Source organism: Ischnura elegans, assembly GCF_921293095.1.
Source record: "Ischnura elegans chromosome 13 unlocalized genomic scaffold, ioIscEleg1.1 SUPER_13_unloc_1, whole genome shotgun sequence".
Classification (NCBI taxonomy): domain Eukaryota; kingdom Metazoa; phylum Arthropoda; class Insecta; order Odonata; family Coenagrionidae; genus Ischnura; species Ischnura elegans.
Genome location: NW_025791657.1, coordinates 18,646,820 through 18,718,908, shown reverse-complemented (window position 1 = coordinate 18,718,908; position 72,089 = coordinate 18,646,820).

Sequence of the window (72,089 nt, the reverse complement as noted above, 5' to 3'; positions counted from 1 at the left end):
AGGTTGTTCTATTGACCTCCACCATGCATCACAGTAAAAGTATTGACAATGCCACAGGAGAACAAAAGAAACCAGAGATAATAACATTTTACAACCCCACAAAAGGAGTTGATGTGGTTGATGAAATGTGTGGCAATTACTCTGTCGCCAGAAAGACAAATTGTTGGCCCCTTACAGCATTTTACCATATTTTAGACATCATATGACTAAACTCTCTCATCATTTGCTCCTGAAATAACAAAGAAAGATAACTTGTACGAAGGAAATGGCTCAAAGAGTTGGCTACGGAACTAGTTACACCTCACCTTAGAACTCGTCTTCAAGGATCTCTGTCAAAGTCAACCCGTATCAATATTTTGGACATACTAAAAGAAGACATTGTTCGCCCTCCAGTAGAAGTCTTGAACAAGAGAAAGTGGTGTGGACTTTGCGACCGTCAAGGCAACAAGTCGGCTCACAACTGTGCGTCATGCAACATCCCTGTCTGTGGCTAACACTCCAAGCCCACTTGTCTCAACTGTATTGACATGGAATAAATGGTGAGTTTTTTTATATTATACACATAGGAACTACACAATATTTTTACACCTGAAAGTTTTGATGTGCTTTTATAAAAAATAAATTTGTGTATCTAATCAAGTTGTGGGTTTTGTAGGTTCACGCGTGGCCAAGATACCTCAACTATACTGACTATGGGATGCAACTAAACCAATAACTGGACATTTGTAGTGACATAAAGTTGTGGAAGTATATATTAGTTCTTATTGGAAAAATATTATGAAGTAATAGTTGAAGTTTTCTTTTAATCTATGTGATAAACCATGGCTCATTGATATTTCGTTTTTTTTTGAAGAAAATATGTACAACATTTTCATGCTTCAATAACTTGAAAACTTTTCCTTATAACAATAAGCCATATATTAATCTTTTATTTCTTTATAACCTATGTTCAATATTAAAGAGTGAAAAATTATTGTAAGTAAGCTAGTTAGCCGTAAAATTACTAAAAAACTTATACTATGACAAAAATCTCATTTTTTGTGATACTTTTTCTTTAATTCCGAAAAAAATATAAAAGCAATAAAATGTCTTTTTTAAACACATGGTTTGAGTTTATATACCTTGGAACAGAAATGTATAAAGCTATAAAATAAACAAAAATGTAAATTAAGCTTTAAAACAATTTCTTTTAGTGCGGGTCAGAGTGACCCGCAGCGACCACGTAAGGCTACATGTTAGGCGCGACTACTCCCGGGTTAACTACCAGTCAATAGGGTAGTTTCCTTCATCTAGGAAAACGAAAGGCATTAATTGCGATTTGTTACCCACCATTAGTGTATTCATAATGTACAAATGATTTGGTTTTAGAAATACCGGTTTAGACGAATGGCAATAGTCAATTTTCATCCTCATTTGAAAAAGGCCAGATTGGCGCCCATGCGATGCCACTCCACGTGACGTCACAGGGACCTAGTTTCCTAATGAATTTTTCCTCTCACAGCAAGTACCTGCTAACTCAATTCCCTTGGACAATTATTATCAAATTCCTCACTCATGCCACTCATTATATTTGTATCCCTGCACTGACATAGAGCTGGCCAACATCACCAATAAACCTCTTATTAAAATTAGCTCAGGGTTAGACGGCATTCCTGGTATTGTCATAAAAAAATCCTTACATGTAATTAAAGATCATTTATTATTCTTAATTAATAATTCTTTAAGACTTGGAGTTTTCCCAGACCCCCTCAAGACTGCTAAAATTGTACCCCTCTACAAAGGGAAAGGTAACAAATACGATATGAATTCGTATCGACCTATCTCTCTGCTGAATCAGCTAGGGAAAATCTTTGAAAAGGATTTTTACAACCGGCTGTCCATGTACCTTGAATCCAACAATTTACTATCCAGATTTCAACATGGGTTTAGGAAATCCAGATCTACCAAAACGGCCACCTACCATATGGTAAATAAAATTCTCTCAAATTTGGATAATAGAATTGAAACCATGGGTTTATATTTTGATTTTTCTAAAGCCTTTGACTTGGTAAATCACCAGCTTCTCCTGTGGAAACTTAGACGATATGGTGTTAGAGGCAATTCCTACAACTGGATAGAATCCTATCTGAGTGCAAGGCATCAACATGTTGTACTATGTAAAAATGGTAAAACATATATATCTCCTGGTAAAGAAGTAACGTTAGGTGTACCACAGGGCTCTGTTCTGGGCCCTCTTTTATTCTTAATTTATATCAATGATTTACCTGAAACATTAAATTCTGTACTTGGAGCTGATCCAATACTCTATGCTGATGATACAAATGTTATAATATCAGCGTCATCAGTGAATAATTTGACTCACAGAGCTGTAAGTGTTGCCCAGTCTCTAAGTGACTGGTGCCAACAAAACTTTCTTAAACTGAATATTGATAAGTCTAGTTTCATTTACTCCTGTAACAAAAACAAATTGCCTGCTGATATATCAGTTGCCATAGATGGTAAATCTATCCCTCAAAAGTCTAGCACTAATTTTCTTGGAGTTGTGCTCAATAAATCTATATCTTGGGATGAGCACATTTGCAAAACACGTGGTAGGCTAAGCTCCATATGCTTTCTCATTAGAAATATAAGATATTCTGTAAATGTCAAGGTACTATTATCTATTTATAGTGAATTTTATTCTATTGTTATATTTAGTATCTTGTTTTGGGGTTCCTCTGCCCATGCTGATTTTATTTTTAAAATACAAAAAAGGGCTGTTCGGCTTATGAGCAATGCTCCTTGTGATGCACCTTGTAAGCCTCATTTCAAAAAACTGTCAATATTACCAATCCCATGCATATATATTTATATTGCAATTATGCATGTTCGTAATAACATATCTGAATACGTGACAAATGACAATTGCCATTCTCACTACACGAGAGCTTGTAAAGATCTACATCAACCATTTGTTAGAACACAAAATGTTGCTCTTGGGCCCAAGTCAATGGGATTAAGGCTTTATAATAGCTTACCAAAGGAAATTAAATATGAAGCAAAGAAACCTATGTTCAAAAAAAAGTTATTAACTTTTCTTAAAACTGAAATGTTTTATTCTGTAAAGGAGTTTTTGAAAGTGTGATTTTTTGTCTTGACGTGTCCTATATTTGTATATGTACTACCACAAATCTCTGGACAAATAAATGTATTATTATTATTACTATTATTATTATTATTATTAAAAAAATAATAGGATACCACCCTATTTGGGTACAATAAACCACCCCTATCTAAACCTTTAATGTAACCATAATAAGCCAATGTATCAAACTCTTTGTCAGCATCAAGGAGTGTGTGCTTATATTAATCACATTTCATCCTTTTGTTCACAGCATAGCAACAATATCAAGCCAAGTTTGTGGTTACTGGAAGATATGCAATGCATTGGCATATATCTTCCTCTGTAACTTCAATATCAAGGCGGAGGGACAGAGTGTCACTCTCATCATTCAGAGCATCCCAATGGAGGTATCAAGGCCTACGCCTTACGAGGTATCACCTGAAATTGACGAAGAACTTGACCAATTTCGAGTTTGATGCCTGGCAGGAGTTCGAGAGGAAGCCCTACCTGGTTGTGGCCATGAAAATATCCAGCAAGACCAGGACAACGAACAGCAAATTCCAGTGACTAATGAGTAAGTCTAAAGCTTCCCACCCCCATCGTGATAATTATAATAACGTCCTCAATCTTTTTCAAGAAACATTTTCCAATGAAGAACTTAAACTGTTGAACTATGGCCTAAATTTCAGCTTTAAACCAAAATCGCCTCCTTTAACTGATCATATTAGAATAGATGAGAATATTTATTTCATCCAGGAGAGACAGTACACAGTGCTTAGACTGGCAAGTACATAGGGCATCTCATAGTTTACTTGCAAAATATTATTACAAAATTTAAAAAATAAAAGGACATTAAGAATTAGGTGACAAATATTCATTCACACTATAAAAACACTTTTCTATCAGGTAATCTTTTACCCTTTTCTTAAAAACTAGTATTCTATTAGTTTTTAATTTCATCAGGCAAGTTATTATACAGTTTCACATACATGTATCTTGGTCCTTTTAATGACATCCTTTCGAATGCTAATGTATCTGTGGAATTATGATTGCTGTTACTAAAAAGTGGTTGAAGGTTCAGCTGTGGAATAAAGAGTCAGTGCATCGACCAAGAGGAAACTTAAAAAGTGAAGAAGATATTCGATCGGTAAATTGTTGAATTATTTTGGTTTACATGCAAGTTGTTACATTGTTGTTATTAATGCACATTTATAAGCTTCCACAAAATTCTTTGACAAGGCAACTAAAGACTATATCCGGAAAAGTTCTTGTCAAATTCTCAGTCAAGTTTTTCAGTGTTACCATCTTGTTCATCTAATTGGAGAGCAATTTCCAACATTTTCATTAGCCGGGGTTTTTGCTCACTTTCAAACACCTGGCTCATGGAAATGTTATAATTGTAAGCCGGAGAGCTGCCTGTACTTTCCATACCTTGATTCAAGGCAGTCAGTTTGAAACTTGCCTGGCAAGATGAATGACATGTTCAACTCGTCTACACAATATCTCATTAACTCAATGAAACCATGAGTTGTGTGCCTAATAGCACAGTGCATCTCTTAGCTAAGTTTGCCACCAGGGGTTCCCATTTCTTCCCATGAATCCATCCATTCCAAAAATTTGTTCAAAAAAATTAGCTCATCACAGTCAAGTCTTTAGTCAATGGTTTCATGAATATATCTTTTAATCTTTGCCCTTTAAAAGGCATTTTCACATTTATTAATGACCACCATTAAGGATTTCTATGTAGTCGGAAGACCCCTCCCAAAATGGCAAGTTTTTATCTTTACCAAAAGACAACAACCCTGGAACAACATACACATTGAAAATTTACGAAACAAGTTTCACATTTTTTTCGAAATTTGTTGGATAGTGGGCTTTCATGGTCAAATTTTAAGAAAAATTAAGCAGCGGCCCTGGCTCCTAATCATGAAGTTTCCTTAGTGTGCTAAAGGAAGCTAATGATTTCTGATCTGCTGAAGATTTTTCTTTGTCATCAAATGGTAAAATGGATATGGAATGTTTTTTTCTGAATCCCTTTGCGCCAACCAATTATTTCTCACGCATTTCATTAGATGAACAGAATCGAACAAGAAAAATAAAGGCCTCTTTGCATCTCGAGGGTGAGGATAGACGATAGGCAATTTGGGTGGAGCAGATAAAAGATAAATAGCCTTCTTATTAATAGCATTATTGTCTGTAATTATACATGTCACATTAAGTCCAATGTGCTCAAGGCCCGAAACTGTTTTGATGATAAACTCACAGAGTTTCTCTGCCTTTTTTGCCTTGGTTGGTAATTGAAATATAGCTACATAATCATTTTTTTAATGAGTTCTGAGTTTCCGACACACAACACCAAAGGGGAAGCTAAGAAAGACTATATTCGCTGCTAATTCCCAGTAACTCTTTTAACCACATGTTTACTGAACTAATGAACACAAAAAAAGAAAACTAAAAAACAAAATGTCAAATGAATTGTACTTCATTATTTAAATCGCCACTTTCAGTGACTGAGTTGTTCATCAACATTCCCAAGCCACATCTAGCTAGAAATTACATCCAAATAATTACAGCGAGAAAGGGTACATACCTTAATGTTTTTTGTGGGGGTGAACTTTTATCTTCTGATCGCCCGAATCCACTTGTTTGCCGACTCAGGATCTTTAGGGAAGTTGAAAACTTTAACTTTGGGTCCACTCCTGTGGTTTCCTTGGCATCCCAGCACAACATGTGTGAAAGGCATTTTTTTTAATAAAAATACCTCTCAAACACATCCCTGAAGTCCAGTGAATTGATTTCAATAATGAAAAAAAATTTGCTATCTTCAGAAACTCCACTTTTCCCTAACTTCACCACAAAAATCCCTATAATGTGGTGAAACGTACAGCAAATTAACTCGTACAGAACGTGGTATCCAACAGAAGCCAGCCCTGCTCGTGCTGACGTCAGAGCCAATCCCGTCACTTGCCATCGGGCCTTCTTTCTAGGTTGATAAGGATGTGATCACTTCTTTGTCTCTGGAAGAAGGTGTGGACTTTCTTTACTCTGTCCTTGAGTGTGCCGTCTAAGGTTTTGTCCGCACTGTGAAACCTATGTCAAAAAAATTCCCCTCTTGGTTCAAAGCAGATACCTTTTGCTCACTTGGAAACAAGAATCATGCTTGCTATCAACACAAATCTTTCCCAAACGAGGAAATTCAAACTACTTATGCTTATCTTCGTCACTGTTTGCTACTTAGTGAAATGCTTGGTGTTCAGTTTCTGCTCTTTCTCAGCCTTGGCTAAATTTCTTGTTGAAAATAGTTCCACAGGTACGTTATTCGTCATTATGATTGATGTCAATTTAAAATAATTAACCTTATTATTACTTTTTCTTGGATTATTTACTGCCATATAATGACTTATTTACTAAAAAACAGAGATCAATCGAAATAAATATTATTTAGTACATATTCAATTTAACCACCAAAATGGAATTTTTGAAACGATGCTCTACGCAGGCAAAAATGAGTTGTGTTGAGCGGATGGTCTGTACTATAATTTTGTTGTTTATTCATACACATTGTTTGAGCCATAGATTTTGTCAAACAAACTTCAAATTTCATTTTTATAAACTATAAACCTGTACCCACTCTTTAAATATTATTCATTATCCCATATTTGCATAAAATTAGTCTTCCGATTAAAATTATCATCCGATTTTAAACAAATTTTGTGTGAGAGATCCTGATATCATTTCGCAACTTTCCTGCGTAGGGCAAATTTGATCAGGAAAAAAAACCTTTTTGGGCTCACCACTTTGACAGGGTATTTGTTCATCCATTTCTTCCAACCCATGAAAATTCTGGTCCCTTGTAAATAGTCACCGAAATTATACATGCATCCTCCTTAAGGTAACTAGCAATCTCGAGGCTTGGGGTCCAGATAGGCCAAACTTATTCAATAAATTTGTTACAAATTGCTTAGCCCCTTCATCTAATCTGTCTAATAGCATTGATAACTTCCCCATGGCAATTCATGACCGTCATCCGTCTAACATTATCACAGATCCAGCAGAAGTATTTGAGTATCTCTGCAAAATCCCTCTCCATCGTGCCCCTGGTCCCGATGGTTTGAGCCCCAATCTAATTAGACACAGCACCTTCTCCCCCTCTCTTCCATTGAGCCACCTACTGAACCAACCGTTGCTCTTCTCAGCATCTTCCCTTCCCAATGGAAAATTGCCAATATCATTCCCGTGCATAAAAATGGTCCTAAATGTGAAGTCTCAAACTATTGCCCAATGTCATTACTTCCAATATGGTCTTCAGTCAGTGAAAGGATTATTCTCAACAGGCTCTAATACATCACTTCTCCTTTTTTTATGAAAATACCAGCATGGCTTCCTTCCTGGATGCTCCTGCCTGATCAACTTAGCTCTTTTTCAGCATCATGCAGATGATTCCATCTCTAGTAAAACTCAACTTGACACAGGTTTCTTAGATTTCTCGAAAGCTTTACACAACTCTCTTCTCCTTCACAAACTCTCTCATCGCTTTAATCTGGATGGCAATTTTCTGAACCTAGTCGACTCTTTCCTCAGCAATAGATTCCAGTGGCAATACTTCCTGGATGCTCATCCCATTGGTCACCCGCGACATCCGTGGTACCACAGGGAAGTGATCTCGGGCCATATCTATTTAATCTTATCATTGACGATGTGGCCTCCCTTGTCCATCCCTCTCAAGGCCATCCCCTATTTTACGCTGATAACTGCAAAATTTTTAAGCAAGTATACAACTTCGCAGTTGCTATGACCTATGGAATACATTAAACAAGGTATCAAAGTGGTTCAGTACCTGGAAACTGCCTAAGCACTAATAAATGCTTTATAATTTCTATTTTGCTAATGAAGTCCCTTCATAATGTAAGATACAATTTAAACTCCCTTTTTCTCAGTCGTGTCATCTCCATCAAAGGTCACGAATGATATAACTGATGTGTCATTTTTGTGTTTTGATGGATCACAAAATATATAGACATCATATGCATTAAAAACAAAACTATATCTCTCCATGGCCTCCTCTACCGCTTATGAGAAACTGCTGACCTGCTAGTATTACGCTCATATTTTTCAACTATTGTCGTTCCAGTTATCATGTATTGCACCACCATTTCGACCATCTCAGCTTGCATCCAATATTTTGGCTCTAAAAAGTGTGAACATTTTTTTCACTTAAATAGTTGAGTACAGAGTCTCTCGTCTTCGTAATATACCAGCTAACATTGTCTTTTGCCTATACTCTCTATATCTAGTATTCCAAATTTAATTCTCAAATCTGATTTAACCTTTTAGCTGTGATAGCATCAAAAATTTTCTGCCCATGTGTGCGGGACATTCAATTTTCAATCAATTGATTATGGTGGGCCATTTGGCCCATGAGATAATTTACAAGTGCACAACAATTAAGTAGAAATCATTTGACGAAGGTTCAAAGAAAAAGAACACTACAGCAAGACTTAGAAAATGCAAAAAATAGAGAAAAAAAACAAAAAACAAAAGCAAAATATAAATCTATGCAAGCATACCTATACGTACAATCGCATCCTGAATGCAGATACCCGGGTATCTAGCCACACAACATTTTCAGACATATTAAATACATTTGGAACAGTATCAATATTTATTCAAAGAAAAATATTCTGGCGTAACATAAAAACGAAAGCCTAATAGAAAATTATTTCATGAATACAGAATATATTCTCCCCTCATCCACATCAGTACTCAATCACGTCTGCAAGGTTAGTCACACTGGGAATTGCCATGAACTGTCTTTAAACTACTTATGTAATTTATTCTTAAATACATGCATAGCTGGCAAATTTCTTATTTCTATCGGTAGAGAGTTCCATATTCTGGCAGCTGTAACCATGAATGATTTATTGAGGTGAGATGTTTTATGGTGGGGGACATGAGTGGTGAGGATATTTTTCTGTCGACCCCAGGCGTGTGTCTAGCAGGTAGTAGACCCTCATAATCCGGGACTGCCCACCCTACCCCCTCACGACGGACCATGAATACAATTGAGCCCTTTCTAAGAATCATAATTGGAATTTAAATATTTGAACTTGACTTTTTGTGTATGGAATGTAAATGGATTTTTTCCTCAAATTTGGCCAGCATGACAATATAGGCCAGAGGGGTAATATAAGACGAGGGGTCTGGGTACCTGCTCCCGGATTTTGAGGGTAAAGCCTAAGCCCCGCTGTGTAGGGTCCCAGAACAAAGACATTGGACATCCGCGACCATCATAAAAGGGGGAGAGCTGTGAAACGTATATACCGTATATCTCCGAATATAGTCCCCCCTTTTTTTCCAAGAATGGCCGAGGAAAAGTAACGGGGGGGGACTATAATCGAGTGTAATCCAGTTTAGCATACTAAAGGTGACCATCAATTTATATATAACGGCATAATGGCTAATGTTCTCGTAGTCTTTCTATTTGAGTATATTTATGAGGATTATAATCGGTGATATGAGTAAATACTGCCACGTTTTACCGGAAATTAAGACAATTTTTACCACAAATGTTGTAAAGATACGATTCTCCCGATTCAAATAGCATATCGAATATGCATTTTCACGGAATCCATCGGGTAGCCGTAATTTTTCTTGAAAAAGTATTGCTAAAATAATTCAATCGACACTGATCACTTTATGACGCAAAACAATAAATAATTAAAATCAAAAATAAACACACACTATCATTAAATTAATCGAACACTAGAATTGAATCACTAGTATATGTACCCGTCGCTCATTTAATAGTTACACGATTTAAATCATTGCGAAAAATAAACAGATTAAGTGAACCTTTTGTGACGATTTTGCATTTCATTGCGTCCGTAGCTACACGTCCATGTGCCCGTGCGGTTCGTGTTTACAACCACTGCCTTTACTGCCTCCACAGAACAAGAATGTGCAATAGTTGATGCATTTGTTTCTGAAAAGGCGCACTAATCAACGGCTTTAAACCAGAAGCGCCAGCATTACTGCATTTGATCGAAACCCAGTGACTCAGCATCGAAAGTGCGATCAATTTATGGAGGAGTATATTCAATTCGCCAGGGTAAGTAGGATCGATAAATTACGTCACGTAATGTTTCGCAATTATTTCCGCGATATTTTCTTTAATAAAAAATAATTTTTCGTTCAACAGTGAGGTGATGGATCAAGTAGAAAGATGAGAATCAATCCTGCGGCAGATTAGAAGCCATCAAAGACGGAGTTTCGATGCCAATTTAAAAATAGCCGTTGCAGAATATGCCGTAAATCATAGTATTCATATGGCGGCTGAAAAATTTGGCATGGAAAGAAAGACGGTGGAAAGAGAAGTTACCTCGCTTGCAAAGCGCTAATATATCGCGGAAGTCATTTCTGGGGTCTCGATGCAGCGGATTCAAAGAATTACAGGAAAATATCGTCGAATTTGTGCGCAAATGCAGAGCAGAAGCTCTTTGTGTAACTTATGCAATGATTCGCCACGAGGCATTGATAATTGATATCATATTTTTTCAGTTTTAATGTTTGTTGGAAAAAGTTTATTTCTTAATTTTTTTACTTTGATATTTGTAAGTCCTGTAGTTTAATTATTTTGCTTAGCAGGCATTTGATGGCAATATTTTTATAATATTTATAATTAGTGATGGGTCGATTCCAAAATTTTATCGATTCCGATCCCGATTCCGATTCCGGCATTTCGATTCCGATTCTACCGATACCGATTCCATCGATTCTGATGCCATAGGCTCCAAGAAAAATATCACTTAATTCCAGGCAACAAGAAAACCACTTTTAAAAATATTACTCTGTGAAAGAGTCAGTTGACAAAAGCATCTTTCATATCATTACTATGTAATTAAAATATAATATCTAAATTTCAAAACAGAACATACCTAAAAAGTGGTGTTACATGATAGGTATTACTTTAGAATATTCGCACTCATAATATGTCGACACTATATATATATCCAAACTACAAGGGAGAGCCCTGAGTACCGAGATTTTCATAGCTGTAATAAAGATTACATACTACGCATATGAATCATGTAATATTTGGCCCTTTCAAATTCTCAAGCAGAAAAACCAATTATTCTACATGCTCAGCCAGCAGGTTTTGACGTCTCCATGTTACAGTATTACTGCCTGGAGAAAATTGCCTCTTGCTAAACATGTGTGCTATTGGGAAAGTACTTTCCCACCAAAATTGCAAGATTTCGGAGAATTTGTAAATTTTATTAAAAATTATATCAACGATTTTTTTGGATCTTTAATCTTCTTGGAATTCAAGTGGACAAAGCGAACAACTATAGAACTAAACTTTAGTTTTGTAGAGTCAAAAAAATGCTATACTTCTCACGTCATTCAATCAACCTTAAAATCACTTGCTTTTTTAAGTTCAAGAAAGAAACTAAATGCTACAAATGAATATTACATCGGACGGACGCAGTTATAAAAAAGGCTAAAAGAGCCTTGAGTTGTGAAAACTCCCCCTACCGCGCGACTCACCTCGGCGAGGGTGGAAAGGGAAAAAGGGTATCGCTTGTTGCCTTTCACGGAAACAGTTCATTTTTCTCTCTCTTAAGCATGCTGACTTAATCTCTTCACTTATCTTCAATACCCGAGGCATATTTCTTACGCGTGGGATGGTTCCGAAAAATATCCAATCCGTAGTATTTTCACTCGAGTGATGCGCTAAATGGTCTAGTCGATCTGTACATAATCCTTTTTAACACCCTCAGTTTAGTGTTTTAAGTAAATGAAGACGATTATCCATGCTTTAAAAGACGATTTTCAAGACTAGTGTTTTAAAAAACTTGAATAATCGGCCTCAGTTACCGAGCCTCAGAGGTCCACGGCGTGTAGGTCAGCCTTGACGCGCGATTGAAAAATCGCTCTTATTTCCTTCGTCGCAAACTTTTTTGTCAAGATTTCTACTTAGTACTCTTTAGAAATCTCTACTTTATATTTTGGTTCAAATTTTCCGAGTTATATTTTTCGTAAACGAAAGATAATGTCTACTTTATATCAAATTTCACGTGAAAAACGGGTCGGCCATTTTGCGTTGTAAAACCAGACAGATGAGAGCCAAAATCTTCAAAAGTCATTGAAAGTATAGGCAAAGCACCAGATCCAAGGAATATTGTGTTTTTTATTCCATAAAACTCATACTAACGCAAAACCACTCGGATAAATTCAAAGATTTTTTGAGGAAAAACGATATCTCGCGTGGCATTGAAAAATTGGTAATGTGGCCTGTGTATCTCACTAAAGGTTCGAATTTATGTAAAATGGCATATAAATCAATATTTGGTAATGATTTATGAGTTTTTACGCTGAGTTTCAAGTCTCTATCCCCAAAAAGGTCATTTTAGACTTTATACCAGCTTTTTCCGATTTCGGACTAGTGTGCGCGGGGTAGGAAGACGATCGGCCGCCGCGGCTGGCGTAAAGGTATTCAGCGCCCACGTCGACAACTATAGTGTATTCGGCAAGCTGAAACTACCAGGCCAAGGCATTAGAATGACTTATCGGCTTTAAAAACTGCATTATTACATGAGTTTCATGATAGCGCTTCCTGTCGGCAGATTGCTGGACCTACTAGCCTCGAAAGCTCTGTAACCTTAACTACTCGACTCGACATCCGTAATACTACTCGAAACGCTCGAGTCGAGTACAAACTACTCGATCGACTTGAATTTTCGAGTACTCGCACATCCCAAGAAGATATGTGTTTTGTTATTACGATTACGTGGCGCGAAAATTCAAATGACTATTGCAAACGCGGTCGTATATTTTGTTGTTTGTAGTACTGCTGGAATCGGAATCGATTTTTCGCCTTGGCAAGTACTCGTTTTCGATTCCGGTTCTTGGCCGAGAATCGAGGAATCAAAGAATCGAGGAATCGAACCGACCCATCACTATTTATAATTTATTTAACACAATTTTATTTAGATTTCCTAAATTCTTCTATTCACTTGGATTTGTGATGACTTGATGGGTGTGTTACGCTGGATCTAAGGAAGTTTCAGGGCCAAATGCAATACTGTTTATGGGCTTTATGTTAAAGCTTATATATTGACATTGTCTGTAGTCATTTGGATATCAAAAATATTAATAATTTGTGAATGTTTAAAAAAATACAATAGCCTTGGATACTTGAAAAATTTTCTCATTACTTCATTACATCTGGTTAAGGAACTATAAATTACTGATACATGCAATGGATCACAACATGTTTTAGGTATAGTTATTTTGTTGTGATGGAAAATATGTGAACAGATTTGTTCTTAATATTCACAGAAAAAATAGTTATTATCGACTCTAGAATCTTAACTTGCTAACCACAGAAAAATTGCCTTCCTTTGCATTTTAAAATTTTTCCCAAAACTGGGGTCTCAAAATTAGGGGGGGGACTATATTCAGAGGGGGACAATATTCGGAGATATATGCTATGTATTTGGCATTCCTTCACCTGCGCAAGAATATCTCCGACGAATTTTTGCGGCTCTTGTCTCCAGGGTCAAGAAATGTCCAGATGCATATTTTCGGATTTAGTCGGGAAATGGTCAATCCTTTCCGCCGTACATTTGCTGCGAGGATTTTCTTTGTGAAAGAACCAAAGACCAGTTCTGCACCAATTGTATTCATGACAACTTGACAAAACTATGCTTTTGTATCGCCTTCAATGAATAAATGATTATTATTTTATTATCTGACCCCTTTCTGAAGCTTTTGCACTGCCCCAGGTATACCTCATCTTCTATGTCCCCAAGGTGAAAGGCTGTTTTTACAGGAAGGTGATCGATGACCAAGGCTTACTCTGAAGTCATATTGATGACCCTTTTTAGGAGCAAGTGTTTCCTCATAATCAACTGCATATCTCTGGGTAAATCCCATTGCTACTAGTCTGGCCCTATATCTGCGTCTTTCACCGTCAGTGTCAGACTTCACCTCAAATACCCATTTATATTTTTACAGTGCCTTTTTCCAAAAGTCCATGTATCATTATCTATTAGTAATGTGTATTCCTCAGTCATTACATCTTCCCACTGATCCCTCTCAGTTCCATCCAATACCTCTTGCGCTGAAGTAGGATCACACAAATTTCTGCACACAGCTTGATAAAGCACAATATCATCATGGCTTTTTTCAGTCACCCTTTCTCTCAATGGGTTCCTTTACAAGTCCTGGCACTCCACGACAACTGGATCTCTTTCATCTGATGCTAAAATAGCCACATTGTCATCCTCAGCCACAGGAGCTATTTCTTGCTCAATGGGGTACTTTCCTTCATCAAAGAAAAGGAATGCATTCATAGTGATTTGTTACCCACCATTAGTGTATTCATAATATATGAATTATTTGGTTTTGTAAATCCCAGTTTAGGCGAATGTTAACGGTCAATTTTAACTTCATTTGAAAAAGGCCAGATTGGCACCCATGCGATGCCACTCGAAGTGATGTCACAGGGACCTAGTTTCTATATGAGTTGATAGGAGTTTTACATCGTTTGAGATTACCAATGCATGCATGAGGCACAGAGCTCAGGGAAACATCTTTTAATAATCACCTATTAGAATTGCCTATGGTCGGAAAGTTTCCTCCTTTTGATAAGGTATTAATAATCCTTATTTTAGCCAAGCACTACCTGCTAGCAGGGTACTCTGCTACCTGCTAGCAACTTGTATTGTAGTGGTGCTCATAGCCTGGCATCAAGGTGGACTCACAGTGGTAGCGGTAACCAGAATGGCGTCACACGGGCTTTTCCCAGCATTCATACTTAGTCGTCGCATTATCGAGCGCTTGAAAATTTTTACTCCTCAGTTAATTGGGAAAAATAGATATCATCATTTAAAAATCTTAAAGTGTAAAATAAGTACTCCAGGAGTCTTATAATGATAATCTTTTGATTAAGGCAATAAAAAAAAAGTAAACCACCTTATTTCATCAAAGAAAAGCATCTAACAGCATATGAATGGGAATATCTGCATTACTGTCTTCTACGCAGTTATTTTTATCTATCGTCCTCTCAAGGAACTCAAAATCTCAGGCAATTACTGGATCCAAGATATTTTTAAGTTTTATTTGTCGATAGTTCTTTGATGTATCACAACACCCTGTTAAGATGCATTCTCTGCTCTTGAAGCCTTTTCATATAACTATGTACATACATCTAATGACCCTCAGATGGAATGCAAAGCACACAATGTAGCAGTGCCAACTTTATACCATGGCCTCCAAACTAAAGGGTATCACCAGAATCCCAAATAGTTCTTTTCTTGTAAGGCACGCAAATAAAAATTTTATAACCAAAAACTCAAAGATGGGTCATAATAATAAAAACGTCTATTGGCCCCATTGGTTTGCGTTACAAACGTAAGGCAGGTCAAACTGTAAATAGTGATACAAACTTCACTTGTAAAATATGAAACATTCATTTGTGAAACTACAGTTGGACAAAAGAGATAAATAGGTCATGCACAATGGCTGAAAGAGATGGTTCACTTCAACATCATCATCAATGGTCAACAATTTGACATTAAGATTAACAAGATTGGTTTGACACAGCTCTCCACTCAATTCTTCTATCAGCTAATCATCTTTTCACCCCTACGTATTTCTTCTATCTCACATCCTTCTTTACTTGTTCATTATATTTTCCTCGAGGTCTTCATTTTCCGTTCTTGCCTTCCACTTGTCCCTCAACGATTGTCATCGTCAGGCCATCATGTCTCAAGATGTGGCCTATAAGGTTGTTCCGTCTTCTTGTTAGGGTTTTCATGAGGCTTCTCTTCTCTCTTACTCTTCTTAGGACTTCCTTGTTACTAACTCTGTCGATCCATTTGATTTTCATCATTCTTCTGTAGCACCACATTTCAAAGGCCTCTATCCTTGCTTTCTCCGCTGCGGTCATTGTCCATGCCTCACTTCCGTATAGGAGCATACTCCAGATGTAGGTTCTTATAAATTGTTTCTTTACTTCCAAATTTAAGTTTCCCGCTGTAAGCAGGTCTCTCTTTTGGTGGAATGCTATCTTCCCCTGGGCTATTCTGCTGATAATTTCTTTCCTGCTTCTCCCGTCACTAATTATCCTGCTTCCATAATAACAGAATTCATCCACCTCTATCATTTTATGCTTCCCTATTTTAATGTTAGTCTTGACTTCTTCTCTTCTGCTGCATACTAAGATCTTGGTTTTCTTCGTGCTTATTTTCAGTTGATATCTACCCATTACCCTACCCATATTAATCAGAATATTTTTCAAATCCGTCTCTGTTTCTGCTATAACGGCTAAGTCATCGGCAAATCTTAGCATGCTAATTTTTTCTTATAAATTGTTTCTTTACTTCCATATTTAAGTTTCACCCTGTAAGCAGGTCTTTCTTTTGGTTCGATGCTCTCTTCGCTGGGCTCTTCCGCTGATATTTTATTTGGTATTTGGCAATCGTGTCATATTCTAAGATAAGTGTACAGGAAAGAGTCAACTGGTCAAATCCCCCTCTTTGCCACTCCAGGCTTCTTCAGGGGGTATGCCCTTCAATGCGTTTGTCGCTGCATGGTTTTTCAAGTATAGTGCTGTGTTATCTATCTCCTTCTGCCCAGTACCTCTAGCTTTATACAGCTTCCTATAAGATGAATCTTGTCTTTTCCACTATGGACCTCATAAGACTCTTTCTGCAAGACCATTATATTCCGGTGTGTAAGGCACTGTCCTCTGATGTATTATTCCATTGAATTTCAGGAAATTTCTCATCTCTTGGTTAAGGTATTTGCCCTCATTGTCAGTGCAAAGTGCTTTGATCTGCTCGCTTGTCTGCTTTCCTACAAGCACCTTAGATGCACAGAATATTTCTGTCACTTTTTCTACGTACATATAAAGTTGACTAAGGGTCATTCCATTTCAAATCAATCAGGCCATGACACCCACGGACTCGGATTTTCATGAAACTTGCCATGGTCATACATTCTGGTATATTTAGAAATTTTGTAAAATTTTAGCCTCCAATTGTCAATTGTTAATGAAATATTAGTACCGTATTTGACGGCATATAAGACGCACCCTTATTTAGAAGGCCACACACAAGGAAAAAAAGTTTCAATAGTCCGCGCGACAGCGCGGTACCACAATAACTTAAAATGTGGTTTCTTTTAGTTCTCACGTTTCGTAAAAGCCAAATAAACAATCATTGAATGCAATTACCAAACATATTTTTATTAAGGAAAATTAACAAACGGCAAGCTATTTTGAACATGATATGTAAATTTCAATAATGAATAAATGAGTGAACGGCAAGCAATCAAACATAATACAAAATAAAGCAGAAACAATAAAAAACACAGATTCAAGGAAAACGTTGCCTATCATGAAATTAGAATTTAACCACTTTCAAAACCATAAAAATCCTTTTCATTATCACCATCATCGAAAATGAGAATATCGTCATCACTACTGTTTCCGTCATCGCTAGTATCACCTTCTTCGAATAATGCGTCGTCTTCTGTTCCATCAAGAGCATTACTGACTCCGCACTTCTTAAAGGACTTAACAATTATTTCAGCCTATAGGTCCTCCCAAGATCTTTTTACCCACTCGCACACTTGTGAAATAGACGGCCACTTCATTCTACCCGCGGGTGTGAGGGCGTGATGTGCCTCTCCTATCCACTTGTTCCATCGTTCTCGCACTTTTTCCATAAATGGCTTATTCACCAATACATCTAAAGGCTGCAATTGGCTAGTCAGTCCACCAGGAATGACAGCTACCTGTGTTTTTAATTCTCTCGTTTTATTCTTTATGGTTTCAGTTCTATGGGCGCTAAATTGATCCAAAACAAAAGAGAGGGTTTTCTTAAGAGTCCACCAGGTCGCCTCGCCCATACCTTCTGTAACCACAGTTTCATTCCAGCTTCGTCCGTCCAGCCTTTCGGATGAACATGAACAATTACACCCGTTGGAAGTTTTTCTTTCGGATGAGTTTTTCTTTTGAATATGAAAAATGGCTGTAGTTTTGTGCCATCAGCACAACATGTTAGAACTACTGTATATCGGGCTTTTTCATGACCTGTAGTTTTTATGGTTATTGAGTTAGACCCTTTAATACTCACAGCCTTGTTGGATGGTACATCAAATGTGAGTGGAATTGCATCCATATTTCCTATTTGACCGAGCTCAAAAGAAGTTTTCTTGCGTGCAATTATAACAAACCTATGAAATGCTAGTATTTTTTCTTCATAATCTGCTGGCATTTTCTGTGCAATACAGTGAAACCTCGATATAACGACACCCCACGGTGCACTAATAAACACTCGCTATAGCGAATTGTCGCTTTACCGGAGGTGGAGCAAATAATAGCCAATATACCTGTTGCGAACAGATATACAGGAACAGGAGTGGTGCGGCGACAGATAAACATCTATCCGATAAACGTAAGCATAAATCCAGACGAAAGGCGATGTTTTTTTGCATCACTAAATTTCCTTACTCAAATAACGACTAACTATTCAAACAATTTATAAGCGCCGCACTGAATAAAAATCATGCAAAGCATTGTTTCGTCATCATTATATTTATCGAACGACAGTTTACCACATAAATTTGATGCTGAGCACTCCATTAACTTCATTTCTAACAGATCGCTAGCAATTACAGAGGTTAAGGAGTCTTGATGAAAGTCTTCCGGCGGTGAAACCTTCGCTATGGCGAGAGCCAACACCGAAAGGGTCTCGTAAAAACGAATTTTTTAACACGCTTATTATAGGATCAATTGACGGTGCATCGGCTATCTCTCGTAATAGCGGGGGTGTCGCTATAGCCCGTACTCGCTTTAACGAGGTTCCACTGTAGTTGTTTTTGTGCGCATTGATAAGCCTTGCCTTTTCATGAACCTGTAGCACCAGCCCTCAGACCCTGAAAAGTTCTGATTCCCATGTTTTTCTGCAAATCCTTTGGTCTCATTGATTATCATTTTGGTTGAAACACTTATCCCAGAATTCCACATATCTATCACCCACATTTTTACGGCATTTTCAAGTTCAGGCCAAGATGGAGCTGGGCATCGAAGGTTATGTTTTTGTTTTTTAGCAGTCTTCAGTTGATCTTCCTGCAGTTGCCAAGTACGTATCATTTTTTCGGTAGGTGGTGGACTGAAATGCCTTGCTGCTGCTCTGTTTCCATGCACTTTGGCGTAGTTTAACACTCCTAGTTTATACTGAATTGTATAGCTTAATCTCTTGTTTCCTGTAGTCATATTTTCCAGGGTATTTTTTTTAAACAAACAGTTTTAAGCACTGATACCGACACGTTTATACAGAGTTTATACAGAGTATGCGTCATACGTTGAACGAGTTGTACAATGTTGTACTATGTGCTACTCCCCGCTTCTCCGCACTGAGGGCAGAGCGAGCGCTACTAGTTTTGTTTACTTTTTGAAGAGAACGGTGCGGTGTCGGACAGAAACCACCCCAGTTCTCTCTTTTGAGCTACATATATTTTTGTTGGCAAAAATTTAGTTAAACCTGATAAAATAATTATGGTAGATATAGAAAAAGTTGTGTGTGTCTAGACCTTTATCCAGGCTAAAAAAAGCATTCAGTATTGAAAGTTAACCTGTGTCCTTCACGTGTAAGATGCAGGTAACTTTTTTGAGACCAAATTTAGGAAAAAAAAGTGCGTCTTATATGCCGTCAAATACGGTAATTGAGATTTGGGCGTGATCCCTAAAGTGCCGCAACGTGCAACACATGGTGATTTTTATTTTCATCCATAACTCCATTCCTATGAGATGAAAAGGTAAGATATTTTTTCGAAAGCTAAGTGGTCCATAATGATCCTACGAATATCATTAAATATTCACTGCATGAAGTAATTCAGCTGCAAAAAAATAAAGTTTACAAAAATATCTTGCTTGTGCTATTTTTCATTGTCAGCATCCTCAGGGAAAGGCCATGTGAATACAGACTCATGGTTCAGTTTAAAGTAATCATTAATGTATGAGCAAAGATCCTGATGAAAAATATTGTGAGTCCGTCGTTCCTTTTAGTAAAAAAAAAAAATACTCATTCATGGTCACGGAAAAAAAGGCTCTTTTTCAAGGCATGTAGAAATTACACAATTTAGAGGAAATATAAGCTTATACTCATTATTACATAATATTGGAGCATGCGTTATCTCACTATAGAATATGCTACTGGTTCTTAGACTAGGAAGCATATATGTTATCGATCATGTGAATGTACTCCCCTACTTGCTGCTAATTTCGTGTGTGCTATCTGAACTATTCGAGCAGAGGGAGTTTTAATTAAAAAACTGCATGATCCATGGTACACCATTACATACTACATTCATTTTAATCCGTGTCCAAAGACCAGATACATTTCATATCCATATGTAATGACATCACAGGAATGTACATTATCAAATGTCAAAGGGAACCGTCATCAAATCATTTAAATTGAGAAATTTCTCAGCTACTTCACCCTTTCAATGTTTCATTTAGTCATTCTATATGATTGCAAATTTAGGGACAAGCAGTAAAATTAAATTAACAACCTTACTTATTGATTTGAAAGTGAGCCTCCTTTTTTTAACTGGCTGACCACATTCTAAGATGCCTTAGTATTTTTCACAAAGTGTAAATATTTTTTTTAATGTTGGCCATTTCCTCCCTGAAGAAGTAGTGAAGCACCAGCCATCATACAACATTTTGGCTGAAGCGAACAAAATTTGGAGAAACCAATTTTTTCTTGTGGATATTGCTCTTTGAAGAGCTCGTTAAAGTTCCTTGAGGTTATATAAAATCAACCTCTTCTGCATATACTAATTCTTACCCACACTGACTTTATCTTTGGCTCCAGGAATCTGTGTAGAATTCTTGTCAAGCTCGTAAAAATTTTTCACCGGCTCTACGGTGGAGTTTGGAAGTGGTTCCCCAGCACATGGTGATGGCGTAGCAGGTATTCCCTTCTCATGAAGTAACTTTTTTGCCTCTTTCAAAGTGTAGTCTTTCCTGTTCCTGATTCTCTGTGATCTTCGCAAGTTTGGAATCATTGGCTCCTCATGTACTCCTACATTGATTTTCAAACCTCATTTGGAACATCAACTATTCTTGGGTATTGAGTCAGACTCATCATCAGGGTCAAATGAACTTAAGTCTACCACTAACGGTTTATTATTTGAATGTACTGGCAAATCACCAGTACTAACTTCCTTATTTTTAATCGGAACACTTGCTCTTCGAAAACTACATTTCTCGATGGAATGACACACTTGTCCTCTAAACTCCATTATCTATTCCCTCTTCCATTTTCAGAATAGCCTAGAAAAACACATTCTTTGGCTGTATTTTCTCAGCTTTTCTGTGCTCCTCATACACCCAAGCACGACACCCAATCACCATCATTCTACAAAGTTCCTCATCAGATAATTTTTTATCGAACTACAACTCGTTTTGCACATTATTGTTATTAGCAGTTGACCTACACCTATTCTTGATATAGTATGCACTTTAGAGAGTCTCACCACAAAAATTCAAGGGCATACCTGCATTCAAAACATACATTGAATGAATGTTAAAAGCTGTTAAAACAGTCACTCTGGCAATCCCATTTGTTGATGCTCTCCTGGCAAGGATAATCTATGAACGATGTCATTGTCTAAAAAACATTGCTTCAGTTCATTATTACAATATATTCTTCCACTATCTGTTTGATTGATTTCCTTTCATGCAGAGTCTAAGCTCTTTCCATAAAATCAATTATTGCCAAACAAGCCTCACTCTTATGCTTCAACACACTCACTTCACAGTATCTCCAGTTTACAAGATGGCCGACATGTCGACAACTTCCTGTGGCTCTTGCTCCAATAATTTCGACGCAAACAGTATGATTATCACTTGCGATTACGGTTGCATGTCTCAATATCACTTACAGTGTACGTCTCTAAGTTCAGCCATTGCAAATACGCTGAAAAAGAACCGTGAAGTCGTATACCGGTGCGTAAATTGCACAGCATTAACTTCCCGCCACTATCGCGAGCTTATGAGTACAGTTGAAAACATTGTGTCGACACATACTAAATTTCATGCCGCCCTTGAAAGTTTGCAATCTACGATCGTGACAAATAACGAAGTGATATCACGACAATCAGCAGAAATTGCTTCGCTGCGGCAACAGTTTGGAAATCTCCAGGCCAATGGCATCACCGAAACATCCACTTCGACATCTCCAGTCGTCATTTCCACGGAGCCGGGAATCATCACGCATGAAGTAAACAGTCCCGGCGTCCATCCACCGCAGTCGCATCCACCGCAGAAACTGCAGTCCTCCAACTTTAAAATGATTAGAAGGGACTACAGTGGAAAACTCCAAAACAAATCAGTGCAATTTTTGGATACTTGCACGTCGTCAGCCAAAACAAACCCACGGCCCAGCGATTCCAATCCTGCACATCTTCAAAAACCAAAGAGTAGTAACGATACGCCTGCAACCCCTGGCGATGATTCCGACGAGGGTTTCAGGGAAGTCAGAAGCCGCAAACGAAAAAACACACGGATCATCGGCACTTGTCCCGCCTCAGAAATTTCGTTACGCCCTGCGAACTTAACTTCGTATCTTTATGTTGGACGTCTTCACCACAACACCACTGCCGAGGAGATAGTCACTCACCTTCGTAATCGCCTCAAAATCGATCCTGCAGCTGACCGCCTTACATGCGAGAGAATCGTTGGGAAAAGCGTCCATGCCGCCTTTAAAATCTGCATCGCTCCTTCAAGACGGAAGGATGTCCTAAATCGCGCCCACTGGCCTGAAGGTGCTGTGGCAACCATCTTTCACTTTCCCAAAAACACCACTGACCCCCCGACCTCTATGTGACTAGAAGATCTGGCAACAAACGACCATCCCCAACAAGTGAAGTGCTCTTCCCAGTCCCCAAAACGCTCTACCTTTGACCTTAACATCATCTATCTCAACATTCAGTGTTTGCGACAGAAAGGCTTCCTGATAGATCTGCTCATGCAGGAGCACGACAGTGATATTCTTCTTCTAGCTGAACACTGGCTTACAAACGATGAAATATCTACCTTTAATATTAGTGGTTACAATCTTACCTCATCCTTCTGCCGTCAAAGAATGAAGTGTGGTGGTGTGTCTGTTTATAGTAAACCTTACATAGGCCTAAAAAGCTTAAAATTCAATAAATCTGTTGAATCTGTGTTAGAGTGCGCAGTGTCCATCCTAGAAGTGAATTCACAAAAATACATTATTTGTGTGATATATCGTTCACCAAATGGTGAAGTTCGTGACTTCTTAGACCTTTTCTCAGAAACTGTTAATTTCCTCATCTCTAAAAACACAGATGGCATCATAATTTTTGGTGATTTTAATATTGATCTATCAAGCAACTCCCCTCATAAGTCATCCTTTCTCAATGTGTTATCATCCTTTGGTTTAAATGTCATGAATAGTGAACCAACCCGGTTAACCTCCCACTCCGAAACCCTCATTGACCTGATAATTAGCAATCTCCCTAAGTTGTGTTTCTCCTATACTACTTTTGATTCCCTTATGTCTGACCATCTTGCAATTAATGTCAACATAAAAATCAAAACCCACACCCCACCTCGTCTTGTACCTATGTCTCAGCGAGCTTTCTCAGACTCTGCTATGGAAAAATTCCTTCATGATCTATCTCTAGAAAATTGGGAAGAGATATACTCAAGTCTGGATTTGAACTCAAAACTTAGTGCCTTTCTTAACATTTTTCATATCTATTTCAATGCAGCTTTTCCACTAAATGTGAAAAAAGCAGAATCTTCCCTCTAAAGGAAAAGATATATTCTGAGAATGTTCTTAAAAGAGCTGCTAATGTACGCAACCTTTACTCCCTGATAAAAAGCGGTAAAAATGAATTGATTCCCAGTTACAAAGTAGCCAGGAAAGACCTTAAATCTATGGAATACAATGAACGTAGGATTAAAATTGATACATACATAAAAAACTCAAACAACATTATAAAGGCTTCAAGGAAAGTGATCAAAGATAATACAAAATCCTCCTGTGGAACCCTGACCCCCTCCCCGATCTTCTTTAATGGCACTCCTTGCTCTGATCCATCAATCACTGCAGATAGCTTCAATAAACAATTCTGTTACTCACCCTCAACCCTGAATTCCACAATTGATTTCAAAGTAGTCAACCCCGAACAGAGTATTTTTCTCTTCCCAAGTACGCAAACTGAAATTATTCACATTATTCACTCCTTCAAAAATAGTTGGTCAGCAGGTACTGATGGTATACCCATGCCTATAATTAAGCATGTTGCCAAAGTCATTGCTGGTCCCCTTTCTGACATATTTAATACCTCCATATGCTCTGGAGTCTTCCCAGAGCTTTTTAAATATGCTTCAATTACCCCAATTCATAAGAAGGGCCCTCTAAATGACTCGGCAAACTACAGACCTATATCTGTACTGTCTGCCTTCTCAAAGATATTCGAAAAACTCTTTTACCATCGTGTAATGAGTTATCTCAAAACCTTTAAAATACTGAAACATGCCCAACACGGTTTCTGTAAATCCAAATCCACAAGTACAGCCATCTTTCAGTTATTAAACCAACTATGCACAGCTTTTCAGGAACGCAAATTAGCAGCTGGTGTTTTCTTTGATCTAAGCAAAGCCTTTGATCGAATTAATCATGAAATTCTCCTCTCTAAACTGCAGTCAGTGGGCATCTTGGGGAAAGCTCTCTCCTGGTTGTCATCATACCTAACTGACCGTCAGCAATTTGTCAAATATACCTCCAGAACAGCAAAAAGCATTACAGTAGTTAAGTCAAATCCCCTTACTGTGAAAGCAGGAGTACCACAGGGTTCTATACTAGGGCCATTGCTATTCCTAATTTTCATTAATGACTTGCCAGACAAACCCCTCCTCCAAAATGCCATTCTATATGCAGATGACACCTCAATCATTTCAAGTGAGGTAAATAGGAGCGACCTAGTTAATACCACACAAAGCAATATCAACAGCATGTCAGAATGGTGTCATGATAACGCCCTTCAAGTCAACATTGACAAAACAGTTTTTCTTCAGTTCCATGGCAACCGGTCTCCATGTACCTCAAGTATGATCTTAAATGTTGGTCCTCATGTGATTTCCCGGGCACATTCAACAAAATTATTAGGTGTTATCCTCACTGGCAACCTTGACTGGTCATCACATATTGATTATATAATGAATAAACTATCCATTGGCATATTTATTATAAGAAAGCTGGCTGAAGTAACTACCATTGATACTCTGAAGATGATATATTATGCCAAAATATATCCTCACCTAACTTATGGCATCATCTTTTGGGGTAATGCTAGCTGCTGCCACAAAGTTTTCTCTATGCAGAAACGTGCAGTGAAAGCCATGGCCAGAGTTTCTATGCGAGCACCTGGCTTACCTCTTTACAATGATCTGAAAATACTAACATTCCCATCACTGTACATACTCAACTGTGCCTCTTTTGTTAAGAATAACCCTGAATACTTTCCAAAAAATAGTTCTCTCCATAATCACGCTACCAGAACCACCAATGACATTCACCTCAAAGACTACCCTAGCACTTTCTGCCAAAAAGGACCCCTTTTCTCCCTATCAAAAATATACAACAGGCTACCGTATGATATTAAATGTCTTCCACCTACACCATTCAAGAATGCTTTGAAGAAATATTTAATGGAAAATAACTATTATAGCCTGAAGGATTTTATGTTGGGCTCGGAGTAATCTTTGCCCATCAACCACTAAAATTTTAACTTTTTTTCTTTTATCTGTAAAAATTGTAAATGTTATATCACTTCATTTATTTGTAACTATTACTTTAATTATTTACTTTATTTTGACGACTTCCAATGTCACCGGAACATGTGATCTCAAGGAACAATAAAAATTATTATTATTATTATCTAGAATAGTCATCAGTTGAGGTTAGGAAATAATTTCCTTCTCCTAAGGAGTCTGGTTTCACGTAACAAATGTCAGAGTAAACAATATCTAAGGGAGCTAGTGATTTCACTAACCTGTCTGGAAAATAACTTTTTCTTGCTTTGCCTTGTATGCACACCTCACATTTTTCACCTGCCTTCTCCTTGCCGATCAAATGGCTGCAAGGCAAATTTTCAGCATGCCGAAAACGACTATGCCATACCTCTCTTGTCACCATATTAACTGCATCCACAGATTCTTGTTCACTGCCCTTAAGAGTCTGATTTTTCCAGTTCATACCAATCAATCTTGATGATATACATGATATCTTATTTTCTTGCATGGGCACTGAACAGCTCTTCATTTTCATCTCCTTTGTCATAAGCAGTCAGTATACCATTGTCTATCTCAAAACGCACATTGGTTTTTTCAAGTTGCCCAACTGGCAAAATGTTATTGGATGCATCAGGGACCCACAGCACTTTCTTCAGTTTCAGAGTTTATCCACCATACTGATAACTTATTTTGAGTGTTACAGATATACTGCCTCCTTCCAGATATACTGCCCCACATTTCCTTTCCCACTTGCACTGAACCAGGTACATTACTTGCAAAGTCATTTAGTAACTCACAGTGGGGTGTAATATGATGATTGGAGCTGTTCTACACAGTCCAGATAGTACCTTTGCTTGATTTGTTGTTCTCTTCAAAATCATTGTCCTCACTACCCCTCATCAAATGCACAGCATATTTCACCGTCATGGTACTGTTTCCAATCTTTTTTTCATCTTCTTCAGATTCTGTAGTTTTTTCATGCATGGCAACTTTAACTCCTGACATTCTTGAACTCCTTCTGTGGCTTTTTGTTTTCATTTCCCTCTGAATTCCTGTTATTACATGCACTTGCCTCCGAGTTCTACATTTGAACAATCGATGTCCCTCTTGACCGCAAGTGTAACAAATCAAATTTCCTCTTAATTTTACTTCTTTTGTTTAACTCCATTAAATGAGCAATGTGTTTAAAAACTCTTGTTTCAAACCTCTCAACATCTATACTGCCAGATGTTGATCATTTATATTCTACCCATCGTTTCTCAGTTTTTCTAGTAGCTGCTCAACTCGGTTCAAATATTCTATAACAGGTTTATCAGCTTTTTTGATGCAACTTGATGATTCATCCACAATTCTCACAAATTAAAAAGGAGAGATCTTCACGTGTATACTTTTCAATCTGCCTTAGGCATGTCTTGCACGCTCGTGCTTTATCACGTCATGCAGACATAGAAGCTATACCCAGAAGATTCAATCTACTATTGCTAAAATTTCATGGAAAAATTCTTTTTTTGTGCGTAAACATTATGGAGAGGGGAGATTTTTCCGGGCTCTTAATCTATTTTTGTTCATTCATCACTGACGGCAGTTGCACGGCTATTTAAATTGCTCACTCAAAAGAAGTGATCTAATAACCAGAAAAATCTTAGTTATGGAATATCCTGGGTACCAGTGGCATATATAACTAGAAATATCCTTGGGGGGGTATTGTAGTACCTTGGGGGCGAAAGTCCCCCTAACCCCCCGAGGCCTAGGGTATTCCCGGAAAATTAAAATAAAATGACATGCCTGTAAATATATTTGACATCATTATGGCACTTAAAATTTAACTTTAAGCAGATGCATGTGCTATATATCAAGACTAGACAGTTGTTTTAAATATTTTTTTTTCTCGGAGGCTTTTGGGGGGATCTTTCCCCTCCCATACTTATGCCACTGCCGGGAGCCATGTGCTCCGTATTATCTATCGTATGATATTTAGAGGGATGTAACCGACAGGTGGGGTCATTTTCACCTTGAGGTAAGGGAGGGAGGATAGAAATCTTGTGTTGGAATAAGCCAAGTTGTAACAATAGGCTTAACCAGGGCTTAACGTCCCATCTGCCGAACAGTGTGTTGCACTGTAAGTTCCCTCCACACTACTCTCAAGCAGGGATACAGCCATCTCTGAAAAGTTTCAGCCACTGCCAGGAATTGAACCCGGCTGATATGTGATTTCTTCAATCTCCAATTGTGGGTTTGTCTTTAGGTAGTAAAGTGAATTTCCTGAAGCCAAAAAAAAATTAACTGAGGCAACTTTTTTCGAAAATTGGCTTCTTTGTGAACATTTAGTATCACCATTTCGAAATTTCTACAGTATGATAGCCTTGCGGTTTAGTGCCAGAAATGCTAGCAATCACACCAAGACGTTTAACCGTGAGTAATGTTTTTCAGGAGTGCAAACTGATGTTATTCTCAACACGTAGCAGACCGGGTGTTTAATTCCAATCTCATTGGGTATGACTGGGCATTTACAAGAGCTTTAACCCTTTCTAACCCACAGCTGTTTCTGGGAGAAATCAAATTTCAAGATTTCTTATTTGTCACACTTGAAAATTTTGCGCTCAATCATAATCATAGTGGCAGCTAAATGTTTCGTCATTAAACTTTACGCCAAAAAATGATACGTAGTTTAGATATTTCATAAATAGAGCTGAAAATTTATACATTTTTGATGTTGCTTGGAAGCAACATTGGGTTTTAATGGGTTTACCCTTAGGCTGTGGGAACATTTTTGAACGGTCTGCAATGTGAGTGCAGGGAAAACATTTCCCAACGTTTGACCAGATTTTCTTACCACTGGCAGTCCTTCCTTAAGATTTTATTGCCGTCCTTTCGGCGGTTGCTTGAACTCGGCCCAATATAGTGGCAGAAAGCACAAATAAGGAGTCTTTCGAGGACTGGGCACCATCACCACAGGGAACACTACCCGGATTATTCCTTCTGCGAGAGAGAACTCCCTGCTCTCTGTGGTGCATTCACGATGAAAACAATTCCAATGAATCCAAGTGTATCCTAGGAATTTATTTAGGTTGTCATTATCCATTAGCCAGGGAAACTTATTTGAAACCATTGGTCTCTCTTTCTTATACTTTTGGTGGTGGTTCTCCCGTCCCTGTGTAATTACCAAGGACATATTATATTCATGGTCTGTCGTCAGGGGGTAGGGTGGGCAGTCCTGGATTATGACGTTTGACTACCTGCTAGACACATGCCCAGGGTCGATGGAAAAATATCTTCCCCACTCACGTCCCGCAGCTTAAGGGTCAACCTATATGACACTAATAAAGAAAAATCCTCATAGAATGTATACTTTTTAATGTATTTCAATAAAATTTTAAGCATTTTACGTACCAGAGATGTTAGTACTTAGCTTTAGCGTGGTATTTGGTGAAACATGCTTCTTTGTGCAGGGGAACCTTGCAGAATCCACATATATACCGAGTTTCCTTCCTAAGTTTATTAGCAGAACGAACTCAACACATCCGCGATGGATATTTCTTCTTCCCATACCCCACTATCTTCTCTAGAGTGTGTTTCATCATTCCCCCTGCTAGCCTTGTCAGGTTATCCTGCCGAGGCGCTCGCTGAGTCGGCCTTTCTATCTCACTATCCATATTATCATTGCTTGAAGACACATTTCTTCCCTCCTTACATTCTTACATTAAGCCCAACCCTTGGCTACGTACGAAACAAATTTTTTTAAGGTCAGGCGTGTAGATGTGTTCAACATTTTGTATACCACAAAATAATGAAATAGGGCACAGTTGATCAACCACAATACATACAACTTTTTTGTCCACTTCATAGTTTTTCTTAGTGCTGAAAAGTAAGCCAAGTACATATCAGCTTTATCTACTCCTCCCATGTACTTATTGTACTCCAAAATACATTTCCGTTTTTTCTGTATCTGTCCTATCCATCTGTTTCGCTTTCCTTCGCCCATACTCGATACGTTATGGATTGTGGAAATCATCCTCACCTCCCTCTTGTCCTTCCACACAAGCAGCAGAACTTCCCCCCTTCTACAGAACGTGTAGTCCCTTTCTTCATAATTTTAATTTCATGCCTAAATTCAGTGAGAAGTCCCCTGTTAACACACTACAGATAAATACAGAAACTCAAGTTTTTTTTTCATTTCGCTAGCAGATTTTCAGCTATTTGTACGCTATTGTAATAATTGTCTTGAAACACACAATGCCAACGGTGTAAATACGGATCTAAAAGGTACAATATGGTTTCCTCTAATTTTTTTCCTTCAGCTGTGTATATTTCTATGTTGCAAATATAACCACTTTCCCTCTCACACAGCATTTGCAGCAATAATCCATACTTCACCAATTTCTCTTGTATGTTCTAAATCTCAATCCTCCCCTCCAAGGTATTATTTCTTCATCTAGGGAGAGATCAGGTTTAGGCATATCCACCGTTTTAAATTTTTCTAAGAAATATGATGGTATTTGTCTAATTTTATGTAACCTGTGGGAAGATTCAGAATTTGAATCGTTATCACTGAAATGCCAAGAATTCCAAAGTTGTTCAAATCTGTTCCTGCTGAGCAAATTACTAAAAATGGGTGCATTGATAAATTCATCATCATCATCACTGGTCAACAATCCTAAGATTGGTTTGACGCAGCTCACCACTTCTCTCTCCTATCCTCTAACCTTTTCATAGCTGCATATTTCTTCTCTTTTAGATCCTTTATAACCTGTCCTATGCAACTCATTCATGGCCATCCCTTGACCTTCTTCTTCTCCACCTGTGCTTCAATGATTGTCTTCATCAGGCCATCATGCCTCAAAATGTGGCCAACTAGGTTGTCCCGTCTTCTGCTTTTAGTTGGCTTCTCTTTCCTCTTCTTCTTGTTAATTGGACTTGAGTAGCATTTGGAGTATGCTCCTATATGGAAGTGAGGTATGGACAATGACTGCAGAGGAGAAAGCAAGGATAGAGGCCTTCGAAATGTGGTGCTACAGAAGAATGATGAAAATCAAATGGATCGACCGAGTTAGTAACGAGGAAGTCCTAAGAAGAGTAGGAGAGAAGAGAAGCCTTATGAAAACCTTAACAAGAAGACAGAACAACCTTATTGGTCATATCTTGAGACTTGATGGCCTGACGAAGACAATCGTCGAAGGACAAGTAGAAGGCAAGAGCAAAAAAGGAAGACCTCGAACAAAATATATGGAACAAGTAAAGAGAGATGTGAAAGAGAAGAAATACGTGGGAGTGAAAAGACTAGCTAGGAGAATTGAGTGGAGAGCTGCGTCAAACCAATCCTAGGATTGTTGACCAGTGATGATGAATAAACTTGAGCCCTCTTGTAAAAATAAGACTGATTTGCAATGAATATAGCTTATTAAAAATTCAGAGAGCATTATATGAATGCAATATTCTTCATAACTGTTACCGTAATACTTTTGAGCACACTATGAAAGAAATATTTTTTTCCCATTCACGAACTAGATTATAGCGGAAAGCAAGATTTATATTAGATTTAACCTGCACCACAAATAAAGCTATTCAAATCAATCATGAACTTCCATTACTGCAAATGAGTTAATTCTAGAAATTCTTCTTGTTAAGGTTTTCATGAGGCTTCTATTTTCTCCCACTCTTCTAAGTACTTCCTCGTTGCTTACACGGTCAATCCATTTTATCTTCATCATTCTTCGGTAGCACCACATTTCGAATGCTTCCACTCTTGACTTCTGTGCTGGTGTCAACTTCCATAAAGAAACATAATCCACATGTAGCATCTGATGAATTGTTTCCTTACTTCTATGCTTGTATTCTCAGCTGTAAGAAGATTCCTCTTTTTGTAGAAAGCCCTCTTCGCCAGCGCTTTCTACTGACCATTTCTTTCTAATTCTTAGGCATTCTAATTCAGATTAATTCAGCTTCCCAAGTAAAAAAAACTCTTTCGCCTTTTCAAGCTTATGCTTTCCTAGGTTAATCTTCGTCCTAGCCTTCTCTCTTTTGCTGCAAAACAACATCTTAGCCTTCTTTTTTTTGATTTTCAGCTACAATCTGGCCAATGTCCTTTCCATATTTGTCAAAGTGTTCTTCAAATCCTTCTCTGACTCGGCTGTGACTGCTATGTCTTCTATGTCGTCAGCAAATCGCAGCATACTAATTTTTTCTCGGTGGATATTGACACCCGAAGCTTTCTCCTTGATTTCATTGATGGCTTTCTCTAAGTAAACATTAAAATTATGGGGGAAAGTGCACACCCTTGTCCTACCCATTTTCTTATCCTTACTTCAGCACCTTTGGATCCTCATTTGATCACAGCAACTTGGTTTTTATACAAACTATGAACAATTCTATGATCATTGTAGAGCTCTCCGATTTCTTTCAGAATTTTCTAAGCATTGAATTCCATTCCACCTTATCAAATGCCTTCTCTAAATTGACAAATGCTATGATTGTCGGTTTGTTTATCTCCATTCTCTTCTCTATTAGCAGCCAAAGAGCCAAAATCGCTTCTCTTGTGCCCTTGCTTTTTCAAAATCCGAATTGGTTCTCATCCAGAAATTCTTCTTCCCTTCATTCTATTCTCCTGTATATGGTTCTTGTCAAAATCTTCAATGCATGTGTCGTCAAGCTTATGGTCCTAAAGTCTTTGCACTTCTCTGCTCTCTTCTTATTGGGTATGGGAATGATGTTCTTCTCGAAGGTACGAGGTAAATCTCCTGTTGAGTACATATAGCAGATAGTTTTATACAGTTGAGTGAAGACCTTTTCTCCTGCATTTTTGATAATCTCTGCTGGAATGTCATCTACACCAGGGGCCTTATTCTTTCGCTGGTCTCTTATTGCAGCATCAAATTCATATCGTAAGATTTTCACTCCCATGCCATCCTTTTCTACTTCACTTTCCTCTTTGATACTTTTTGAGCTAAGTATGCTTCGGTTGTATAATTCCTCCAGGTATTCTTTCCATCTCTTGGCTTTGTCTTTGTTTTCAATTAGAATATTTCCATTCTTGTCCCTTATGGTATTACATCTTGTGCTTCCTTCCTTGAAATGGTTCCTCACTATTCTATAGGCTGCTTCCACTTTCCCTTGTATGAGGTTACTTTGCACGTCCTCGCATATGTTCCTCATCCACACTTTTCTGGCTTTCCTCGCTTTGCAGCAAATAACGTTCTTTATTCTCTTGTAGCAAGCTTTTCTTTCCTCAGTATTTGTATCCTTATACATTCTCCACTCTTCAATGAGGTCTAGGACTTTATCTATGATCCATGACTTTTTCTTAACACATTATCTTCTCCCCAGAACTTCTGTAGTGGCCTCCTGCAGCCCACTTATAATATTTGCCCAGCTATTCTCCTCTGGTTTTTCAGTCTGATCTAATCCTGTCTTGCTCCCCACTACTTCTTGAAAGGCCTGTTGATTCTTTGGCTCCTTTAGTTTCTGTGATTGCCATGCATTCTTCTCTGATTTCTTTAATATTTTGAATTTCAGATGATATTTCGTCATCACTAGTTTATGATCACTGACGATATCTGCCCTCGGGTAGCTTTTACAGTACTCTATTTAGTTCCTAATTCTCTGCTTCACTTTCATCAATGCTCCTATCTTCCTTGATTGAATCTTCCCTTACTTTTCCCATCAAAATTATAATTGCTAATAAAACTTTCATCTCTCCCACCATTACATTTTTCCACTTCCCAGTTTTCTGCGAAGACTTGTATCCGCCTTTCTTTATCTTTTAGAACTACATCTACATCTACACAATACCCCACAAGCAGCCTAAAAGGCGTGTGGCAGGGGGTTGTTAGGACACCAGCCATATACACATAATAAATGAAGTGCTCTAAGAAAATTATAACTAGCCTTTTTGTAAGTCCTTTATGGTTCAGGGGAAAAACGAATTCCCATATCTGTCCATTTGGCAAAACATCTCTCTTAAATTATCGCTTCTGTCGTGCCTGGAAATATAGTGTGGATCTAATATTATGTTCTCCGTATCTTTCTTAAAGATATCCATTCTCAATTGTTCTAGCAATCTAAGCCTAGTGTGCAGCCTCTGTGTGTAAAGTGGCTCCTAGCCTAATTCACTTAACATCTGGGTTGCTCTGTCTATACGCCCTTAGCGATTTTTGACAAACCGCCCAGCCTTCCTTTGTATTTTGTTCTATTCGCGGATTAATTCTACAGATCCCACACGCTCGCTGCATATTCAAGGTGCAGTCAGACGAGTGGGAAATAGCACCTTTCTTTTACTTTCTCCTCCAAAAATCTTCCCACAATACACTCGATGAATTCTAATTTCTTAAGGGCTATGCCATAAATGTTTCTTATATGTGTTCCCCACAATAGGGTCAATGTTATCGTAACTCCTAAGTACTTCACTTCGTCTGTTGCTTTTATGTTAATGATCCACAGCATAAACAGTCCAAGTTGGACAAACTCTGCAGAAAATGTACCGACATGCATTCGCTCAGATTAAGTTCGAGAGCGGAATCACATACAATAAAATTATTGATGCAAAAATCAATAAATTCCCCTGAACAAAACGGTGGCCCATTTATATCGCTGACTATTTCAATCAGGAGACCCCAATAAGCTAAGTAAGAGCTAAGTTTTTCATACACATGACTAGCAGTGGTGTTACTCACGTGAAAAACTTCCACCCGTATTTACTATAGCTATCAACACACAACAAACGAGTGACATAATTTAGAACAAAAAATCAATGTGGATTCTTTCACATGTATTGTGGGACATTTTCCTGGGAACTATTAAAGCTGAATTTGGATTGAACGTGGGTGGTACATTGATTGACAAATTGTTCAATATCCTTATTGATGTCTGGCCAGAACACTACTGACCGAGCCTTCGATTTCATCCGCACTCTGCCTTTATGTTCCTCATGTAACTGTACAGGAATCCAAGCACAATGGGAACTATGACCTTATCATCAAACATGACACATTCTTTTTCCATAGATAAGACAAACCTATAATATCAAAATAAGGTTTAAGATCAGTAGCAGAGCATTTCTCTGGCCAACCTTCGATGACAGGGACTTCAATTGACTAACCACCAGATCCTTGTTAGTTTCCATAAAAGGGTAGTTTCCTATTTTTTTATTGCCTAAATTGGAAGGTAATTACTCCTGGAGTACATATTTCACGCTTTTAGATTTTTGAATGATGATATCTATTTTTCGCAATTAAATGAAAATTTCCAAGTGCATGAAAACATGATGGCTAAGTTGGAATGTTGGGAAAGCCCATGTGATGTCATTCTGGTTCCGGCTGCCACTGTATGAGGCCACCTTGGTGCAAGGCTATGAGTGCCGCTACGATGCAGGCTGCTAGCAGGTAGCGTTTGGCTTAAATAAGGATTGTTAATACCCTATCAAACAAAGGAAACTTTCCAGCCATTGGCAATTTTAATAAATGATTAATAAGAGATGTTTCCGTGAGCTCTGTGCCTTATGCATGCATTGGTAATCTCAGACGATGTAAAACTCCTATCTACTCGTATAGCATCTGGGTCCCTGTGACGTCATGTGGAGTGGAATCGGATGGGCTCCAATCTGGCCTTTTTCAAAAGAGGTTAAAATTGACCATTAACATGCAACTAAATTGGGATTTTTGAAATGAAAACAATTTGTGTATTATGAATACACTAATGGTGGGTAATGAATCACAATCATTGCCTTTCCTTTTCTTTGATGAAGGAAAGTACCCTATTATCTGTCACTGCTATGTGGTAACTGTAATGACTACACGACATGCGTATACTAGCAGACAATACATTACATCCCTCCCGAACATATATATGGTCAGTACCCCCCCCCCCCACCCCCCACCCCATAATACATTTTTATCACATCCCCAGCAGATTACACATTACACAACACACATACCGTCACAGTTTGCTAATCACATCACAAGTCCAACATTGTCCTACTTTTATGCATAATAATAATAATAAATTTATTTCACAATTGGCAAATAATACATCTGCAAGGCTAAAGTCAATATGAGATTTACAAATAATTACATACAAACATACATACATGGTTGAAAATTTTCCAGGTTCTTGGGAATTCTCATGATAATCATTTCACTATATGTACAAACATTAGAAACAGACCCGAGAGGGTTATAAAAATACTAACAGAAAGTTTGGAAAAATATAGGCATTCACGTTGCCATCTAGAAAATTTCCTTATAATGTATCCTCCAGATATTCATTAATGTTGTAGTAGCATTTTTCAGTTAGGAGGATTTTTAGTCTCTCTTTAAATTTGGAAGGTGATTTGTATTTTTTATTTCTTCGGGAACTTTATTGTAAAGGATCGAGGCAGAGTGGTAGGGACCTTTTAGGGAGAGAGAGCTGGAATACTGGTTTGAATGGATGTTATTTCTAGAACAGGTGAGGTGATCATGGTAGGTAGAATTTTGAAGAAAATGGGAAGGGTTTGCTTTAACAAAACAGGCACATGTAAGGATATACATCGAAGGGAGGGTGAGGATTTTAGATTTAGCAAAGAAGATTTTACCAGGAGTGCAAATAGGGACATGGTACATAGCTTTAATGGCTTGTTTTTGGGCTGAAAAGGCTCTTTTTGCTGCGGGTGAGTTTCCCCAAAACAGAATGCCATAAGAAATATGGGAATGAATTTTAGCATAGTATACCATTTTTAAAGTATCCATTGATACAATCGGATACTTTAAAAATGGTATACTACGTAATGGTATTCTCTGAGGGTATCTTCTGCTGACTTTTACCCTTGGTGGTTCCACTTCTGGGGCTTGCTCTCGGTGAGCTAAAGGTTCCCAGTGCCTAGGTGCCTCATCCTCACATTCAGCAACCTGTGCCACTAACTCCTCACATCCAGTTCCCTCAGGCTCAAATGCTTTTTCAGGTCCAACCAACCCATCTTGTTTGCCCATGTCCTTTCCTTTACACTGGTCGCCCCTTTGCCTTAGTTAATCAATGTGCCTGTGAATGACAACACCTTCATCGGTTAAAACTGTATACAGTCTAGACCCCAGCACTTCCTTCACCACCCCTGACATCCACACCATTTTCCCCTGAGGGTACATTTTTGTCATCACTCTTTGCCCTTCACTTAAAACTCTCAAACGTGAGTCACTATGAGCGTGGATCTGGGCATTCTGTTTTTTATTCACCTGCTGCCCTATATTGGGTTTAGTCATTGCCAACCGGGAGCGAAGAGCCCTTCCAAACATTAACACACTAGGAGGCCATGTGCGGAGTTATTCTATAATTAAATAAAAAACGTGGCAAGGCAACATGCAAGGGTGTTCCTTCACTGATTAAAGTTTTCACTTTGTTTTTAAACACTCTGACCATGTTCTCTGCAGTACCATTTGAAGCTGGATGATATGGGGGGAAAAGATGTGTTGAATTCCATTTTCCTTACAGAATTCCCTGAACAAGGATGAAGTGAAGGCAGAACCATTGTCAGAAACAATTTTCTCTGGGAGACCAAATGTGGCAAAAATATCTCTTAGGTGCATAATGACCTCGTCTGATGAACTATTACGTATTTCCTTCACTTCTGGCCATTTGGTTGAACTGTCAATTACGATTAAAAACATTTTTTGCAAACAGGGACCAGCCAAGTCAATGTGTAGTCTTTCCCACGGCCTGTCTGGCCATTTCCAGCACTTCAATGGAGCCATGCATGGCGATGGCTTGTTTGTGAGGCATGCTTCACATGTACGGGCTAATTCCTCTAAATCTCTATCTAGATTCGGCCACCAGATATAGGACCTGGCAAGGGACTTCATTTTTACTATGCCCATGTGACCCACATGCAGCTCCTTGAGTAAACCCCTTTGTAACTTGTTAGGAATTACATCTCTATTTCCCCGCATTAGACACCCTTGTTCAACTGTCAGCTCTGTTTGCCTTTAAAAAAAATTGTTTTAGTTCATCAATCGCTTTGCTTGGCCACCCTAACATGCAAAAATCGGTTATGTTTCCCAAAATTTTATCTGTTCTAGAGTGTCTGGCAATTTCTTTTGCTGTTACAGGGAGAAACTCCTTTTCTCCGAAGTCCAGGTATGAAATTTCCTCTATTATATCCCCTTCCTGATTTAAAGGAAGTCTAGACAACCTATCAGCCACTTCATTCTTTTTTGCCTTCACATACTCCTGCTTGTAATCATACCCTTGAAGAATCACAGCCCAATGTTGCAAGCGACTTGCTGCCATTTGGGGTAGACACTTACCGTATTGGCACGAATCTAAGACGAACACGATTCTAAGACGACCCCCCCCTTTTTGGAACTCCACTATGGGGAAAAGATTTTCCAGGGGAAAACGTTCGATGCGGGGATGTTTGGCTAGGTTGCCTATGTCCCAGGAACCGCAGGATTTTTGGCGCGTAATGACAGGAATGGTGGTACTTTATCAAGACCCTTAGGTCTTATTGTTGATTCGACTAATAGTTTCTTCAGAGGGGCCATGGTCCGAAGACGAATAAAATTAAACTACTGAAAATGAAACCTGACGTCATTAAACCCACACGGAAAACACTCGGTGGTACGAAGGCAAGCCACCCTGGAAAGTACGGGACCACTCGTGCGAGCTATGCTATCTCGTTCGGCGTATGCAGAGCATACTGCAGAGGGTGAAGTATGACCATATGACTGCGCCATGGAATTTTTTGTCCCAAAGATACCCATTCTTTTTTAATTAGCGTAGCGCCAGATGGGCGAATGAATTCGGATTGTTAGTAGGGAGGAACAAAATATCCTGAGAAGATATCCCTTCGTCAGTAACTCTGACAAGTGAGACTTATGGTATAACTTGTAAATTGACTACTGATAATAACCTGATATCCTGTTTTCGGAAAAAAAATTCCGCATTAACTGCCGAGAAGCTAAGCTTCGAGGATATAGAGTTTCCCCAAAAATCACCATCGTATTTTTCCAGCTAGTTCCTTGCTTAAAAATACTTAAATAACGTTAGAAATACGTCGTGTTTGGTCTCGTCTTTTATGAATTACGAGCACATTGCAAATATTTCAGCCTAATAAAAGTATAATACCTATTGCCGAAATTCATTGTTAGACACCTTTTGAGCTATAGGTGATTCATGCAGCGGTTGACCTCCTGAAACTAGGAACTTTGAAGCAGGTAGGCTGAAAAAGGCCAGTGGGTGAGAAAAGCGTTTCTATTATTCTCGTGTAACTTGATATTTTTTTCGAAGCTAAGGTCTTCGTAATACGATCCCTGCGCTAGCTGGGACTTTTTGTTTGGTTTTGGAGAAGAGGAAAGCGTCAGAGGGGGGAGGTGAGTGCCGAATGGAGGGGGATAGCGGATCTTGGGAAATGCGCTTATGTTACCATCCCGCGGCTTTGAGCATCTCCCAATGGTAGTTTCACTTCGTGGGGAAGATTTAATCTATGTGCCTATCGTTATTAGTCATAAATGACACTTTGTATTTTTTCGTCTCATTTTCGTCAAAAGATGGATGCGGGAAAATCATACGTCGGGACTACGATCTTCAAACGATCAATGCGGGAAAACGATACTTCGGAGATGCGAGAAAAAATTACATTGCCTATATAGAACTTTATTTGGAACCAGAAACGGCGAACGATGAATGCGGGAAAATGATCAATACGGGTACGATAGATCGGGGTTCCACTGAATAACTTTTCTTTTGAAAGCGGGAGTGTAATAACTTCTTTTTTCTGCCATCGTAATACTCACGGCACGGAATCACAACTGAATCATCTCTCTAATCAGAGGCAAATTATGTGGCCTTCTTACCATTGCTCTGAGAAAAATGCAACGACTTTGTAGCAGTTTATTCCACGACGGCATTGAGGCTTTAACGTTACAATTTAGGTAAATTGCAACCATTCACACGAACATTTTGTGAGTTGATCAAGCTTTAACTTGAATGGAGCCAAACCCAGGGTAAAGTAGGCAATCTCGCGGACACGGCAGAAGTGCACCCGGTGGCTGATCGGCACGCACCGAATCTTTGCCTGCTGCCCAAAAATGGAAAATGTTTTTTTTTACTGGAACGCAAAATTAAATATGCAAAATTACTGTTAAGCTATTTCTGACGTTGATTTTTCGTTGTAAAGCTATCAGGTGGCAAACTTAAGTGTCCATAATTTTTCCGACGTAAATTATGCAACCCGATTGACGTCGAGAATTTTGCATCCGATTGTAAGACGAACCCTCTTTTCTGCAGGAGTTAGGAGGGAAAAAAACCTCGTCTTAGATTCGTGCAAATACGGTATTTTCCCACATGATATGGAGTAGTGGCTTATGGTCAGTCCTCAGAACAAAGTGCCTCCCATAGAGGTACTGGCTGAATCTTTTGACCCCAAATACAATCACTAAAGCCTCTCGATCTACTTGAGAATAATTTCTCTCAGCTTTTGTTAATGAGCGGGAAGCAAAGGCAATAGATCGCGACAATCCATTTGGATACTCATGTAACAACACACCACCTAACCCATATGGAGATGCATCACACTCCAATATGACAGATAGGCAGGAATATGGCAGGCAGGATCATAGTGGGCCAGTACTTGCCCTGACGTAATTAACGACTTAACCAATCTAAAGGCTTCCTCACACATACTATTCCAATACCATTTCACATCCTTTTTAGTAAATTGTGCAACGGAGCAAGCATTGTTGCTAGGCGCGGAATAAATTTGGAATAATATTCCACCATACCCAAAAAGGCTCGGAGCTGCGATACATCTTGTGGTGGGGGTGACTTAACAATACCATTAATTTTTTCTGCAGTCGCATGCAAACCCTGCTTGTCTATTTTATGGCCCAAGAATTCCACTGATGCTCATAATAAGTTGCACTTTATTGGATTAACCTTAAACCCAAATTTTTGTAACCTTTCTCACACTGCCTGTAAATTCTTAACATGCTCCCCCTCATTTATCCCAGTTACAATGATATCGTCTTGGAAACATGCGACCCCTGTCAATCCTTGTAACACTTGGTCCATCGTTCTCTGAAAAATTGCTGGAGCTGAGGAGACTCCAAATGGCAAACGAGCATACCTGAAAAACCCTCTCTGTGTGTGTTTATTGTGCAAAGTCTCTGTGCTTCTTTTGTTAAAACCATTTGCTGGAATGCCTGTGACAAATCAATTGTGGAAAACATTTGGCCCCCTTGCAGCTTTCAGAAGAGTTCTTCCACTCGAGGGAGTGGATATCCTTCAACCAATAATTCAGGGTTTACAGTTATTTTGAAATCTCCACATATATGAATATTGCCATCGCCCTTCACAGTTGGAACAATGGGTGTTGCCCAGTCACTGAAATCAACTGGATACAGTATCCCTAATTCCAAAAGACGATCCAACTCTCTATCAACCTTATCCCGCAAGGCAAAAGCCAATGCTCTGGGGGAGCAAAATACAGGCTTGGTCCCTGGCTTGAGATGGAGTACTACCCATGAATGACCCTAAAGTGCCATCCCATACCTCCCTGAAACGATCCCATATCCCTAATGGAAAATTCTTATAAGAAAATTTCCTATGAGAAATTGGGCATATTTCTTAAAAGAAAATTTCTTATATGAATTTTTCTTGTAAGCATTTTTCTTATAAGAAAATTTCTTATAAAGCAAGGCTTATATAATATTAACAAGTCTCATAAAAAAGCCTCCACTTCTTGGAACCATTTATGTCAAATACCATGCTGAGAACACCAATAAATTAGCAGAACATTACTTAACAAAGAGTTATACACAATTTCCAAAAAAATCTTATAAGAATTTCTTAACACGTTGCGTACCAGGGTATTTAAATTCCTTTTAACCCTCTGTTCCGGCGGTTTTTTAAACATCACTCACTTAGCAAACCTTCCATTCGAAAAAATGCCATAACTTATTTAAAAATTAAAATTTTTTCATGCAATTTTGAATGAAATACTCACAAACAATTTCAGAATCTTTTTCTGGTGTGATACTCCATGAAACACTTTCCCTTGTGGAGTGGAATGCCGCAAGTTGAGCACACATATCTTGTCTCTTTTCTAATTTTTCTCGTAGCGCACATTTTGCATCTCCTTGTGTGATATTTTTTCGTCCCCTTCCCCACAATAGGAACGAGATGGTGTTTGCTAAGGTCTCTCGATAAGCGCTGTGGGTGATCTCTTGAAGGGGCCCGTCCTGTTGGCTTATCATCGCAGTCATCGTCCGAGAATGATTCACTCGACTCCTGCCTACTCGCTGCCCACTCTTTGGCGGTCTGGAGCAAAAAGCTTTTGAATCGAATGCCATTATTTTTGTTTAGAGTTTTATAAACTCTGAAAGCATTAAAAAGAGCGCAATTTATTAGCCAAAGCACGACTTTCTTCGACCATTTCACTGTTTTTCTCATGATGGAGTAATAGGATAAGTACATATCCGCCCTGTCAACACCTTTCATGCACTCATTGTATTTTAGAATACAAGTGGGTTTTCTGATTGCCTGTCCTGTAACCCAATCTTTTACCTTTGAGTTACCCATGCTGGCGTTATGAACAGTGCTAATCATTCTTACTTCCCTCTTGTCTTTCCAAACCACTAGTAACACCTCACCTTTACGAGAGAACGTGCTCTGTCCCTTTTTCAAAGTTTTTGCCTCGCTCTTCAACGTGGGAGGGAGTACCCGATTTGGTCTTATGGTTCCACACACTCTTACTTTGTTATCTAAGAGCAGTTCTGCAATTTTCACACTATTATAATAGTTGTCTTGATAGATATGATGCCAAAGATTGAGATGTGGCTTCAAAAGAGACAAGATGGTTTGTTCTAATTTTTTCCCCCCGGCTGAATAAATTTCTAAATTACTAATGTAGCCAGAATCACTTTCACAAACCATTCGAACTAGTAAACCATATTTTACAATTTTTGCAGGATTATAGGTCTTGATTTTCAATCTTCCTCTCCATGGAATCATGGCTTCATCAAGTGACAATTCCTGCTTTGGTTCATACACATTTTTAAATTTTTCAACTAAGTATTCCAGGGTGGGTCTTATTTTATATAGTCTATCCGAAGTATCTGAGAATGCTTCGTTATCACTAAAATGCCACGCTTTCCATATCTGCTCAAATCTGTTTCTCGTCAGTAGCTCTCTAAATATTTTTGTTTCGATGAAAGGATCTGTACTCCAATACTCCTTCAGTGTATCTTTCCTCACTTGACCCATCAGAATCAAAATAGAAAAGAATTTTTTCATTTCAGCCATGGTTATGTTTGACCACTTCCCTGTTTTTGGCGATTCTTTGTATTTATGCTTATTTTGACAGTAATACAAATTGGATTGATGGCACATCATTTCAAAAAAATCATTGCCAAGAAATAGTGAGACTACGTCAAGGATGTTATTGGAATTTTCTGGTAATCGCTTCACTCCAGGTTGGCCCAAAAATTGCTCCAAATGTCTCTCAAAATCTATTTTTTCCCATGAAGTAGAACTTCCTGCCAAAGTATTGTCTTCATTTTCACTCGCATCGGAGTCACTTTCACTGATAACTAGAGGAATACGTTTTCTAGTTTTCATATTCACCACAACATCAGAATCGCTTTCACTTGCGTTGTTATCTTCGTCATACCCTAATGGTACATCTGAAAAATCATCAGCACACAAGTCTAACAAAATTTCTTCTTCATCCAAAGTGTTATCCTTCCGATGTGATGCCATAATATGGAATATTCTTATGAGTGGTTTTTAGAGCACAAATGCGTGCAAACCTTCAAGCGAGAAAAACTGACACCAAATGTTCTATTCACTTGGACTCAGGGAAACACCAACTGCTCTTGACACATTAGGAGAGGAAACTAACCCAGAGGCAGGAAACAAGTAAGAGAGCATCATCTCCCTCCATGGCATGGACGAAAAGAACTGGGGGCCTCATTGTGAGTCCCCCAGTTCCTTTTGTCGAGAATGTTTATGTTGACGGAGCAGAGCAGTCCACTTGCTGAGAGTGCATCTCGAAGAAGCGGCGATGAAGATAAGGGTCAAACTCGCTAGATAAAACAAGGCCATATGGATAAACTCTTTGGAAATAATAAGCCAAGTGTGTGGGGTAACTCAAGGAAAAAGATAAATAAGAAGCCAACGCTGGTAAGAAGAGGAATGCCGATTCTGGGTGGAGGTGTTGAGAATGGAAATATGTGCCTATTCGGGCTTAATGCCTTTGGTTTAAACATGGTTAAAAAGCTAATGTTTAGAATATAACTTTACCCAATCAAACTTAATGATGTATCAATTCATTATTAATAACGAACAACAACTGAAAACTTTCTAACGAATACGGATTGCACGCTTTAAAATTGTTTTGGTTGACGTGCCTAAATGACGAGAATCTTCGCCATCCATCCGGAACGTTCGGGAAAAAAATGACGAGAATTCTCGCCATCCGTACGCAACGTGTTAAATAATTATCAATTGCCAACATAAGTTATGGTGACTCAAATGCATGCAGGATAAAAACCTGAAAGTTATGCGACCTGCGCAACATTCTTATAGAATTCTATAAGAAATGCAAAGTTCTTATAAGAATTTCTGTGAGACTTATAGAATCCTATCAGAATTTTGTAAGACTTATAGAATTATGTACAAGTCTTACAGAATTATTATAAGAATTTTTGTAAGACTTATAAGAAATTTCCAATAGGGATTCCCTGAATGTTTATCCCACCTTCCATATTAATCTTGTGCACTGGTGAGGGAAATTTCAAAGCCCAGTACCAGTCCCTCCCAAGAAGTGGAGGTCCCCCATTGGTCACAACAAACAAACTTAGCCTGGCAGTGTGCCCCTTATATGCTGCAGAAACGTCTATAGTTCCCAAAGGTTGAATTAGGGTGTTCGAGTAAGACCGCAACCTCACTGACCTGGCCTTCAATTTGAGGTATGAATAGTTTACTCTATAATATTCCTCTGAGATGGCCGATATAGCCGATCCAGTATCAATTTCCATTTTTTCCACCCGAGCATCGACCACTACTCTAGCAAACCACGGCCCCCCATTTACTTCCTCCGTCGAGGATATTACGTTGTATAGTGGCAAATCCCAATCTTTCTTAATTACATAATTCTTAATCACCTTAACATTGCCTCTTGGTTCTCCCTTATCTCCCTGACAATGGCCCTCACTTACATCCCTGACACAAGGAAGTTCATAAACTGGCATTTTCCCCTCGTTTGAAACCAACACATCACAAAATTTTACATTACCTTCTTTGCACATTGCCTTTAACCCATTAACAGCCAAATTTGTTTTTTATATTTTTTTTACTTTATTTGTGTCCGTCTACATCCCGATAGTTAGGAAAACACGCATTTTGAATCTCATGACCACGATGTCAACCGTGAGCCCCAGATGGGACTCGAGGTGTTTGTGTCCATTGTTCCCAAGTGACGCACATTGGCAACACAAAACATCGATAATACTATTGTATGCTAACTAGGAATGAAGAAAAATTGACCTAGTTGGAGAATAGCCACAGGGAACAACGTCTTTTATGCTGTCAAAAGTCACCTTTTCCCTCTATGACCAAATAACGGGGACATCTGAGCGGAAACGAGCTTGCGTTAACATCTCAATGCATGCACATGATCACTTCATGTCTCCTTTCACTAACGACATCCTGTTGCAAGGCACTAAGGTCCTGTTGCTATATATTGGTCACAGGTGGCGCTGCCATGTAGTTTAAAGTACCGGGTCCCCATTCGGGGATCATGGTAGTTAATGGGTTAAGTGCCCTACTTTCCTACAGGTGTCTCATCTGAATGCGCGAAACCTGCACGCAGCTCTCCGGTGCCCTGTGTAGACGCAACAATAACACCTTTCTTCCCCTTGGCTGGGTCCCCACGACGGCATCGCACTTGTCCCCATCCTCCTTGCTTGTTTTATTTCCTGACCCTTCACCCATTGGACGTCAGCCTCCTCCCTGTCCTCCTGGAAAGCGTCGTCGGTGGCTGCATCTCTCTGCACAAAATGGATGCCCTGCCCACTGTTGCTGGCTGTGCTTGCAGACTTGTTCTCCGTCACCTTCTCTCTGGCGTAAGCGCTTGAAAATTTTTACTTTTCATTTAATCGCGAAAAATAGATAGCGTAATAAAAAAATCTGAAAGCATAAAATACGTACTCCAGGAGTGATAATCTCTTGATTTAGGCAATAAAATAATAATAGGAAAGCGCCCTTTCCCGAATAGCTCACATCTCTCTAATGGAATGCCTCCTCACATTTACTAGTGTGAGGTAGTGGTTTAATAACAGAGGTAGCAAGGATTATTACAGCACTCGAGTGGTACTCCCTTAACAAAACTCGCACCGTCTCTCTACACACATTCCGCGCGACTCACTCTTTACACACATTCCGCGCGACTGTCTCTCTACACACATTCCGCGCGACTGACTCTTTACACACATTCCGCGCGACTGACTCTTTACACACATTCCGCGCGACTGACTGCGCGTCACCCTCCTTACTGGCTCTACCGTCCGAGTTCCTCGGCGTCCCCCAGAGGGGCAGCACCTGCCGGACCATTTCGAACAGCCCGTTGATGACAGTCGGCCTTTCCTGATTTCAGGGCCGTCCTCGGCCCGCTCTTGCGGTTGGCTGACCTCTTCTTCTACAGCATCGGATTCCTCTTGAATCGGCTCGTTGGCTCCCTGGTCTCCGAGGCTGCATGGGGGTGGGTTGTCATCTTCTTCTACAGCATCGGATTCCTCTTGAATCGGCTCGTTGGCTCCCTGGTCTCCGAGGCTGCATGGGGGTGGGTTGTCATCTTCTTCTACAGCATCGGGGTCGTAGTCTGGTGGGGGTTGGCACCATGGTTTCATTCGATCTGCACAAAAGACCGAATGAAACCTCCTCTGGGTTCTGGCTGCTCCTGGGATGTCTGTCAGCAAATATCTATCCCTGGGGAATACCTTCTCCACCCTGTATGGTCCCTTAAATTTGGGTGCTAGCTTTCGAGACGTTCCCGTCGCCTGGGCTTCTCGCTCGACTAACACTAACTCTCCCCGCACGTATTTTCTTGGCTCCTTGTGAGCTTCGTCAAACCTTTTCTTCTGCCTCTCCTGACATGTTACCATCCTGCCTAAAGCTTCCTTCCTAACCTCCTCTATCACTTCTTTGCTCAATTCAGGTTCATCTTCCTGCAATGTCACTACAACTCGGTTCCTTAACGCATTCCGCGGGCGGTACGCGAACAACAGTTCATGTGGACTGGCTCCCACCGTCTTGTTCTTCATCGAGTTCATGGCAAATTGAATGTCTTTCAAGCGCCCATCCCAATCACTTCCATCCTCCGTTGAATTCATCGTAGTGATAGCTCGAGTAATTATGGCGTTTGATCTCTCTACTTGTCCATTTGCCCTAGGCGTTGCAGTGGCGTTCTTGATGTGTTTTATCTGATGCCCCTCGCAAAATTCCTCAAATTCTCTCGACGTATATGCCGTTCCTCTATCCGAGATGATACGGTCCGGACAACCAAACAAGCTAACTATCTCACTCAAGGCCTCACAGACTGGTTTTGACCTCGTGTTTTTCACAGCTCGTAGTACTATGAACTTCGTAAAATTGTCTTGGTACGCGAGGACGTATTCACTGCCTCTTTTGCTACGAGGGAACGGTCCTAGGTGATCTAGGTTAACGGTATGGAAAGGCGTACCCTCGCGCTTAGTTGGGTACAGTATTCCTTCCCTTTTCCCGCCTGGTCTCTTGTGGTACGCGCATTCGATACAGGCTGCGATATATCTCTTTATCCTTTGTCTCATCCTCGGGAACCAGAAATATCTTCTCAGGTGTTCCAGAGTCTTTTCTTCTCCGTAATGTCCCATGTCATCATGGCTCCCCTTTATGATTCTCCAAATCGCATCTCTTGGGACCACCCAACGACTTCCCCCCTCCACTCTTCGACATATTCGATGGTCTCTTACTACATAATCAGTGTGCACTTGCTTATCCTCGTTTGTCTGTGCTGGCTTTTTCAATGTCGCATGTATTTTCTGGAGACTCGGATCTTGCAGCTGCATGGTCAACAGCCAATCCTCCTGCTGAATTCTGGTGGTGAATATTTTTGAGTCCACCATCTCAGGTTCTACCGCCTTTTGCATGCTCTCTCTTTTTGCGTAAGGCAGACGATACGGACGTGACGTCACAGGTTTGTCGTCATTCAAGTCAATGCTGATGCTGGTGAAGTTCGCCTTGCCTAACTCGCTTAAGTTTTTAGCAAAACATCCCCTGAATTTATTTACGAGGTCGCATAGTGCCCCTTCGTCTTGCGTCGTCAGGTTCTCGTTCATGTGTATCTCGTCTTTCTGGATCCGTGACTCCTCTTCCACCTTCCGCACTTGAGAATTCTTTCTTTCACTAAGGTCGGCGTTTTCTCTGGAAATGGTGAGTCTCCCAAACTCCTTTTCGACCCGAATTCCTGGTTGGTCTAAGGCACTCCGCCCTACAATGATAGCATCCTCCTGAGAATTTTCTGGGACAATTAAAACCTCTACTTCCACATTCACATCGTCTACTTTCAAGATCATTCGTTTCGTGCCAATAGCTTCACAACCCCTTGATCCAAACCCAACTAAACGCTTCTGGCTCGCCTCATATTCGACTCCTAGTTCTTGTGCAACGTCTCTTCTCAGGGTGACAACATCGCTTCCTAAATCAACGAAGCCAACCACCCTGTCGTCGTTTATCTCTATCCACTTGTGGTACTCGTCCTTTATGATGCAATTGGGTCTAGTGATTTTCCTAACGTTCCACTTTTTCTCATTCTGGGTCGTTCTCGGTGTTGCCTGCAAACAATCTTTCTGCATATGTCCCGTCTGCTTGCACCGGTAACAAATTCTCTCACGGGCAGCTACTCGGCACTCCCTAGCGAGGTGCCCCTCTTTTCCACAATTGAAACAAACGCCCTGGGTAGGCGTCCTTTCGCCCCTCACTTCCTTGACTTCAGCCCTTTTGTCCATGGTCACAGGAGGTCGATTGTGAAAGTTTGCCCTATCTCCCAATTTGGCCCTATCAGTGACACTCTCATATCGTCTTATCTTGCGTAATAGTCCTTCTACATCTTCAAAGTCACACATAGTCAGCAGCTTCACTAGTTCCTTATCCCACATGCCATTTAGAATGTACTTGATAAGGGAGGCTTCATTTACTTCACCACGCCTAGCGATAGTCTTCATCGCGTAAACATATGACTCATGCGTCTCGCCACGCTGCATTCTTCTCTTTGTAAGACTCAAGTGCACGTCGGCTTGGTCCTCCACTGATGGGAAACAATATAATAGTCCTTTTTTGAACGCCTCCCAAGAGTGTACTTCCTCGGCTACGCTATTCAGCCATAGTTTCGCCGCTCCGCGTAACTTACTAACGGATTGGGCTAACAACATCGACTCGTCCCATCCGTAGGCTGATGCAATGCTCTCTACTCGCCTGACCCACTGTACCGCCGTGAACCCCAGGGTTAGCGAAGGTTCAAACTCCGGCAATAATTGTTCTGCTATTTCTCGATAACCCACCATACTTTTATCAAGAACTAACGATTGCCCATTTAAAAGATCTCGTTCACGTTCTAGAAGTTTCCTTTCTCTCTCTAACAATTCTCTCTCGTGTTGCAAGAGCGCTTGTTCCCTCTCCGCTGCGCTTCTAAGGGCGCTACTCTCTCCGACAGGATACCGCCAATTTCCCAACGACGGTTCTCTGCCCTTAGTAGGCCACACGACAGTAGCCTCGCGCGGTTGCTCACCGGGTCCTCTTGCCTGTATATCCTCCTTAGCCTTGTCTCTCGCGGCAAACGGCGTCGACGCAGGCAGAACCCACTTAGCGGTAGCCTCTCGGTGCATCTCACTACGCTCCCTGGCCACGCCAGCCTCGCTCTCCTGCTCTCGACATGTTCCCGCCAATTCAGTCGCGTCCCTTCCTTCCGCAGAATGGACCCCGTTGAAGCTACCTACGCGACACTCGCCATCCCACGACGCATTCGTCGGACTGGTCATTGCTACAACTAGAACCACACTCTCTCACCTTACTCAGTCCGCACTGGGGTTTTTGATGTTCTATCTATTGATGGCTGGATGTGCACGAACAACTCCACCGCAGCTCGCTGGTCAATCCCACTTCTGAACTGTGAGGTAGTGGTTTAATAACAGAGGTAGCAAGGATTATTACAGCACTCGAGTGGTACTCCCTTAACAAAACTCGCACCGTCTCTCTACACACATTCCGCGCGACTCACTCTTTACACACATTCCGCGCGACTGTCTCTCTACACACATTCCGCGCGACTGACTCTTTACACACATTCCGCGCGACTGACTCTTTACACACATTCCGCGCGACTGACTCTTTACACACATTCCGCGCGACTGACTGCGCGTCACCCTCCTTACTGGCTCTACCGTCCGAGTTCCTCGGCGTCCCCCAGAGGGGCAGCACCTGCCGGACCATTTCGAACAGCCCGTTGATGACACTAGTTTAATACCAGGGAATGGATTCACCCAACAAAGCGTGCAAAGCTCTTTTTGTAGTATTTACTGGCATTTGGAATGATCCTTATATAATAATTTATCATTTCCTTATAAGTCTTCAACTCTGACGCATTTGTTGGCACAGCATACTCTCGAATGGCTTTCACCTTCTTAGGTAGTGGTTTGTACCGACAAGGACCCAACACAAAACTCAAAAATTCCACTTCTGGGAGAAATAACTTGAGCTTACTCTCATTTATGTGAACTTTATGTTCATTTAGTTTTGGGAAGCCTAAGTACAAATTTCTTTTACACACCTGTGTGTCTCTTTGCCCAATAATAATGTCTTTGACATTAGCCTTTACCTTAACCCTTTTGCGCCGGACGTCGGGTGGAGCCTACGGGCATTTTATGTGCAGAACACCTGACGTCGGGTATAGCTGTCGCAAACTTTTCTACGCAGACGACCTGATGTCGGGTATAGCTGTCGCGGGGGATGGGAACCGACCGCAGCGGTAGCTATGGTCCGTGGTATTCAGGCACGGCCCGAGACCCAGCTTAGCGAGACCCTTGTGCCTCCCCTAAGGCTATTAAGCCCGACCCTCCCACTCATTTATGATCCTTCCCACGGCAGGAACTTACGGTGAAGTGGTTGAAACGGCAATGGTTTTTGCGAAGAATAATTTGTTGCAAACTCAAATTTTTTATTTATTGTAATGAATTCTTCGTTTTGTTCTGTGTGTAGGCAAATTTTAAATGAAATTTTAGTGTTATTTTTAATGAACTTCTCATGTGAATGCTTTAATACCTTGTTCATTCATCTTACGGGATGAAAAATATGTAATGGGGAGATGCTGTTGTTTTATTGTTTTATCGCTCATGGATGTTACAATCCAAATAACTTCCTACATTACGTACCCTTTATTTTCTGATCCATTCATTTTCCCCCGAGTAATTACTAATACGCCAGTATTCTAAAGTAATGTAAGTTGCACATCCAACTTCGTACCTTCGTTGTATACCCTATTGTTAGCTACTCATTTTGGGTGGAACATGTGCTCAGCTGACTGACGATGTCTCGGGTAAACTACGAGGAAAAACAAAACCTTCCACTCTCGCAAGAATATCGCACGTGCATTCATAAATTCCAGGTGTTGAGCGCTAATGACATTTTCGCCGAATTTTTCGATGGCCCTCTCTGATTCTAAGAAAAGCGATCCTCAATATACTATTGTGCTAGTTCTTTCATGGGTTTTCAGGCTTGCATTCCTTTTTCCCTACCCTTTTTCCTTTATTGCTGAATGCATCCTCAACTTCTATGAAAACGTTATCACTAAAACCCATTTCTTAGTACTTATGCCTGCCCATACGAGAATGCATTCCCTCTCTAATTTCTCACCTTACATTCTAAAAAACTTCAAACATATAACCTTCTGAAAAATGAAAAGGTCCTAACTAAGTTATTATCAACGCTAAAAGCCCATTTAAAATTTCACAATGCTTAAAAATATGTCAGTTATTATTATGTAAGTGTAATTTCTCAGAAATTGTAATCAATAATTATTTACAAAAAGCACCGGTAAAATAATAAGTTGACCACAGACTCCCGCTAAGAAAGGGTTCGAGGGTCGGGTGAGAGGCAGGGATAATGGCCGGGCGCCCATTGAGTTGGGTCCCAAATCCGAGGGACGAGTGTACCCGGGCAACTCACCCCCAAAAAAGAGCTCCGTACAGAGAGTTTTAAAATGTTCTTATGCTACTCTTAGCGTGGTAAAGTTTTGCTTTCGTAGTCTCCGGCAGGAAAGGGTTAAGTATTCCAACAAGAATTTTGTTGCTTCACAGACTGATAACTTGCATGTAAGCATCAGCGCAATCAACTACCCAATATACTGTGCAACCATTCAATGAATTAAATACATCCTCTGGCACAGGTAACGGACAATGATCAACAATAATATTAGTATTGACTGTGCACTTGTAATAATGAGTAATCCTTACCTCATTAGAATTGGGCCTTTGTATTGGTCACACCAGTGATGCCCATAAAGACCTTTCTACTCTCACATATCTCCCTTCCTGAATAATTTTTCTCAGACCTTCAGCGACAGCATATCACAAACTGTAAGGCACAACATATTCTATGTGAAAGACGGGCCTCGCCCCTGCCTTCAAAACCACTGTGGCTTTAAAGCCTTCAATACTTGTGCATACATATGTTTTTACAGAAAAATGTGGGAATATTTTTGTTTCAACTCCTTTACCTAATTTTTGGCAACATCATTCCACAACTTTACTTTTACAGTTTACACTTCCTCTAATTGCCAAATTGATCTGCAGTTCTGGAACCAATTCATCAAGCCACTCTCTCCCTAGCAACGGCATAAATTCCACATCACAATCACGCAACACTATTTTTAATCAATGCACATTTCCGTCACCTCTTAGAGAAACTTGCCTTTCTCCATCAACATACATATCATGCCCACTCAATGAAGCGGCCGGGCAACACGACATTTTGATATTTCACCTCTAAACGTTCGATCCCACATCTTTACTGACATTTAGGAGTGTTTGGTTCCTGTATCTAGCTCGATTACAACACCTTGCCCATCGACATTCATTTTTACTTAGACTGGTTTTCAATAGGATAGTTTTCTTCATCAAAGAAAACGAAAGGCATTGATTGTGATTCGTTACCCACCATGAGTGTACTCCTAATATACAAATTATTTGGTTTTAGAAATCCCAGTTTCGACGAATGTTAATAGTCAATTTTAACCTCATTTGAAAAAGGCTAGATTGGCACCCATGCTATGCCACTCCACATGACGTCACAGGGACCTATAGTACTAAAGTTATAGTTAACTATAGTTTCTATACAAGTAGTTAGGAGTTTTACATCGTCTGAGGTTACCAATGCATGCATGAGGCACAGAGCTAAGGGAAAAATGTCTTAATAATCACTTATTAAAACTGGCTAAGGTCAGAAAGTTTTCCTTGTTTGATTAGGTATTAATAATCCTTATTTTAACCAAGTGCTACCTGCTAGCATGGTAATCTGCTACCTCCTAGCATCCTGCGTTGTATCAGCACTCAGCGCCTCGCCCCAAGGTCACCTCACTTGCGGCAGCGGGAACCAGAACGATGTCACACGGGAGTTTTCCCAGGCATTCATACTTAACCGTCGCCTTTTCGCACGCTTGAAAATCTTCACTTTTCTTTAAATCGCAAAAAATAGATATCATCATTTAAAAATCTAAAAGCCTGAAATACATACTCCAGGAGTAATAATCTTTTGATTTCGGCAATAAAAAAATAATAGGAAACCATTCCGTTGTTCAATCAATCTAAGCCTAGCGTGCAGCCTCTGAATCTCCAGCCCATGTCCTACCTGCCCACACGCAGAACACTTTGCATTCCAATGCTCACAGTCTCTGGACGGATGGTTTGGGCTAAAACAGCTGAAGCGTTATTTAGGGCTGTTCCCGGTGCTGCTCCCAGCTCTTCCTCAGCCTCCGCGATGACCTCTGGTTGGCCCAAGGCTAGATCCCACGCTCGAGCCACCCCTATACCGACACATGACAGCACTTCCTTTGGGCGTATAAAATCATTTCAGGCTTAATTTTGTGGAATAATGCTCTATAGTATAAATTAGCGTGTGCTATAGTGAGATAATACATTCTCCAATATTGTTTAATCATGATTATAAGCTTCTATCTCCTCTAAATTGTGTAATATCTCTGTGCCTCGAAAAAGAGCCCTTTATTTCCCGTGACCATGAATGAGTATTTGTTTTTACAAAAAGGAACGTCAGACAATTTTTTTTCATCAGAATCTTTACTCATACATTAATGATTACTTTAAAGTGAACCATGAGTCTGTATTCGCATGGCCTTTCCCTATGGATGCTGACAATGAAAAATGGTACAAGCGAGATTTTTTTGTAAACTTTATTCTTTTGCAGCTGAATTACTTCATGCAGTGAATATTTAATGATAATCGTGGGATCATTATGGACCACTTAGCTTTAGAGAAAAAATCATGCCTCTCCATCCCACATGAATAGAGTTATGGATGAAAATAATAAAAATCACAGTGTGTTGCACGTTGCGCCACTTTAGGGGCCAGGCCCAAATTTCAATTGCTAATATTTCATTGACAATTGGAGGCTAAAATTGCACACAATTTCCAATTATACTACAATGTATAATCATGGCAAGTTTCATGAAAATCCGAGTCGGTGGGTGTCATGGCCTGGTTGATTTGAAATGGAATGACCCTATGTCAATGATTTAAACACAAATGGTAATATCCACACTAATAGTGTGAATATCACCATTTGTGTTAATATCCACACTTGTAATTTCCGGTTTGCACGGCAGGCTGCTGTGAACGTACCTTTTCTTTCTGCCTGCAATGCGCTTAGCGCTTTCCCCGCTTGCGATGAGTGGGTTTCTGAGTGCACCACAGCAAAAGGGTGGTCCCTTTTAGTGTCAGCCATTTTTTTAATTTATTTAATTTATTTCCATTACCCCATAAACAGCACATTTACGGCCTTTACAATGGGGAATAAACAATTAACAATGAAGGGCATTCACACACACCCAAGCCCTGGATAAGGGTAACTTACCCAGGCGGGACTCGAACCCGCGACCTTCGGTTTAGCAGTCAACGACTTTACCCCGCTGCCACCAAGGCCGGCAATTTTGCCTGGCATACTGAAGAATGGCGGGGTTTTTTTGGCAAATTTGTAGGTTTGCGCTTTAAAATTTGCTTAAAGCCTGATATGCATTTTCAGAAACTATTTTTCTTTTTATTTGCTCCCTAAAGTATATGTCCCGCATATGTTTACACGTTGCATATGGATGGCGAGAATTCTCGTCATTTTTTCCCGAACATTTTGGACGGATTACGAAGATTCTCATCATTTAGGCTCGTCAACCTAAACAATTTTAAAGCGTACTATACGTATTCGTTAGTACATTTTCAGTTGTTGTACGTTATTCGTAATGAATAGATGTATCGTAACCTTTGATTGGGTAAAGTTACATTCTAAACATTAGCTTTTTAACCATGTTAAAACTAAAGGCATTATGCCCTAATAGGCACATATATCCAATCTTGGCATTCCTAGCAATTTAAATACCCCGGCACGCAACGTGTGAAAGCATGACAGATACTAAAAAAAGTAATAAAGCTGCATGAAACACAAAAAGTAAAAGGTGTGAGTGTAAAAAACACAGCGGATAGATGTGCCCTTTGCACTCTCCGGACATACCCTCCTGGGCTGACGTATCGGCCTTCTGGCACTGTAAGTGTTAACACACCGATCCTCACAGCCTCCACTAGCGTATCCAGGTCCTCTTGCTTGTCCATCTTTGCCTGTAACACATCATTTCTTACTCCACGGCAAAAGGCATCAACCAACACAGTCTCTAAGTGTAATATTTCTAACCCTGCCGGGTGAATGGCGGTGAAATATACAACAATTGTCTTAAGAAAAAATTCCCCTGGACCGGGAATCGAACCACAGACATTTGGCTTTTTGAGACACAGGCAAGACACAGGCATTTTTGGCTTTCCGGGCCACTGTGCAGACCACTACGCTATCCGGGTTCTTTAATTCCCATGGCAATTATACTGAGGCTCTTGGTACTAGGTGTTAGGCCCTCGTGGTCCATTAAGGATAATTGCCATGGGAATTAAAGAACCTGGATAGCGTAGTGGTTTGCGCAGTGGCTTGGAAAGCCAAAGGTCTGTGGTTTGATTCCCGGTCATGGGGAGTTTTTTCTCAAGACAATTCTTGTACAGTCTCTTAAGTGTTTGTCCGCATACCCACAATATCTGCCTAAGTCTCTCAGCATATTTGCAAACTTTGCAACCTTTTTATCCGCGGCTTGAACATGGGTTAGTAACTTGCGACTATGCATAACGTATCAAAGCGATTAAACACTAAGAAAATATCACTTGACACACTGTATTTTTAATCTTAATCTTATTCTACATTCACTTCAAGATGGCTCTCTAACTAACAATCCCTTATTTATCTCTCATCACCATAGTATCAAATCAGCAAAATAAAATCAAAATAAAAACAAACATGCTCAAAAACAGAAAACAAACGAAACATATACAAAAGTGATTCCGGTCATAAAGACACATACATCATGCATTCTCTTTATTGTGCAGGTTCATAATTTTTCTTCGACAGGGCAGTCATAAAATTAGTGTCTTTGTCCTTGAGTTTCGTTGGAAAGCACACCCAATGTAACACCTTCTGAGCCTTGCCCAAAAATGATATAAGTAATAAAGCTCTCTTGCAGTCCTCCATCACATTGCAAAAATCGGCGTAGACGTCAAATCGCTCCAGCCTTTTCATCTCTGTGTATTTCAAAAGGGTTAAACGGTTTGATCAATCCCAATGCCACGTTGAAATATCCTCCCACTGCTCCATCGTCTCCAGTTTCACTCATGTCGCAAAGCTTCTTTTTTTTTTAATTCCACTTTCAAAATTATAACTTCTCACCAACGCAATGGACCATTTGCAACTTGTCGCCAAAACTGTTGTCTCTCCGTGCTCATTTAGCAGTATTACTTCAGGATTTTAGGCCGTCAAACAAATGCATTCTCTTTAAGGTTTTCCATCATTATTTCAATAACTGGATGTAGCACACCATTGGCGCAGCGAGGGGGGGGATTTTGGGGATAAAACCCCCCCTCGCTGTTTGATCCATTTTACTTCATTTGAATAATATATACTTATACAAGGGTGTAAGGATTAATAAAATATCCCATAGAAAGCCATAAAACTAACAATTTCGAAGCAGTTATTTAAAAAATTTCTGGGTGTGGGCCCCTGCACCTCACGCTTATCCTGGTGGGTATACCACACGCCCCAGGTCTAGTTGCACCTAAAAAACCCCCCTAGCCTTAATTCCTAGCTGCGCCCCTGCAGAACACTGCCATCTTTGTGTCAGCATTGCCAACATACACATCACCAACATCAATGAAAAAAAAACACCAGAATTATGAGCATATGGTTGGTATCCTTGCATGGCTTAGGTCAACTTAAGGCCCTATTCAAGTAAATTCTTTGGGCATAGATTCACCCCAATAAAGTTTAGGGTGACCAGGGTCATTTAAAAAAGTACTAGCTTATTCAATTACTGTGCAATTTGCTCTCTCTTTTACTCCATTTTATTAAGGCAAATAAAGAATGGTGGCCTCATGAACTATTCCCAAATTTCTGAAGAGAGTGGAAAGTTGAGAATAATAAAAATTCATTGCCATTTTATGGTGGAATTATTTTGATTTTAACACTACATATTAGCATTCTCAGCCATCTCTATCTATTCCAAAAATTTTAAAATAATTTTCAATTTTAGTGCTAAGGAAATACCTAAAAAGTTTTTGGAGAATAGTCAACAGTAAACATTAAAACATATCCCTCCAGATTGGTCTCTTCAGACTTTGGTCCACAAATATCAGTTTGCTCTAATTCCAACCTGGATTTACAAATCTAGCCTTTCCTCTAGGAAAGCGTTTCCTAACATGTTACCACTATGAACACATGAAATACAAGTCCTTTTCTTTAACCCTTAACTTCTGGCAGGGGGTGATGGTAGATCCCCAGGCTGGTAAATTTGTTGTTAACTTCCAGGGTGACATGGCAATATCGCTTAGCTACTCTTAGCTTAAGGTCTGTTCACTTTATCTTTGCGGATAAGCTGGTGTGGCTTAACCGAGTTGGGGTGAGAAGAGGGAAAGTTTATCTACAGGTGACTTTCCCTCTGCCAATCAGCAGACAGTAGGTGTGGCCTAGCACTTCGGAATTTCAGTCGCTCTCAGACCTCTGTCGCGTCAACTTCGTGAATCTGCTAGCTGTGTTGCCAAATCTCGCACGTTCTCTTGGTGCTCTTTGATTCTTCCATTTAAATCCAACTTATAACTTACTGTTCCTTATTCTTCCACTGCAATCCTTTTCCATCTCCTTTCCAGTGAATTTTTATTCACCTTTTGCATTCCCATCAGCACCAACACCCTCCCTCCACCTATTCCCTCTCAGTACTTTTCCGATCCCTTTCTTACCAAACCCTAACCCTTTTCCTCAACTCCACATATTTATTTTGGGTATTACAACCTATATAGTTTTGGATACCTCTGATTTAAAAGAGTAACATCCGAGTGTGTTTGTTGAAGGCGCTATGGAGAAGAAAGTCCCCATTCTCTGTTTCTCAGAATATGCCTTTCACCAGCGGTCCCGCATTTAGCGGACAATACCATATAAGCATGTGTAAGAGGCGCACCTTTTTTCCCAGAAATTGCAGCCGAAAATGAGGGTGCGCCTCTTACACAAACTTCTTATCTTCTCCCCTCCCCTTCACCGGTCGTAAGTCTAAGGGGAACTGAGTGGCCTTGGTTTTCAGTGCGAGTCAGTCATCTGAAACCCTAGGTCAAAAACAAGCGGCAGGCAGGGGAGTTTCTCCCTTAGTGACATATTTTTAAAATGCTCCTGTTTGCTTTTCTTGTAAGCATCGCGCCGTCACGTCCGTACCCCAGAGGTAAACATGGAAGGTCGCGCAGGGTTTTTCGCTCCGAAGGGTGCGCAATATTTACTGCCACGAGTTGGCATCCCGCGGCATTTATATTGCATATAGTAATCGCTTATCAAACGTAGAGAAACGCATATTGTTGAAGGACATACCTGGTTAATAGTCAACATCTGTCTTGCCGAGCAATTTCCGTTACGCTGAGGACCTGATTTTCCAAAAATCATCTTCAGACGCTAATATGAGGATTATTGCAACTGAAAATTATATTGGTGTCAAAACCTGCGCTTTAAAAAATTTGAACGAGTGTGTTCATTGTTGGACTAAATTGTGGATGGAAGAAATCAGAAATACTTATAAGTGAAGAGCGGGGAAGGAGAGGTCCAGGGGAAGGAGCGCGATCCCTCCGTCTTCAACGCAAGCAACGAAATACGGAGGGGAAGGAGCGCCCTCCCTCCCCTCCGTATTTCAAGCTACGAGGCTATGAGCGAAGGAGCACGGGAAGAACACGTCCGATCTTGCATGTGACGTCGTTGCCTTCAAAGCGAAGGGGCGAATGCGCAGAAATGTGATATACGCAGTTTGCATTGCCTAAAGTTTCCAGTCCGTCTCGTCTTGCTTGAATGTGCTTATGCTACGCTTGTTTCTTCCGAAATTGTCCTGTTTGGACTATTTTGAATATTAGTAGCCTTGTTGTTACTATAAATCTTTGTGTCAAACAATAAGAGCGTAAAAAACTTAAATTCTGTCAGATATGCTTCGCGTTAGATCTCTTTCTTTTTTTGAACCTCATGCGTGTCATACAATTATTGAAAGCTATCCAGATATCTTCGGGCTCAGTAGATGACTCACCTAGCATTTGGCCTCCATAAACTGGGAGATCGATCAAGGTCAGTTGGTGAGACGGGGTAGGGATGAAACACGTTTCCATTGTTCCTCTGTAACTTGATGTTTTCCTATTTTCCTGTGGGGTCTCGGAAAGGAAAAAAAACAGCAGAGGCATTGGCTGATGGAGGGCCGAGGGTGGTTCCGTTAAATCTACGACATGGTTACTATCCTACGGTGCTGAGATTGCCCCGATTGTTGTCCAAGCTCTTGGGAAGGTTCATGCTATGTGCCTGTCGTGTATTGCCTTAAAATTTTCCGCGGCTGCAATTCTATTGCAATACTCCTGCGAGAGCTTATGAACAAAAGTGTGCGTGAATAGGACAAGCATCGTAGAGCAACGGCGCATGTGAAGAGAGGATCGGAACTCTTTCTACTCCCTCTTATGCCGCTATTACCGCCGCAGTTATCAAAATTTCAAAATCAAACCACACAGCCATGGATGTGTGGTTTTCGAAACCAGGCCTTACATGGAGCATTAATAATATGAGTACAACCATGTTATCGCCGCTAAAAAGATCACAAACTGACGGAGAAAGTTCTCACTGAGTCTGGTAAGCACTCTTAAATAACCAGGGTTCCCACTCAATCGTGAAAACCTTAAAACCGCAAATAAGCCGTGAATTTCGTATGCCGTGAAAAAACCTGGAAAAAGTCGTGAATATCGTCAATGAACCTTAACCCTTTACCAGTGACGTGCGGTCTGGGAGACCGCAATAAATCAAAAATTCATAAAATATTGCTATGCCATTTTAATTGTTTTGTTTTTCTTTGAATGCTTAACTATTTTAAAACTTGTATTAAAATTTTTACACTCCCAATACGAACCAATTTGTCATAAAAAATTGTGATTTGAAGCAGGATCAAAAAACTGATGCCAAAACTACTTGAGTTATAATTATTATATTTATGTATCAATATTTCGCCAGATTCAAAAAAGGCCTTAAATGTTAAAGTTGGAAGGCTAAGTAGTAAGTAGCCATGAAATTTATCCCGCTTATTCCTTTTCTTGATGCATTCTTAGTAAGTGACGTGCGGTCTCACAGACCGCTAATCGAGTTCAATTGCAAATTTACAGAAATTATTAAAAGGAACGTTAAATTTTAACCTTTTCCCTACTATACACGTATATATACGTGTGGACGTTTCCCGACCCGGGAGACAACGGACGTATATTTACGTGTGACATTTTCCTGGCCGGGAGAACGAAAGCCGTATATATACGTTTTCTAGCTCTCCCCCTTTTAGGACGGTCGCGGGTTTACGACGTCTTTGTTTCAAGACCCAACTCTGTGGGGTTTAGTAACCCTCAGAATCCGGGAGCAGGTACCCAGACCCCTCGTCCTTTATAACCCCTCTTAGCGGTAAGGGACAGCGGTCATTCAATCGTTTATCTAGTCAGGTTTCGAAATAAATATTTGTTCATTTCTCAAGAAAAATAAACTAAGAATTGAATTATTTGTCTTTTGAGCAGCGTTTACAATTTTGAAACGAAATTCTACGATAATTATTAACTTATATATCGAGTTATGTATAAACATCAACATGGAAATTGTCGCTGCATTAAATGCGCTAATAATGCCCTTAGAACTTCGTTTAAAATTTGACAATGCTAAGATAAAAATGAGGAATCCAATTCAACGTCTGCAATTTACGTGGAAGCAACAATTATCCATTTGCTAAATACATATAAGCAATTCGTAAGTTGACCGTGGACCAATGCCGCAGGTATGGTCGTAAACCCGGAAAGGAGGGAGCACGACTACTTTTGGAGTCCGAGATAATGCGGAGTCCCAGCGTGGAGGTATAGAAAAAGGTTCTGCGAGACCCTTCTTAACGAATGCCCTCCAAAAATTCTCCGTACCACGAGAAAGAAGAGTCTCTCAGTACAGCAGTCATGCTAAGACGAAAACTCCACCGTCTCGAAAGGATTAAGAGAGGGATATCCTTGTTATGCAAAAATATGAAGCTAACGGGAATTATAGATATTTTGAAAATATTCATAATTTTAGAAACGCAGCAGTCTCTCAGACCGCACGTTACCGGTTAAGGGTTAAAAATCTCGTAAATTTGATTTTAGAACTATGATTGATAGATCGAAACAAAAATCGATATTTTGATCAAAGTGTACGTTATATTGATTTTATTTCTGTTTGTTAGCAAGTGACATAGAAGTCATCAAAAGAAGAAAAAAAGTGATACATAAAGATAATGATACATAATAGCAAACAGCATTGGTAAAATACCACAAAATAAAATAAAAAAACACAACAGGACTCGGTAAAAAAAAACCAATACCTATGTAAAATAGGTTCATGTATGACGACAGTCGCACCTAGATACCATGAATTGAAGCGCTCAGGGAAGTGTTCCTTCAAAACAGCCACCTATGCAGGGTTCCCACTCAACCGTGAAAACCTTGAAACCGTGAATAAGCCATGAATTCCGGCTACCGTGAAAAAACCTGGAAAAAGCGGTGAATTTCGTCAATGAACCTTAAAAACGACTCAAATTTGATTGTAAATCTACGACTGAAAGATCAAAAGGAAAAATCGATATTTCGGTAATGATTCAAGGCCGATTCACTTGCCCACCCATTTATCTGCACTCGTAAATTCGAAGCGCAGTAATTCCTCTGTGTACCAAGATGATACATTAACCTTAACCCAGTACAGCGGAGTCCCGATTATCCGGCTGCGGTTTATCCGGTTTGCAGATTATCCGTGCATGATTTTTACTCTCGCTCAATTTTTTCCGCGATCTTTATTTTTAAAAATAAAATCGGACGCAAAATCATCGGAATTACTGCATCAATGCCAGGAACACCGGGCTTATCATTTCCGTAAGAATCCCCTTCATAAAACGGAAGCGATGACGCGCTAGCTGCATTCACAGGAGTACCGTGTTTCTGTTTTCCAAGCCTCGCAGTGCGCGACCACGATCCGTAATCACCGATACACGTCCCGCAGCAGTTGCAACCCGAGCAAATTGTGCGAGACGCGACTACGTGGCGTGGTGCCTGACAGTGTAGTTTCCGACATCGAGCAGTGGTTTTGAAGCATTCGCGCAAACCACTTTTCTGTATCCGTGATCACACAGCCACGGATGTGTGATTTTCGAAATCAGGCCTTATATGGAGCATTAATAATACGAGTACAACCATGTTATCGCCGCTAAATAGATCGTGAACTGGCAAAGAAAGCTCTCAATGAGTCCGGGAACCAATCTAAAATAACAGACTAACTGCTTTAATAATAATATATTGTTTGTTTTACGTAAATTATGGACATTACAAGACATTTAACTGAAAGTTTGGATTTTCCGTGTTTCCCTATTATCCGTGCCGTCTCTCCCCATCATTAGCCCGGATAATCGGGAGTGTACTGTAATTGGAAGACCGGTAACCAAAGTGTTCATTAACCCTGTCGAAAAATCAGACACTTCTTCACTTCCCTGCCACCCTCTATGTTCCTACTCTCTACCTTTAGCCAGCCCCTAATTTTGCCAACGATAAGTGATGTCATTAGAGGCAACACTGAGTTTGCATTCATGGCATTTATTGCATGTGTTAAATTTTTAGTTGACGTGGGGCCTATGATTGTTACGCGATCTATATTTATATCAAAAATGCTTTTCAATAGACTGTGAATTTGACGACATTTAAAACATAAAAACCTGGAAAAAACCTTGAATTTTATAATTAAGTTAGAGTGGGAACCCTGATAACAGAATAACTGCATAAATAACATTGTTTGTAATACGTACCGTATTTTCCGGCGTATAAGACGACTGGGCGTATAAGACGACCCCCAACTTTTTTGTTAAAATATATAATTCGTGCTATACTCTCCGTATAAGACTACCCCTTTTCCAATGCACACTACCGGTAAATAAAAAACATCAGATTTGATTTCAATATAGAAATTTTTAATTAATATGCTTATGACATCATAGCATGACATGATAGCATGAAAACGGTCACTAATAAACATAAGTCAGTTCCTCATAAAACATATAAAACTAAAACAGTGCAAGTGGATTAAACTTTTCCTAAAGCAGTCTGATACAAGGAAGTTAACAAACGATAGAGAGAGCTCGCAAGTCACTGCGAGTCAGCAACGCAGTTTCCATTTAAAAACCTTTAAAATCCTCCTGTTCGTCATTTGATATCATCAGTACATCAATAACGTCTTGTTCTACATTTGTAAGGCAATCATCATATGGATCAAATTCCGTATCAGATGGTGTGGTCTCAGCTTCGACTTCCTCTTCATTTTGCCACAAGTAGTCGTCCTCCATACCATCTAACGAATTTGATATGCCACACTTTTTGAAAGACTTGATTACTGTTTTTGCATCAATGTCATTCCAGGCTTTTATAACAAATTTGCACAAAACATCCAACTGTGGAGCACGCATGTTTCCTCCTTTTGTGAATGACTTCTCACCGCTAACCATCCACTCATTCCACTGTTCTCGAATGCGATCTTTAAACGGCTTGTTTAGGCACACATCCAGTGGCTGTACCAATGATGTCAATCCTGCAGGAATAACTGCTGAATCTGTATTTAGTCTCGCAAGCCTTTCCTTGGTGCTGGGAGTTAAATGAGCCCTGAACATATCCCACACCAGTAGGCTACGTTTTTTAATAAGTCCACCTGGTCGCCTGCTCCGTACGTTATCAAGCCATAGCTTTACCCCTTCTTCATCCATCCAGCCTTTTTCATTCACATGTACAAAACAACCAACAGGGAACTTGAGTTTCGGCATTGTTTTTCTTTTAAAAATAACCATTGGTCTCAGTTTGGCGCCATCAGCTGTGCAAGCTAGTACCACTGTAAAACTGGACTTCTCATGTCCTGTTGTTTTAATTAAAATAGTTTTTTCACCTTTTAGATGGACAGTCTTATTTCCAACCATATCAAAATTCATTGAGGTTTCATCCATATTTCCGATACTATTTAACGCATAGCCATGTTTATTGCGCTGTTTTATTACGTATCGATGGAAGTTATTTAATTTGGCATCAAGATCTGCAGGTAATTTCTGTGCAATTTTTGTCTTTTGCCTCAGTACCAAATTGTGCCTTTCTAAGAATCTAGTACACCAGGATACAGTGGCCTTAAATCTGTTGCTGTGATCTGGATTAGATTTTGCCCACTGAAGTGCAAACAAGCGTATTTTATTGCGTGTTACAACATAACCATTTTGGCGATGCTCATTCACCATGTCTGCTACATGTTTTTCGAGTTCTGGCCAATGTGGGGTGCCTCTTCTTAATGCACACTTACCCCTTGGCATATTCTTCAGTGCTTTTTCGTTTGCTTTCCAGTCACGAACCATCTTTTCTGTTACTCCATAATGTCTTGCAGCAGTGCAGTTATTATGTTCCATGGCAAAGTTTACAACTTTTAGTTTGAAACTGGCTTCATATTTCTTTCTTCTTGTTAGTGGAGCCATGTTGGGGCCTTGACTGTTTGGCATTTATACGGTATATTACAACCAGTGCGATCTCTTATGGGGCTTCCGGGTAGCTTGCACCAACGCCATCTGAGAGAAATATTGAAAGGTGTAGGGGAGGTGAGAGTGGAAGGGGGAAGTAGGGGAGGGTTTCCGTAGAGCTCACGTGGCCCCACGGCCGTTATTACCACGTGACCACGTTTTGAATTCGTTGTCTTGGCAAGTCAGGAGCTCTCGTGATCCGTGTGATGTCTTTAATTTTATAAAGTGAAAATGAAGCACCATCGTAGTGTTTCGGGGTGTGGTGCCCATATTTCGAATGGGAGGTAGTGTACTGCCTTTTGCTTCGTATGTCAGTGTTAAAGCCAGTTGTCTGATTTATATTCCGTGCTCACGCGCCTGTTAATGCATTAATAATAATAATAATAATAATTTTTATTGTTCTGTTGGTCCAAGGAATAGAACATAGAACATGGTCAAGAGAATATTACAGATAAAAAGAGATACCAAACACACAAAAAACGACACAGATTAATTATACATTATCACACATATATTCGTCTAGATTGTAATAGGCTTTGGATAAAAGCAGCCTTCTCAATTCGCGCTTGAAGGTTGCAATGTTGGACTGAGTTTTTACATGCGGTGGTAATTTATTAAAAATAAGGGAAGCTGAGTGATGAGTTCCCTTTCTAGATAAGGCACAGGGTTGCCTTCTCAGGTGAACATCATTTCTGCGCCGAGTGAAATAATCATGAATGGTAGAGCTCGGACAGAACAAATCAGGATACATTTTGACAAATAGTGCACAATAAAAAATAAACAGACATGGTAGTGTCATTATCTTGAATTTAAGAAACAGTGGCTTTCCTGGAGATCTGATGGAAGCAGCAGCAATTGCCTTCAAAGATCTCTTTTGCATGGAGAAGGCCCTTGTGGCAGCACTGGTGTTGCCCCAAAATATCACACCATAAGACAGGTAGGAGTGGATTTTAGCAAAGTAAACTAGCTTTAAGATCTCCACAGAGGTGGTGGGGGCAAGTTTACGAATCATGAAGATACCAGATGAAATTTTTTTGTTCAGATTATCAACGTGGAATTGCCAGTCAAGATTTTCATTTAGAGTTAAACCCAAGAATTTAGTACAGTTAGATTGCTTGATTGAATTATTACTGATAGTTCGGAGTAAAGGGCTTGAAGTCGGGGGAGAAATTTTGTTATGGAAGTGGAGAAAAGATGTTTTGAGGTCATTTAATTGTAAGCTGTTATTATGGCACCATTGACCTATAGTTGAAACAGTAATTTGAGCAGCATTCGTTACTCCTAACAGCGTATCGCTAAGGTTCAGTGTAGAAGTGTCATCAGCATATAGGGTCACCTTACACATAGGTAGGTGATATTTGAGATCATTGATGAAGATGACAAATAAAAGAGGGCCCAGGATTGATCCTTGAGGGACCCCACAGTTCGATTTGAGAGGGTTGGATCGAAGTGCGTTAGCACCAGCAGCAAAAGTTGTATTTAATTGAACCATTTGCATTTTATTGGATAAGTAAGATTGTATCCAGGCTAGAGCATTGCCATTTATTCCAATGTGATTGAGTTTAGCGAACAGGATATTATGATTTAGGGTATCAAAAGCTTTCGATCGGTCGAAGAAAATCCCAAGTATTTCTTTCTGATTGGAAAGACCCCAAGTGATATCATTAATGAGTTGGAAAGCTGCAGATATTGTAGATCTTCCCTTGATGAAGCCATGTTGGGAAGAATTCAGCAAGTTAAAATGGGATAAATAATTCATTATGCGATTGTAGAAGAGTTTCTCAAAAATTTTTGAGAAAGCTGAGAGTAGTGCAATAGGTCGATAGTTATTGGCTTCAGTGGTGGATCCCTTTTTATGGATTGGAATGATGACAGCAGTTTTCAGGTAGGTAGGAAAATGACCATTGCAGATAGACAAATTAAAAATGTCGGACAGGGGAGCAGAAATAATCCTAGCAACTAATTTAATGATAGGTATAGGGACTCCATCATATCCTACTGACCAGGAATTAGAAAGAGAGTGGATGATGTTGGCAACCTCATTAGGGGTAGATGGGGAGAGAAAAATTGACGAGGGTGTTTTATCCCAACTAAGAGAAGGTAGATCTGTGTTATTAGCAGTTTGACAGAATTGGCTATTAAAACAATTTGCAATTGCAATAGGGTTCAAAACAGGTAGGTTATTAAATTTGATAAAAGTTGGTCTCTGTTCAAAGTTATTTTTAGTTTGTTGGTTAATAATCCTCCATGCAGCTTTGGAGGGGTTATTTGAAGAAGCAATGACATGGCTATGACGATTTTTCTTAAATTCCCTAATACTGCATTTGTATTTATGTAGAAGAGCTTTGTATTGATTGAGGAGGGATGGATCAGAAAACTTTGACAGTCTATGCAGTTCTTTAACCCTGGCATTCATATTTAGGAGCTCAGGAGGGAATTTAATATTTTTGCTTTTATAGTTAAACTTCCTGGTTCTTAAAGGAAATGAATGATTAAAAAGCAACAGAAAATCATTCAGGAAGGAGTTAAACCTAGCATCAACATCGAGTGGATTGCCATGTCCTTGTTCACTCCATGTTGTATTAGCCACATTATAAATAAATTCCTCACAGCTTTCCCTGTGGTAAAATCGTTTAGTTACATACATAGGATCAATGAGTATAGCATCAGTAATCTTCAACACAACCCCTAGCATACAGTGATCCGAAAGATAGCAAGATGTAGTATCACAGGAAAAAGATTGCTCTGGAAAGTTAGAAACTACTAGGTCAATCAGAGTAGAAGAGTGTGAGGTTACTCTGGTGGGATTATTGTTCATTACAGCTAACCCAAATGAATGGAAGAGACAATCCAGTTCTAAGTACTGAGTCGAGTTAGATAATATATCAGTATTAAGATCACCAAAGATGATTAGGTTGTCAACATTAGCACTAAACACAGATTGTATCGTGTCACTGAATTCCTTAAAAAAGGAATGAAAACAGGAGGTGGGAGACCTGTAAACAACAATAATCCCGAAACGGGATTTGTTGGATTTGCATATCACTGCGGCGCACTCATTCACTTTTTCGATGTTATTGCTTAGCTTGATTTTCGAGCATTTCATGGAGCGATTACAATAAATTGCAACACCGCCGCCAATTGTATCCTTTCGACAAAATGATGCAGCAAGATACATATCACTAATGACATAGCACTCGATTTCATTTGGTAATAACCAGTGTTCAGTCAAAAGAAGAATATCACATTTTGTGTCTTGCACTATGACTTCCAGATCAACAATCTTGTTCCTTAACGATCTAATGTTAAGGTAAAGGAACTTAATTACATTTGCATCTGCATCTAGTCACGAAGTCCCTGCCGATGGTTTGGCCTTAATCAAACTGTTCTGACCAAGCGCCTGCCGTTTCACTGAGTCATCGACCGAATGTTCACAAAAATCTTCGTTGATGACACCAACAGAGGATTGGCCTACAACTGATTGTTTCACACCATTTGCATCATCAGCATTTGAATCAACAGGAACATCCTGACATGGGACTGTGAAGGTATTTGGAGACATGACCGTGGTTTCACTGACATTAGGAGCGTTAGGAGGCTTCCTAGGGGGGTAGAAATTACCAACGATAATGTCGCTGGGCCATAGTGAACAATTCAGTACCTCATTTCGTAAGGTAGAAGGTATATTCAGTTTGAAAGAACACTGAGCGTCATTCGAACGGAATTGTTCACAGGTAAAGTCATTCTCAGGAAATTTCACCGCTAGGAATTTCAGAATATCCCCAGGAGAAGTGCCCAAGGCAACTCGTCCAATAAAAATATTAACACGACGAGGAACACCAACAAGCAAGTTTGAGCCTGCTTCCGAGTTGTTGCCGACAACTGGCTTCACCCGCTTCCGTTTATTCTTCTTGGATGTAACTACTGTAAATCCATCAGCACAGCTCCCGTTTGTGTTGGCACACAAGATGTTTTTGTCGTAGTCAAGTGTCTCCGGAGCTGGAGATGATAATGCATCGGCCGACGCTACAACAGGCGCCGTAGATTCACAGGCTCGAGGAGACTCACGAAGATCCGAGACATGAGATGCAGCGGGAGTAACAGCCTCAGCAAAAGACACACGTTTACTACCTTTAGTCAAAGGTTTGGTTTTAGACGACCCAACTATGTTTTTTAGGGCAACTAATTCAGTTTTAAGATATTTGATGTCGTCGGCCATGTTGTCGAGAGAATGTTTGACTATACGACAACTAAAACACTTCCAAAAAAAGTAATTAGCCTCGTTTAAAGCTTTAAAATAAAGTTCGTTCAATTTAGAGCACTTGTGGTGAAAGATAGTAGAGCAAAAGCCGCACGAGACGATATTTTCGCTCAAATTAATACCAATTTGGCAAGAGCCACAAACCGACGCGTCCAGCGAGGTCGCCATATTCCATATTCCATTGCATTCACAACTGTCCTCTGCTGATTGTGTTGAAGTGCCTCCGACCGTTGGTTTAATTGTCTTGCTTGGTTCTCCCTTGGCCTCCTTTTAACATGGAAGTTCACAAAGCCTGGTATATTAGATCTCAGCACTGGGTTAGGGTTAGGGTTCTGCAAATGTGTGAAGTGTTTGTTCAGTGCGGCCACCCCTCCTCCTTGCTGCCACATTCCCGGCGTATAAGACGACCCCGACTTTTTAAAAAAGATTTTAGGTGCTAGAAAGTCGTCTTATACGCCGGAAAATACGGTAACTGCACATTGTTTGTTTTACGTAAATTATGAACATTGCAAGGCATTTAAATGAAAGTTTGGATTTTCCGTGTTTTCCGATTATTTGTGCCATCCCTCCCCATCATTAGCCCAGATGATTAGGAGTGTACTGTAAATAGTTTGGGGACCTGATATGTCCCTTTGCTAGTACTAGCTTCTCAAAAACCACACCAGTAGTTTAGGATTAAAGGAAATACCATCAACAAGACCATTGTGCAAAATTTCAAGACTTCGTAAGCACTAAGCTTATAGGAAGGGCCAGGTTCGTAGAAGGCAGAATGAGATGACAAGTCTGGTTCCACACGTTTAATTGTCAGAGCACCGGTACAAACTCCCCCTCCGAGATACGGGGTAAGACTCTCCTTTAGTGTCTATTCCCTCCAAGAGACTTCCTCCCGTGTCGCGTACGTCTCGTGACCCTCTCGGCGTCTTCCTATTGGCTGGAAAAGGCCGCATGATAATGCATTTCATACGCCTTCCCACGCCAAGATACTGCAACGTGTTACGGCATAAAGTGTTGGAGAAATACGCGGCGACCAATTCCCACGCGAGAGCAAGTTGCAAGTTGTTAACCCTTTCACTGCTGTGGACGTACCTAGTATGTCCGCACGGTAGACTGCTGTGGACGTACCTTTTCTTCGTCCCTGCCATGTGGTCAGCACTTTCGCCGAAGCACTCCGAAAGGTTGCTAATCCGGGACCCGGAATCCTCGACCAGCTCATCCACGCAGGACCGTTTTATTGACCCTACCATGTCTCAGGGGGTCTCCTACCTCCTGAAAAGTGACAGCTCTGACTGCAATTTGAAAATCAATCAATCGATCCGATCATCAAAGTATGATTGTTTTCATCGCACTCCTGCCAATCAAGCAATCAAGCACGTCTTTGAACCGTGTTTCTGTGATGAAAAATAACGATTTTGTTAACTTTCCTAAAATGTCCATGTTCCGGTTGTCCACAGCCACGTTTTTAGCAAAGTTAACTAATCATTATTTTTCATCGCAGAAACATGATTCAAAGACGTGCTTGATTGCTTGATTGGCAGGAGTGCGATGAAAACCATCATTTTTCGATGATCGGATTGATTGATAGAATTTCAAAATGAAGTCAGAGCGGTCACTTTTTGGGAGGTAGGCCCCCTCTGGTAGGGTCGAGGAGACGGACCTGCGCGGGTGATTTCGTCGAGGATGGGGTCGCGGATTAGCGACCCTTTGGAGGGTATACCACACCCATCCCGGAGGTACCTGCTCCATGGGCTCACGAAACGCATTTCAACCTTTTCGCCGCATGTGAGGAGAAGGTTTTCGGAGATTGAACAGCAGCGAAAGGGTTAATCGGAGTAGGGTGTCAGAGTCATGCACGAGGATGGATCCCACGCGAGAGGTTGCAACGTGTTATGAGTTTCAGATACTGGACCCATCACTCAAACGCGACTCTGCGATTCTTCCATTACACCGAGAGCGAAACGGAGCAGACACGAGACGACTAGCGACACCCTTACAACTTCTATCATATAAATCAGTCACACTTGTGACATGCAGGAATAAATTCTCTAAATCTCCATTCGTCTGTCACCTACATTCCTAGGTAAAGATAGGTTTTCACTAAGGACAAATCGGTTCTTAAATTTTTTCGGTTCTCGGTACCGGTCCGGTTCTATCCCATCGGTTCTCGGCTCCAAGGATGAACTATTATTATCTGAATTAATGGCAAATTTAAATGAACAACCGCAAGAAGTGAATGAAAATAATTTCACTGAAGATGTAAATAAGAAAAAAAGGCTCGGTAAAAAAAAGTTAAGTTCGACTCCATAATTTTATTTGCCGATGAAAAAGTTTAAATAACACATTGTAAAAGAATGTTTGATCGACCAAAATGTCACATTACATCAGTACATCAGCCACTGGTTCCCTCTCCGGGTTTTCATTTAAAAATTCAACATTTTTA